Below are 72,089 nucleotides of genomic sequence, written 5' to 3'. Positions count from 1 at the left end.
TCCTCGTCTCTAGTTTCTATTCTCTTCACCAACTCTTCTACTACATCTAATCTGCCTTTAAATCCCTCCTTTGTATGTTTCGTTTCAGACATGGAATTTCTTAATGATTGAACCTCCATCCTAAATTCATCCCTGAGTAATTAAAATGGCAAAGATCAAGGATAAGGACAGACTATTGAAAACAGCCACAGAGAGAAATAAGATCACATACAAAAGACATGCCATCAGGCTAACTTCTTCTCAGCAGAAACATTACAGGCCAGAAGGGAGTGGCATGATGTATTTAATGCAATAAAGCACAATGGCCTAAAACCAAGAATACCTTATCCAGCAAGATTACCATTTAAATTTGAAGGAGGGATTAAACAACTTCCAGATAAGCAAAAGCTGAGAGAATTTACCTTCCACAAACCATCTCTACATTGTATTTTGGAGGGACTGCTGTAGATGGAAGTGTTCCTAAGGTCTAATAGCTGTCACTAGAGGTAAGAAAAGCACAGTAAAGAAAGTAGAACAGCTAATTACTAAGAAAATGCAAAATTAAATTTACTGTCCCCAAAGCCAACCGAAGAATAGACAAAGAGTACAGAATATAACACCTAATACATGAGGAATGGAGGAAGAAGAAAAAGGAGAAAAAGAAAAGAACCTTTGGATTGTGTTTACGATAGCATATTAAGTTTAAGTTACGTTAGACTCTTAGATAGTAAGGAAGTTAACCTTGAACCTTTGGTAACCAAGAATCTAAAGTCCGCAATGGCAATAAGTGCATAACTATCGATAATCACCCTAAATGTAAATGGACTGAATGTACCAACCGGAAGACATAGAGTCATTGAATGGATAAAAAAACAAGACCCATCTATATGCTACCTGCGAGAGACTCACTTGAAACCCAAAGACATACACAGACTAAAAGTGAAGGGATGGAAAAATATATTTCATGCAACTAACAAGGAGAAAAAAAATCAGGAGTTGCGGTACTTGTATCAGGCAAAATAGACTTCAAAACAAAGAAAGTCACAACCGATAAAGAAGGACATTACATAATGATAAAGGGGTCAATCCAATAAGAGGAAATAAACATTATAAATACCTATGCTCCCAACACAGGAGCACCTACAAATGTGAACCCATTACAAACAGAATTAAAAGGGGAAATAGAATACAATGCATTCATTCTAGGAGACTTCAACACTCCAGTAACTCTGAGGGACAGATCAACAAGACAGAAAATAAGTAAGGACATACAGGCATTGAACAACACATTAGAACAGATGGACCTAACATACATCTACAGAACTCAACACCCAAAAGCAGCAGAATACACATTCTTCTCAAGTGCACCTGGAACGTTTTCAAGAATAGATCATAGACTAGACCACAGCAACAGCCTTGGCAAATTCAAAAAGATTGAAATTGTACCAACCAGTTTCTCAGACCAGAAAGGTATGAAACTAGAAATAAATGCTGCAAAGAAAATGAAATATCCCACAAATACATGGAGGTTTCACAGTATGCTCCTAAATAACCAATGGATCAATGACCAAATAAAAACATAGATCCTGCAATATATGGAGACAAATGACAATAATTCAAGAGCACAAACTCTGTGGGATGCGGCCAAGGGCATGCTGAGAGGAAAGTATATTGCAACACAGGCCCACCTCAGGAAAGAAGGACAATCCCATATGAGCAGTCTAAACTCACAATTAATGAAACCAGAAAAAGAAGAACAAATGAGGCCCAAAGTCAGTACAAGGAGTGACACAATAAAGATTGGAGCAGAAATAAATAAAATTGAGAAGACTAAAACAATAGAAAGAATCAATGAAAGCAAGAGCTAGTTCTTCGAGAAGATAAACAAAATAGATAAACCCCTAACCAAACTTAACAAGGAAGGAAAGAGAGTCTGTCCACATAAACAGAATCAGAAATGAGAAAGGAAAAGAATCCCTATGGACACCAGAGAAATGCAGAGAATTATTAGAGAATACCATGAAAAATTATTTGGTAACAAACTGGATAACCTAGAAGAAATGGACAACTTTCTAGAAAAACACAACCTTCCAACGCTGACCAAAGAGGAAACAGAAAATCTGAACAGACCAATTGCCAGCAACGAAATTGAACTGGTAATCAGAAAAACTACCCAAGAACAAAACTCCTGGACCAGATGGCTTCACCATTGAATTTAATCAAACATTTAGGGAAGACCTAATACTCATCCCCCTTAAAGTTTCCCACAGAACAGAAGAGGTGGGAATACTTCCAAAATCATTGTATGAGGCCAGCCCCCATCACTCTAATACCAAAACCAGGCAAAGACACCACAGAAAAAGGAAAATTACAGACCAATATCCCTGATGGACATAGACGCAAAATCACTCAACAAAATATTAGCAAACCAAATTCAAAAATACATCAAAAAGATCATCCATCATGATCAAGTAGGATTTCTTCCGGGGAGGCTAGGATGGTACATTGGAAAATCCATCAACATCCTCAACCACATCAACAAAAAGTAGGACAAAAACCAACACCATTCACGATAAAAAACTCTCAACAAAATGGGTATGGAAGGCAAGTACCTCGACATAATAAAGGCCATATATGACAAACCCACAGCCAACATTATACATAACAGCGAGAAGCTGAAAGCTTTCCCCTTAAGACCAGGAACAAGACAAGGATGCCCAGTGTCCCCACTTCTATTTAACATAGTACTGGAGGTCGTAGCCACGGCCATCAGGCAACACAAAGAAATAAAAGGCATCCAGATCGGCAAGGAAGTAGTTTAACTGTCCCTGTTTGCAAATGCCACGACATTGTAAATAAAAAAACCCTCAGGAATCCACTCCAAAACTACTAGATCTAATATCTGAATTCAGCAAAGTTGCAGGACGCAAAAGTAATACGCAGATTTCTGTGGCATTCCTATACGCTAACAATGAACTAGCAGAGAGAGAAATCAGGAAAACCAATTCCATTCACAATTGCATCAAAAAGAATAAAACACCTAGGAATAAACCTAACCAAGGAACCGAAAGACCTATCCTCTGAAAACTACAAGACGCTCATGAGAGAAATTAAAGAAGATATCAATAAATGGAGACACATCCATGCTCATGGATAGGAAGAATTAATATTGCCAAAATGGCCATCCTGCCTAAAGCAGTCTATAGATTCAATGCAATTCCTATCAAAATCCCAACAGCATCCTTCAACCAACTAGAGAAAATAGGCCTAAAATTCATATGGAACCACAAAAGACCCCGACTAGCCAAAGCAATCGTGAGAAGGAAGAATAAAGCAGGGGGGATTACGCTCCCCCACTTCAAGCTCTAGTACAAAGCCACAGTAATCAAGACAATTCGGTACTGGCACAAGAACAGTCCCATAGACCAGTATGGGAGAATATATTTGTAAGTGACATATCTGACAAGGGGTTAACATCCAAAACATATAAAGAACTTACATGCCTCAACACCCAAAAAGGCAAATAACCCAGAGAACAAATGGCAGAGGCTATGAAGAGACAGTTCTCCAAAGAGAAATTCCGATGGCCAACAAGCACATGAAAAGATGCTCCACATCACTAATCATCAGGGAAATGCAAATTAAAACCACAATGAGATATCACCTCACACCAGTAAGGATGGCCAGCATCGAAAAGACTGAGAACAACAAATGCTGGCGAGGATGCAGAGAAAGGGGAACCCCTCCCCCCCTACACTGCTGGTGGGAATGTAACGTAGTTCAAGACGTTGTGGCAAGCAATACGGAGGTTCCTCAAAACACTAAAAATAGAAATACCATTTGACTCTGGAATCCCACTCCTTGTAATTTACCCAAAGAATACAACTTCTCAGATTCAGAAAGACATATGCACCCTTTTGTTTATTACATCACTTTTTACAATGGCCAAGATACGGAAGCAACCTAAGTGTCCATCTGTAGATGAACGGATAAGGAAGATGTGGTACACATACACAATGCAATACTATCCAGCCATAAGAAAGAAACAAATCCTATCATTTGCAACAACATGGATGGGGCTGGAGGACATTATGCTCAGTGAAATAAGCCAGGCAGAGAAAGACAAGTGCCAAATGATTTCCCTCTTTTGTGGAGTATAACAATGAAGCAAAACTGAAGGAACAAAATGGCAGCAGACTCAGAGACTCCAAGAATGAACTAGAGGTTACCAAAGGGGAGGGGTGTGGGAGGGCAGGTGGGGAGGGAGGGAGAAGGGGATGGAAGTGTATTACGTTTAGTACACATGGTGTGAGGGATCACGGGGAGAACAGTGTAGCACAGACAAGGACATAGTGTATCCTTGGCATCTTGCTGCACTGATGGACAGTGACTGCACTGGGGCATGGGTGGGGACTTGATAATAGGGGAAAATGTAGTACCCACATTGTTTTTTCACGTGAAACCATCATAAGAGTGTATATCAATCATACCTTAATAAAAAAATGTTTTTAAAAAGCTGCCTGTTAGGCTCTCTTTAAAACCCTATTTAAAATGGTAACTCCTCTTCATTTCCAATCTACCCCTCTCACAACACTTCGTTTTCCTCAAATGAAAAATATTAAAATGACTTATTCACTGATTGACTTTTTTTTCTGTTGCTGCCCACACACAGTCTTCAGTTGAAATGTGCTATGCAAGCAGGAATTTGTTTCTATTTCGTTTACCCTGCTATACCCCCAGTGCAGGTGAAGCCCTCAATAAACATTTGTTGAGTAACCCTGTACCAGTCTTAACACTTAAATGTCATGTTTAAAGAGCTATCATAAAATTACAACTGAAATGTCTCTAAAATGACAAATCTGAAAATATGGGTGAGGAAAGAACTCTTTCTCTTTCTTCAAAAATAGAGACAAGGAGTTTTAATGATACGTCTTGCTAGTGCAGCTATGACGACAAGCTTCTTACCATTTACTTTAATGCCCAGGAACCTTCGGCAATGACTGGTTAGTGGAGGCATGAGAAAAGATAAGGACCTAGTTCTGTGCATGCACCATTCCTCAGGGAATAGCAGACATTGGGATTTGAGTACAAAGGAATGAAATTCAAAAACAATCTCATCTGCTGAAGAAATAGTTATATCAGGGGAGAGGGTCCCAAATGTCAAAAGGCCATGATGCAAGGAAATAATATAAACAGTTATGTGCATCTAGGATTTTTATTTTGACTACAAATATGAGCTTTGAAGGCAGCAAGAAACATCTCTCAAAATTCACTCTTTGCAACTCACGGCAGGTGGCATTACCGGATCACCCAATTTTTCACAAGTCCCTCGCATGCTTTTTGCTCCGGGGTAATATTTTCTCCCCACCCCCACCCCCCACCCGCCCTCTGACCTTTCTTCTCCACATGTATCCACATAACTGAAACTCTGCATGCTCTATTGCAAATGTTTAGTTTACCACATAAGTGGATTTACTGGCAAATGCTTTCTTCTTGTTCTGAAAATGTAAGTATCAGAATAAAATTCAGAGACAAGGTTTCAAAATATTAGTCTTTCTCTTATATCCTCAAATCTTGGAAATATTAATGAGTATTATGCACAAGAGGCCTGGAGAGAGTGTATGAAAATGTTTAACTGATAAATTACGGGGGACAGATTTATTATCAGTATCCTGGTGAATTTTGTTGCTTGTTCAATAGACCAAAAAAATGACAAAATTTCTGATTCCACTCTAATATCATATCTCTCCCACCCACATAGTGCAATCTGTTTCACTAATTTAATATGACTTGGTTTCATGGCAAATGACCTGTCCTTAAAGGACAAACCGTTCAGCGTCTGTGTGCTTCCTGTTTCTTGCATTTGCGGGATCTTTGCATTGTGACTTTTAAAGTGTGTGGACCCAAGCGATACTGTTCGGAAAACCCAGATGTGTGGGTATTAATACTGATCTGATTTACCATGGGGTCCCAAGGTCAGTGAAAATGACTAAGATAGCTTGGAGTAGGGCACCAACATATCAGGACACAGGCCAGAGCATGACAGACAAAAATGAAGTGAGTTTTAAAAACTCAGTCAAATTCAGTTATGAAGATAACCACTAAGACCTGTGTGGCAACTAAACGAGCTTTTTCATCAACAAAAGAAACAGCAGAATAGTTTGTGGGCATCCTATAAGTATGTTATTTTTGAAATGTACTCATATCAGCAGCCTCTCACATTAATAGTAATATCATGCTTTTTTTTTTTTTTCTCTTTGCCTCTGTGTATTCTGTGTGCTACTTGTGCTGAAGTACAATTTAAATGCTCGTAAGTGAAACGCACTCTGTTTTTCATTCCTAATGAATTTCCAAGATTCACTAACTCTACAATTTGCTGTCTCCAGAAAAGATGACATTTATTATTGCCCACATACTGTACAACAATCTCAGCTGAGAAAGTTACACAACTATTCAGAATAAAAATACTAAGTAATCCTTTTTTGAAAAGTATTCACTATACAATCATAACAAATCAAGAGAGGAATTTTTTGTCTTACAGGCCGAACAAAACACACACACACACACACACACACACACACACGCAAACGCAAACACGAACCAAAAAAAGTCCCCTCATATAATTTGAGAAATCTGGGACCTGCCCTAATTGCCACCTGAGATGATGTGATTGTTATGGGAAACAGACTGAACTACCAGACTCCATTCAGAAAAGGTGCAGTCCACATAGCCTCATGGGCAATGAGATTATAAACAGCAGTCTTTCCACTTAATGCCAAATGTGGTGACGGCCATGAGTAGGTTTCTAAGGAGACAAGACATAGAAAAAGTTAAGCTTTGATTCAGTAACAACAAACTGGAGAAAGTTCAGGAGCAGGAGGGAGGGAAGCAAGACATTCCATGTCAACAGAAAATGCCTTGAATGGCCACAAATGTACCAGAGGCAAGTATAAAAACAAAAACACTTCAAACACAGAAAGGAGCAATCGAAGCGATTTAGAACACCACACACACAAATCTGAACATGCAAGTGAACTTTACCACCACACTTTTGGAAAAATTGGCCAAGTCTCATCCCATCAACAGTCCAGCCACTCAGAGCAGTGGCTCTCCCTAAGGTCAGGTGCCCCAAACGGCATATCTAGTTCTCACATTCACAAGAGAGGGCATTAAAATTTTCAACCAGGGAAATTTGAATGCCAAAGTGCAGGGCTCTTCCCCATGCTCTGGAGCTGAAGCCACCAGCTGGAGAGAGAGGGAAAGCATTTCCTACACACCAAACTTGTGTGGTCATGTCATACACATCTGTGCCGGAACGAGAGAGGCCCTTCGAGCCATCGCTTTGCAATACCATAAACAAGCACAGAGAGAGGAATATTTGCCCTGCCCCGTCACTGTTCCTCAGTGAGACACCACCTTTTCCAATGTGAGACTTGAGTAGTGCTTCATTTGGCGTTACTATCACTATTACTGATTATGATAAATTAGTTTTACAGAATGCTTTAGAAGAGATTTCATATACACTGATTTGCTTGTACAATACTCTGTACATGGTACGTAGATGAGGTTAACAAATAGAGGTTAAGTGACATATTCAAAGTTACAACTTCTGCACTCCTTATGTGTAAATCCTGTTCCTGACGTAACTGAGAGATTATAATTGAGAGATTACAACAAACCCTGTTTTTTATTTTATTTTTTGCATCTAATTAGAATGAAATCATACTCTTGGGGTATAGGTTGTGAGGATCAGCTTTGTTGTTTTAACAGAAACCTCATTCTGTATTTCTTTATGCAAAAACAAGGTAAGGACATTTGGTGGAAGAGCCAGCAAACCCCACTAGAGTGCAATAGCCGATGTCATCGCCGCGCCCTCCGAACTCATGAACGTGTCCGGCAGAGAAACCACCCACGCCGTCAGCCACTTTATCCTCATGGGCTTTCCCTCCAGGCCCGAAGCGCAGCTCCTCTACTTCGGGCACTTCTCTGCGGCCTACACCCTGACCCTGATGGGGGAACGCGGCCGTTGCCTGCGCTGTGCGGTGGGACCGACGCCTTCACAGCCCGATCGATGTACATCCTCTTGGGGAATTTCTCTCTCCTGGAACTATGTTATGTCACCACCACCACCGTCCCCAACATGTTGGCCAGCTACCCGTCCACAAGCAAGTCCATCTCCTTTGTGAGCTGTCTTGTGCAGTTCTCCTTCTTCTCTTCCGGGTGCGAAGAGGGCTTCTTCCTTTGCATCATGGCCTTTGACAGGCACCTTGCCGTGTGCCGCCCTCCGCGTTACCCGCGCATCATGACCAGACAGCTGTGCACGGGCCTCGTCGTCCTTGGATGGTCGTGTGGGTTCACCCTCCTACCTACCGCCAGTTGTCCTCATTTCTCAGCTGCCCTACCGTGGCCCAAACACCATCAGCCATTTCGTGTGTGATCCTGTCCCACTGATGGTGCTGTCGTGTTCTGATGACACCACCACACAGTTCATTTACTCGACCTTCAATTCTGTTTTCATGATCGGCCCCCTTCTCTTTATCCTTTGCTCCTACGCTCTGGTGACTCTGGCTGTGCTACGGATGCCCTCAGCAGCGGGCAAACGCAAGGCTTTCTCCACTTGTGCTTCTCATCTGGCTGTGGTGATCCTGTTTCTTTGGCTCTGTTACGGTGATGTGCGTTAGTCCCGGATCGGGACACCCAGTGGACATGGAAAAAATCGTTACTTTGTTTTATTCTGTGAAAACACCTCTGTGCATTCCGCTAATATATAGGCTCAGGAACAAGGAGATGAAGGCTGCTCTGAGGAAGATCCTGAGGACTGCCCAAGGTATTCATAAAATACAAAGAGCCAAATTCTTCTCTCAAACGCAACTGATCTCAAGACATGAGTGATATATTTGTCGACAAATTCATTAACTTTTATTAAGAAACTACTATAATGAGGGCCCATTATCATCCTAAGCAAGATGCAGTAATGTTATTTAAGAATGTTTTAACTAACAAGTGAATGCAACTGTGTTGAAGTTAGTATCAAGTAAATGAAATGATATGTATGTAAGTCAATCAGTCTCTATATGTAATTCAATTTCTAAAGAGAAGGTAGAAGCATGCTGTGCATTGCTGAGTTGAATTAACTAATATACATGTAGTAGAGATCATAGATTGCTTTGGGGATTAACACTCCAAACCAGTAGTTCTCCACTAACACGCACTGATTGATAAAGAAGTCTCGAATTTGAAGGAAGTCGCCGTGCCAGAGTGTAGCATGTGACTTGACTTTAAGGAAACAGAATAATAGCCGTGGCTGGACGGTAGTGATTGTTTAGGGTGTACAAGACAAGAATTAGGAATTTAAAGGTATTACTAACTTAGAATATAGCAAATAAAAGAGCTAAACATAAGAACCGGGGCACTACTCAGGGCATAACCCACTTTCGGGTAAATCCCATTTGAGTAACAGCTTCCGGTACTACTTGTAGTTTAGTGTTAGTACTGTGTGACTGTTTTTAAACTGCCATAAGCATCCTTAATACTAATACGACTTCTACTGCGTTTCTGTTGCCATTTTTTTTTTTCAAACATGGCTCTTCAACACATACTTTAAAAGAATCATAGTATGAAATGCAATTTTTACCAAATTGTAATTTGTAGTCTTCAAGAAGTCAATTCCTCTACAAAGTGAGGTGCCGCATCAATTGGGTTTTGTTTCATGAACAATCTGGGTTGAGAATACTTTCTGAAGATTAAAAGGCAGGATTTTTGAGTTCGGGGAAAGAAGTGGTTATCTTTCTTCTACTTCACAAAAGAAACAAAGAGCTGGACAATTGCCTGAAAGGTACGTCATATTGGAAGAAAATATGAACAATTTAGGACTTCGTGCACATGAACTACAACAGTAGATTTACAGTGCCGATGGCTTTAACACCGATTTTCATTCACGAAGGTTAAGGAATGTTTGTGACAATTCCATTCGTCTTTCATAATCACAGAAGAAAAAGGAAAAAGAAGAGATTCTTAATAAAACAGTGTGTTGATTGTGATAAAGGTGGAAGTGCCCGTTATTTGTTATTGCCTTTATTCTTGACCAACGTTTTCTCACCGATCTTAAATTCCACCTCATATTGTTTCTTTTTTGTATCATCAATATACGATTACATGAGCAGCATTGTGGTTACTAGATTCCTCCCATTATCAAGTCCCCACCACATACGCCATTACAGTCACTCTCCATCAGCATAGTAAGATGCTACAGAGCAGAGTCACTACTTGTATTCTCTGTGCCATGCGGTCTTCCCCTCCCCACCCCCACATTACCTGTGCTAATCACAACGCCCTTTATTCCCTTCTCCCATACTTCCCACCCACCACCACACCCAGTCCTTTTCTCTTTGACAACTGTTAGTCCATTCTTGGGTTCTGTGAGTTTGCTATTTTGTTCTTTCAGTTTTCCCTTTGTTCTTATGCTCCACAGATGAGTGAAAAATCATTTGGCACTTCTCTTTCTCTGCTTGGCTTATTTTATTTCACTGAGCATAAATAATAGCCTCCCGCTCCATTCATGTTGTTGCAAATGTGTAGGATTCGTTCTCTTCTTACGGCTGAAGAATATTCCATTGTGTATATAGACCACTTCTTCTTTATCCATACACCTACTGATGGACACTTAGGTGGCTTCCATTTCTTGGCTACTGTAAATAGTGCTGCGATAAACATAGGGGTGCATATGTCTTTTTGAAACTGGGCTCCTGCGTTCTTAGGGTAAATTCCTAGGAGTGGAATTCCTGGGTCAAATGGTATTTTTTTTTTTTTTATTTCTGGTCTTTTGAGGAATCTCCACACCGCTTTCCGCAATGGTTGAACTACTTTACATTCCCACCAGCAGTGTAGGAGGGTTCCCCTTTCTCTGCATCCTAACCAACACTTGTTGTTCCCATTCTTTTCCATGTTGGCCGTACTAACTGGTGTGAGGTGGTATCTCACTGTGGTTTTAATTTGCATTCCCTGATGATCAGTGATGTGGAGCATCTTTTCATGTGCCTGTTGGCCATCTGAATTCCTTCTTTGGAGAAGTGCCTGTTCGGATCCTCCACCCATTTTTTAATAGGGTTATTTGCTTTTCGGGTGTTGAGGCATGTGAGTTGTTGATGTATTTTGGATGTTAACCCCTTGTTGGATATGTCATTTACAAATATATTCTCCCATGCTGATGGACACCTTTTTGTTCCGCTGATGGCGTCCCCTGCTGTAAAGGAGATTTTAGCATGATGTAGTCGCCTTTGTTCCTTTTTTAGTTTGCTTCCCTTGCCCGAGGACACGCGTCCAGGAAAAAGTTGCTCATGTTTATATTCAAGAGATTTTTGCCTATGTTTTCTTCTAAGAGCTTTATGGTTTCATGACTTACATTCAGGTCCTTGATCCATTTTGAGTTTACTTTCCTGTATGAGGTTAGACAGTAATCCAGTTTCATTCTCTTACATGTAGCTGTACAGTTTTGCCCCACACCAGCTGTTGGAGAGGCTGTCAATTCCCCATTGTATATGCATGGCTCCTTTATCATATAATAATTAACCATATATGTTTGGGTGAACATCTGGACTCTCTATTGTGTTCCACTGGTCTGTGCCAGTACCAAAGTGTCTTGATTACGGTGGCTTTGTAGTAGAGCTTGAAGTTGGGAAGTGAGATCCCCCTGCTTTATTCTTCCTTCTCAGGATTGCTTTGGCTATTCGGGGGTCTTTGGTGGTTCCACGTGAATTTTAGACATATTTGTTCCAGTTTGTTGAAGAATGCTGTTGGTACTTTGGTAGGGATACTGCATTGAATCTGTAGATTTCTTTAGGCAGGATGGCCATTTTGACAATATTAATTCTTCCTAGCCAAGAGCATGGAATGAATTTCCATTTGTTAGTGTCCTCTTTAATTTCCCTTAAGAGTGTCTTGTAGATTTCCAGGTATAGGTCTTTCACTTCCTTCGTTAGGTTTCCAGGTATAGGTCTTTCACTTCCTTCGTTAGGTTTCCAGGTATAGGTCTTTCACTTCCTTCGTTAGGTTTACTCCTAGGTATTTTATTCTTTTTGATGCAATTGTAAATGGAATTGTTTTCCTGATTTCTCTTTCTGCTCATTCATCATTAGTGTACACGAATGCAACAGATTTCTGTGTATTAATGTTGTATCCCACAGCTTTGCTGAGTTCACATACTAGATCTAGTAGTTTTGGAGTGGATTCTTTAGGGTTTTTTTATATACAGTATCATGTCATCTGCAAACAGGGACAGTTTAACTTCTTCCTTACCAATATGAATGCCTTTTGTTCCTTTGTGTCGTCTGATTGCCGTGGCTAGGACCTCAAGAACTAGGTCGTATAAAAGTGGGGAGAGTGGGCATCCTTTTCTTGTTCCTGGTCTTAAGGGGAAAGCTTTCAGCTTCTCGCTTTTATGCATAATGTTGGCTGTGGGTTTGTCATATATGGCCTTTATTATGTTGAGGGACTTGCCCTCTATACCCATTTTGCTGAGAGTTTTCCTCATGAACGGATGTCGAATTTTGTCGAATGCTCTTTCAGCATCTATGGAGATGACCGTGTGGTTTTTGCCCTTCTTTTCATTGATGTGGTAGTCGATGTTGATGAATTTTCAAATGTAGCACCATCCTTGCATGCCTGGGAGGAATCCCACTTGATCGTGGTGGATGATACTTCTGATCGATCTTTGAATTCGGTTTGCTAATATTTTCTTGAATATTTTTGCATCTATGTTCATCATGAATATTGGTCGATAATTTTCTTTTATTTATTTTTTCCGTGTGTTTGCATGGTTTGGATATTAGAGTGATGTTGGCCACATAGAATGAGTTTGGGAGTATTTCCACCTCTTCTACTTTTAGAAAGACTTTAAGGAGGATGGGTATTAGGTCTTCACTAAATGTTTGATAAAATTCAGCAGTGAAACCTTCTGGTCCAGGGATTTGGTTCTTGGGTAGTTTTCTGATTACCGATTCAACTTCATTACTGGTAATTGGTCTGTTTAGATTTTCTGTTTCTTACTAGGTCAGTCTAGGAAGTCGTATTTTTCTAGAAAGTTGCCCATTTCCTCTAGGTTTTCCAGTTTGCTAGAATATAATTAATTTTTCATAGTATTCTCTCATAATACTTGTATTTCTGTGGTGTCCGTAGTGACTTTCCTTCTCTCATTTCTGATTCTGTGTATGTGTGTCGACTCTCTTTTTCTCTTGATAAGTCTGGCTTGGGGTTTATCTATTTTGCTTATTTTCTCATAGAACCAGCTCCTGCTTTCATTCATTCTTCCTATTGTTTGATTCTTCTCGATTTTATTTATTTCCGCTCTAACCCTTATCATGCCCATCCTTCTACTGACTTTGGGCCTCATTTGTTCCTCTTTTCCTAGTTTCATTAATTGTGAGTTTAGATTGTTCATTTGGGCTTGTTCTTCTTTTCTGAGATAGGCCTGTATTGCAATATGCTTCCCTCTTAGCACTCTCTTCGCTGCGTCCCACAGATTTTGCAGGGTTGAATTATCGTTGTCACTTGTCTCCATACATTGCTTGACCTCTGTTTTTATTTGGTCATCGATCCATTGGTTATTAAGGTGCGTGCTGTTAAGCCTCCATGTGTTTCTAAGGCTCTTTTCATGTTCTTTGCATAATTTATTTCTAGGTTCATACTCTCGTCTTCTGAGAAGGTGGTTGGTACAATTTCAATCTTTTTGAATTTACTGAGTCTCTTTTTATGGCCTAGTGTATGATCTATACATGAAAATGTTCCATGTGAACTTGAGAAGAATGTGTATTCTGCTGCTTTTGGGTGTGGAGTCCTGTAGATGACTGCTAGATCCATCTGTTCGAATGTGTTATTCAGTGCCTCTGTCTCCTTACTTATTTTCTGTCTGGCTGACCTGTCCTTTGGAGTGAGTGGTGTGTTGACGTCTCCTAAAATGAATGCATTGCATTGTATTTCCCCCTTTGATTCTGTTAAGTATTTGTTACACATACGTTGGTGATCCTGTGTTGGGTGCATAGATATTTATAACGGTTATATCCTCTTGTTGGACTGACTGCTTTATCGTTATATAATGTCCTTCTTCATCTCCGGTTATTTTCCTTGTTTTGAAGTCTATTTTGTCTGATACAAGTTCTGCAACTCCTGCTTTTCTCTCCCCACGAATTGCATGAAATCTCTTTTTTCCATCCCTTCAGTATCAGTCTGTGTATGTCTTTGGGTGTGAAGTGAGTCTCTTGTACGCAGCATATAGATGGGCCTTGTTATTTGATCCATTCAGTGACTCTATGTCTTTTGATAGTGCATTCAGTGCATTTACATTTAGGGTGATTATCGATAGGAATGTATTTATTGCCATTGCAGGCTTTAGGTTTGTAGCTACCAAAGGTTCAAGGGTTATTTCTTTACTATCTAACAGTCTAATTTAACTTGCTTAGTGCTCTATTACAAACAGAAACTAAAGGTTCTTTTCTTTTTCCTCGTTTTTCTTCCTCCTCCATTCTTCAAATATTAGCTAGCATATTCTGTACTCATTCCCTACCCCTTGATTCAATTTGGGGGTAGCTGATTTCATTTCCCATCTGCTTAGTTGTTGTTCTACTTTGCTGTGCTTTTATTTCCACTGGTGACAGCTATTTAGCCCTAGGAATACTTCTATCTACGGCAGGCCATCCAAAATGAACTGTAAAGGTGGTTTTCGGGACATAAATTCTCTCAGTTTCTGCTTCTCTGAAAATTGTTTTAATCCCACCTTCAAATTTAAATGATAACCTTTCCGGGTAGGCTATTCTTGGTTCAAGGCCCTTCTGCTTCATTGCGTTACATACATCAAGTCACTCCCTGCTGGCCTGTAAGGTTTCTATTGAGAAGTCTGATGATAGCCTGATGGGTTTTCCTTTGTATGTGATCTTTTTCCTCTCTAGCTGCTTTCAAAACTCTATCCTCGCCCTCGATCTTTGCCATTTTAAGTACTATATGTCTTGGTGTTGTCTTCCTTCGGTCCCTTGTGTTGGGAGATCTGTGAATCTCCATGGCCTGAGAGACTATTATCTCCTTCCCCAGACTGGGGAAGTTTTCAGCAATTACCTCCTCATGACACTTTCTATCCCTTTTTCTCTGTCTTCTTCTTCTGGTAGTCTTCAAATATGAATACGGTTCCGTTTGGATTCATCACACAGTTCACTCACTATTCTTTCATTCCTAGAGATCCTTTTTTCTCTCTGTGCCTGTTTCTTTGTATTCCTCGTCTCTAGTTTCTATTCTCTTCACCAACTCTTCTACTACATCTAATCTGCCTTTAAATCCCTCCTTTGTATGTTTCGTTTCAGACATGGAATTTCTTAATGATTGAACCTCCATCCTAAATTCATCCCTGAGTAATTAAAATGGCAAAGATCAAGGATAAGGACAGACTATTGAAAACAGCCACAGAGAGAAATAAGATCACATACAAAAGACATGCCATCAGGCTAACTTCTTCTCAGCAGAAACATTACAGGCCAGAAGGGAGTGGCATGATGTATTTAATGCAATAAAGCACAATGGCCTAAAACCAAGAATACCTTATCCAGCAAGATTACCATTTAAATTTGAAGGAGGGATTAAACAACTTCCAGATAAGCAAAAGCTGAGAGAATTTACCTTCCACAAACCATCTCTACATTGTATTTTGGAGGGACTGCTGTAGATGGAAGTGTTCCTAAGGTCTAATAGCTGTCACTAGAGGTAAGAAAAGCACAGTAAAGAAAGTAGAACAGCTAATTACTAAGAAAATGCAAAATTAAATTTACTGTCCCCAAAGCCAACCGAAGAATAGACAAAGAGTACAGAATATAACACCTAATACATGAGGAATGGAGGAAGAAGAAAAAGGAGAAAAAGAAAAGAACCTTTGGATTGTGTTTACGATAGCATATTAAGTTTAAGTTACGTTAGACTCTTAGATAGTAAGGAAGTTAACCTTGAACCTTTGGTAACCAAGAATCTAAAGTCCGCAATGGCAATAAGTGCATAACTATCGATAATCACCCTAAATGTAAATGGACTGAATGTACCAACCGGAAGACATAGAGTCATTGAATGGATAAAAAAACAAGACCCATCTATATGCTACCTGCGAGAGACTCACTTGAAACCCAAAGACATACACAGACTAAAAGTGAAGGGATGGAAAAATATATTTCATGCAACTAACAAGGAGAAAAAAAATCAGGAGTTGCGGTACTTGTATCAGGCAAAATAGACTTCAAAACAAAGAAAGTCACAACCGATAAAGAAGGACATTACATAATGATAAAGGGGTCAATCCAATAAGAGGAAATAAACATTATAAATACCTATGCTCCCAACACAGGAGCACCTACAAATGTGAACCCATTACAAACAGAATTAAAAGGGGAAATAGAATACAATGCATTCATTCTAGGAGACTTCAACACTCCAGTAACTCTGAGGGACAGATCAACAAGACAGAAAATAAGTAAGGACATACAGGCATTGAACAACACATTAGAACAGATGGACCTAACATACATCTACAGAACTCAACACCCAAAAGCAGCAGAATACACATTCTTCTCAAGTGCACCTGGAACGTTTTCAAGAATAGATCATAGACTAGACCACAGCAACAGCCTTGGCAAATTCAAAAAGATTGAAATTGTACCAACCAGTTTCTCAGACCAGAAAGGTATGAAACTAGAAATAAATGCTGCAAAGAAAATGAAATATCCCACAAATACATGGAGGTTTCACAGTATGCTCCTAAATAACCAATGGATCAATGACCAAATAAAAACATAGATCCTGCAATATATGGAGACAAATGACAATAATTCAAGAGCACAAACTCTGTGGGATGCGGCCAAGGGCATGCTGAGAGGAAAGTATATTGCAACACAGGCCCACCTCAGGAAAGAAGGACAATCCCATATGAGCAGTCTAAACTCACAATTAATGAAACCAGAAAAAGAAGAACAAATGAGGCCCAAAGTCAGTACAAGGAGTGACACAATAAAGATTGGAGCAGAAATAAATAAAATTGAGAAGACTAAAACAATAGAAAGAATCAATGAAAGCAAGAGCTAGTTCTTCGAGAAGATAAACAAAATAGATAAACCCCTAACCAAACTTAACAAGGAAGGAAAGAGAGTCTGTCCACATAAACAGAATCAGAAATGAGAAAGGAAAAGAATCCCTATGGACACCAGAGAAATGCAGAGAATTATTAGAGAATACCATGAAAAATTATGTGGTAACAAACTGGATAACCTAGAAGAAATGGACAACTTTCTAGAAAAACACAACCTTCCAACGCTGACCAAAGAGGAAACAGAAAATCTGAACAGACCAATTGCCAGCAACGAAATTGAACTGGTAATCAGAAAAACTACCCAAGAACAAAACTCCTGGACCAGATGGCTTCACCATTGAATTTAATCAAACATTTAGGGAAGACCTAATACTCATCCCCCTTAAAGTTTCCCACAGAACAGAAGAGGTGGGAATACTTCCAAAATCATTGTATGAGGCCAGCCCCCATCACTCTAATACCAAAACCAGGCAAAGACACCACAGAAAAAGGAAAATTACAGACCAATATCCCTGATGGACATAGACGCAAAATCACTCAACAAAATATTAGCAAACCAAATTCAAAAATACATCAAAAAGATCATCCATCATGATCAAGTAGGATTTCTTCCGGGGAGGCTAGGATGGTACATTGGAAAATCCATCAACATCCTCAACCACATCAACAAAAAGTAGGACAAAAACCAACACCATTCACGATAAAAAACTCTCAACAAAATGGGTATGGAAGGCAAGTACCTCGACATAATAAAGGCCATATATGACAAACCCACAGCCAACATTATACATAACAGCGAGAAGCTGAAAGCTTTCCCCTTAAGACCAGGAACAAGACAAGGATGCCCAGTGTCCCCACTTCTATTTAACATAGTACTGGAGGTCGTAGCCACGGCCATCAGGCAACACAAAGAAATAAAAGGCATCCAGATCGGCAAGGAAGTAGTTTAACTGTCCCTGTTTGCAAATGCCACGACATTGTAAATAAAAAAACCCTCAGGAATCCACTCCAAAACTACTAGATCTAATATCTGAATTCAGCAAAGTTGCAGGACGCAAAAGTAATACGCAGATTTCTGTGGCATTCCTATACGCTAACAATGAACTAGCAGAGAGAGAAATCAGGAAAACCAATTCCATTCACAATTGCATCAAAAAGAATAAAACACCTAGGAATAAACCTAACCAAGGAACCGAAAGACCTATCCTCTGAAAACTACAAGACGCTCATGAGAGAAATTAAAGAAGATATCAATAAATGGAGACACATCCATGCTCATGGATAGGAAGAATTAATATTGCCAAAATGGCCATCCTGCCTAAAGCAGTCTATAGATTCAATGCAATTCCTATCAAAATCCCAACAGCATCCTTCAACCAACTAGAGAAAATAGGCCTAAAATTCATATGGAACCACAAAAGACCCCGACTAGCCAAAGCAATCGTGAGAAGGAAGAATAAAGCAGGGGGGATTACGCTCCCCCACTTCAAGCTCTAGTACAAAGCCACAGTAATCAAGACAATTCGGTACTGGCACAAGAACAGTCCCATAGACCAGTATGGGAGAATATATTTGTAAGTGACATATCTGACAAGGGGTTAACATCCAAAACATATAAAGAACTTACATGCCTCAACACCCAAAAAGGCAAATAACCCAGAGAACAAATGGCAGAGGCTATGAAGAGACAGTTCTCCAAAGAGAAATTCCGATGGCCAACAAGCACATGAAAAGATGCTCCACATCACTAATCATCAGGGAAATGCAAATTAAAACCACAATGAGATATCACCTCACACCAGTAAGGATGGCCAGCATCGAAAAGACTGAGAACAACAAATGCTGGCGAGGATGCAGAGAAAGGGGAACCCCTCCCCCCCTACACTGCTGGTGGGAATGTAACGTAGTTCAAGACGTTGTGGCAAGCAATACGGAGGTTCCTCAAAACACTAAAAATAGAAATACCATTTGACTCTGGAATCCCACTCCTTGTAATTTACCCAAAGAATACAACTTCTCAGATTCAGAAAGACATATGCACCCTTTTGTTTATTACATCACTTTTTACAATGGCCAAGATACGGAAGCAACCTAAGTGTCCATCTGTAGATGAACGGATAAGGAAGATGTGGTACACATACACAATGCAATACTATCCAGCCATAAGAAAGAAACAAATCCTATCATTTGCAACAACATGGATGGGGCTGGAGGACATTATGCTCAGTGAAATAAGCCAGGCAGAGAAAGACAAGTGCCAAATGATTTCCCTCTTTTGTGGAGTATAACAATGAAGCAAAACTGAAGGAACAAAATGGCAGCAGACTCAGAGACTCCAAGAATGAACTAGAGGTTACCAAAGGGGAGGGGTGTGGGAGGGCAGGTGGGGAGGGAGGGAGAAGGGGATGGAAGTGTATTACGTTTAGTACACATGGTGTGAGGGATCACGGGGAGAACAGTGTAGCACAGACAAGGACATAGTGTATCCTTGGCATCTTGCTGCACTGATGGACAGTGACTGCACTGGGGCATGGGTGGGGACTTGATAATAGGGGAAAATGTAGTACCCACATTGTTTTTTCACGTGAAACCATCATAAGAGTGTATATCAATCATACCTTAATAAAAAAATGTTTTTAAAAAGCTGCCTGTTAGGCTCTCTTTAAAACCCTATTTAAAATGGTAACTCCTCTTCATTTCCAATCTACCCCTCTCACAACACTTCGTTTTCCTCAAATGAAAAATATTAAAATGACTTATTCACTGATTGACTTTTTTTTCTGTTGCTGCCCACACACAGTCTTCAGTTGAAATGTGCTATGCAAGCAGGAATTTGTTTCTATTTCGTTTACCCTGCTATACCCCCAGTGCAGGTGAAGCCCTCAATAAACATTTGTTGAGTAACCCTGTACCAGTCTTAACACTTAAATGTCATGTTTAAAGAGCTATCATAAAATTACAACTGAAATGTCTCTAAAATGACAAATCTGAAAATATGGGTGAGGAAAGAACTCTTTCTCTTTCTTCAAAAATAGAGACAAGGAGTTTTAATGATACGTCTTGCTAGTGCAGCTATGACGACAAGCTTCTTACCATTTACTTTAATGCCCAGGAACCTTCGGCAATGACTGGTTAGTGGAGGCATGAGAAAAGATAAGGACCTAGTTCTGTGCATGCACCATTCCTCAGGGAATAGCAGACATTGGGATTTGAGTACAAAGGAATGAAATTCAAAAACAATCTCATCTGCTGAAGAAATAGTTATATCAGGGGAGAGGGTCCCAAATGTCAAAAGGCCATGATGCAAGGAAATAATATAAACAGTTATGTGCATCTAGGATTTTTATTTTGACTACAAATATGAGCTTTGAAGGCAGCAAGAAACATCTCTCAAAATTCACTCTTTGCAACTCACGGCAGGTGGCATTACCGGATCACCCAATTTTTCACAAGTCCCTCGCATGCTTTTTGCTCCGGGGTAATATTTTCTCCCCACCCCCACCCCCCACCCGCCCTCTGACCTTTCTTCTCCACATGTATCCACATAACTGAAACTCTGCATGCTCTATTGCAAATGCTTAGTTTACCACATAAGTGGATTTACTGGCAAATGCTTTCTTCTTGTTCTGAAAATGTAAGTATCAGAATAAAATTCAGAGACAAGGTTTCAAAATATTAGTCTTTCTCTTATATCCTCAAATCTTGGAAATATTAATGAGTATTATGCACAAGAGGCCTGGAGAGAGTGTATGAAAATGTTTAACTGATAAATTACGGGGGACAGATTTATTATCAGTATCCTGGTGAATTTTGTTGCTTGTTCAATAGACCAAAAAAATGACAAAATTTCTGATTCCACTCTAATATCATATCTCTCCCACCCACATAGTGCAATCTGTTTCACTAATTTAATATGACTTGGTTTCATGGCAAATGACCTGTCCTTAAAGGACAAACCGTTCAGCGTCTGTGTGCTTCCTGTTTCTTGCATTTGCGGGATCTTTGCATTGTGACTTTTAAAGTGTGTGGACCCAAGCGATACTGTTCGGAAAACCCAGATGTGTGGGTATTAATACTGATCTGATTTACCATGGGGTCCCAAGGTCAGTGAAAATGACTAAGATAGCTTGGAGTAGGGCACCAACATATCAGGACACAGGCCAGAGCATGACAGACAAAAATGAAGTGAGTTTTAAAAACTCAGTCAAATTCAGTTATGAAGATAACCACTAAGACCTGTGTGGCAACTAAACGAGCTTTTTCATCAACAAAAGAAACAGCAGAATAGTTTGTGGGCATCCTATAAGTATGTTATTTTTGAAATGTACTCATATCAGCAGCCTCTCACATTAATAGTAATATCATGCTTTTTTTTTTTTTTCTCTTTGCCTCTGTGTATTCTGTGTGCTACTTGTGCTGAAGTACAATTTAAATGCTCGTAAGTGAAACGCACTCTGTTTTTCATTCCTAATGAATTTCCAAGATTCACTAACTCTACAATTTGCTGTCTCCAGAAAAGATGACATTTATTATTGCCCACATACTGTACAACAATCTCAGCTGAGAAAGTTACACAACTATTCAGAATAAAAATACTAAGTAATCCTTTTTTGAAAAGTATTCACTATACAATCATAACAAATCAAGAGAGGAATTTTTTGTCTTACAGGCCGAACAAAACACACACACACACACACACACACACACAGACACACACACACACACACACGCAAACGCAAACACGAACCAAAAAAAGTCCCCTCATATAATTTGAGAAATCTGGGACCTGCCCTAATTGCCACCTGAGATGATGTGATTGTTATGGGAAACAGACTGAACTACCAGACTCCATTCAGAAAAGGTGCAGTCCACATAGCCTCATGGGCAATGAGATTATAAACAGCAGTCTTTCCACTTAATGCCAAATGTGGTGACGGCCATGAGTAGGTTTCTAAGGAGACAAGACATAGAAAAAGTTAAGCTTTGATTCAGTAACAACAAACTGGAGAAAGTTCAGGAGCAGGAGGGAGGGAAGCAAGACATTCCATGTCAACAGAAAATGCCTTGAATGGCCACAAATGTACCAGAGGCAAGTATAAAAACAAAAACACTTCAAACACAGAAAGGAGCAATCGAAGCGATTTAGAACACCACACACACAAATCTGAACATGCAAGTGAACTTTACCACCACACTTTTGGAAAAATTGGCCAAGTCTCATCCCATCAACAGTCCAGCCACTCAGAGCAGTGGCTCTCCCTAAGGTCGGGTGCCCCAAACGGCATATCTAGTTCTCACATTCACAAGAGAGGGCATTAAAATTTTCAACCAGGGAAATTTGAATGCCAAAGTGCAGGGCTCTTCCCCATGCTCTGGAGCTGAAGCCACCAGCTGGAGAGAGAGGGAAAGCATTTCCTACACACCAAACTTGTGTGGTCATGTCATACACATCTGTGCCGGAACGAGAGAGGCCCTTCGAGCCATCGCTTTGCAATACCATAAACAAGCACAGAGAGAGGAATATTTGCCCTGCCCCGTCACTGTTCCTCAGTGAGACACCACCTTTTCCAATGTGAGACTTGAGTAGTGCTTCATTTGGCGTTACTATCACTATTACTGATTATGATAAATTAGTTTTACAGAATGCTTTAGAAGAGATTTCATATACACTGATTTGCTTGTACAATACTCTGTACATGGTACGTAGATGAGGTTAACAAATAGAGGTTAAGTGACATATTCAAAGTTACAACTTCTGCACTCCTTATGTGTAAATCCTGTTCCTGACGTAACTGAGAGATTATAATTGAGAGATTACAACAAACCCTGTTTTTTATTTTATTTTTTGCATCTAATTAGAATGAAATCATACTCTTGGGGTATAGGTTGTGAGGATCAGCTTTGTTGTTTTAACAGAAACCTCATTCTGTATTTCTTTATGCAAAAACAAGGTAAGGACATTTGGTGGAAGAGCCAGCAAACCCCACTAGAGTGCAATAGCCGATGTCATCGCCGCGCCCTCCGAACTCATGAACGTGTCCGGCAGAGAAACCACCCACGCCGTCAGCCACTTTATCCTCATGGGCTTTCCCTCCAGGCCCGAAGCGCAGCTCCTCTACTTCGGGCACTTCTCTGCGGCCTACACCCTGACCCTGATGGGGGAACGCGGCCGTTGCCTGCGCTGTGCGGTGGGACCGACGCCTTCACAGCCCGATCGATGTACATCCTCTTGGGGAATTTCTCTCTCCTGGAACTATGTTATGTCACCACCACCACCGTCCCCAACATGTTGGCCAGCTACCCGTCCACAAGCAAGTCCATCTCCTTTGTGAGCTGTCTTGTGCAGTTCTCCTTCTTCTCTTCCGGGTGCGAAGAGGGCTTCTTCCTTTGCATCATGGCCTTTGACAGGCACCTTGCCGTGTGCCGCCCTCCGCGTTACCCGCGCATCATGACCAGACAGCTGTGCACGGGCCTCGTCGTCCTTGGATGGTCGTGTGGGTTCACCCTCCTACCTACCGCCAGTTGTCCTCATTTCTCAGCTGCCCTACCGTGGCCCAAACACCATCAGCCATTTCGTGTGTGATCCTGTCCCACTGATGGTGCTGTCGTGTTCTGATGACACCACCACACAGTTCATTTACTCGACCTTCAATTCTGTTTTCATGATCGGCCCCCTTCTCTTTATCCTTTGCTCCTACGCTCTGGTGACTCTGGCTGTGCTACGGATGCCCTCAGCAGCGGGCAAACGCAAGGCTTTCTCCACTTGTGCTTCTCATCTGGCTGTGGTGATCCTGTTTCTTTGGCTCTGTTACGGTGATGTGCGTTAGTCCCGGATCGGGACACCCAGTGGACATGGAAAAAATCGTTACTTTGTTTTATTCTGTGAAAACACCTCTGTGCATTCCGCTAATATATAGGCTCAGGAACAAGGAGATGAAGGCTGCTCTGAGGAAGATCCTGAGGACTGCCCAAGGTATTCATAAAATACAAAGAGCCAAATTCTTCTCTCAAACGCAACTGATCTCAAGACATGAGTGATATATTTGTCGACAAATTCATTAACTTTTATTAAGAAACTACTATAATGAGGGCCCATTATCATCCTAAGCAAGATGCAGTAATGTTATTTAAGAATGTTTTAACTAACAAGTGAATGCAACTGTGTTGAAGTTAGTATCAAGTAAATGAAATGATATGTATGTAAGTCAATCAGTCTCTATATGTAATTCAATTTCTAAAGAGAAGGTAGAAGCATGCTGTGCATTGCTGAGTTGAATTAACTAATATACATGTAGTAGAGATCATAGATTGCTTTGGGGATTAACACTCCAAACCAGTAGTTCTCCACTAACACGCACTGATTGATAAAGAAGTCTCGAATTTGAAGGAAGTCGCCGTGCCAGAGTGTAGCATGTGACTTGACTTTAAGGAAACAGAATAATAGCCGTGGCTGGACGGTAGTGATTGTTTAGGGTGTACAAGACAAGAATTAGGAATTTAAAGGTATTACTAACTTAGAATATAGCAAATAAAAGAGCTAAACATAAGAACCGGGGCACTACTCAGGGCATAACCCACTTTCGGGTAAATCCCATTTGAGTAACAGCTTCCGGTACTACTTGTAGTTTAGTGTTAGTACTGTGTGACTGTTTTTAAACTGCCATAAGCATCCTTAATACTAATACGACTTCTACTGCGTTTCTGTTGCCATTTTTTTTTTTTCAAACATGGCTCTTCAACACATACTTTAAAAGAATCATAGTATGAAATGCAATTTTTACCAAATTGTAATTTGTAGTCTTCAAGAAGTCAATTCCTCTACAAAGTGAGGTGCCGCATCAATTGGGTTTTGTTTCATGAACAATCTGGGTTGAGAATACTTTCTGAAGATTAAAAGGCAGGATTTTTGAGTTCGGGGAAAGAAGTGGTTATCTTTCTTCTACTTCACAAAAGAAACAAAGAGCTGGACAATTGCCTGAAAGGTACGTCATATTGGAAGAAAATATGAACAATTTAGGACTTCGTGCACATGAACTACAACAGTAGATTTACAGTGCCGATGGCTTTAACACCGATTTTCATTCACGAAGGTTAAGGAATGTTTGTGACAATTCCATTCGTCTTTCATAATCACAGAAGAAAAAGGAAAAAGAAGAGATTCTTAATAAAACAGTGTGTTGATTGTGATAAAGGTGGAAGTGCCCGTTATTTGTTATTGCCTTTATTCTTGACCAACGTTTTCTCACCGATCTTAAATTCCACCTCATATTGTTTCTTTTTTGTATCATCAATATACGATTACATGAGCAGCATTGTGGTTACTAGATTCCTCCCATTATCAAGTCCCCACCACATACGCCATTACAGTCACTCTCCATCAGCATAGTAAGATGCTACAGAGCAGAGTCACTACTTGTATTCTCTGTGCCATGCGGTCTTCCCCTCCCCACCCCCACATTACCTGTGCTAATCACAACGCCCTTTATTCCCTTCTCCCATACTTCCCACCCACCACCACACCCAGTCCTTTTCTCTTTGACAACTGTTAGTCCATTCTTGGGTTCTGTGAGTTTGCTATTTTGTTCTTTCAGTTTTCCCTTTGTTCTTATGCTCCACAGATGAGTGAAAAATCATTTGGCACTTCTCTTTCTCTGCTTGGCTTATTTTATTTCACTGAGCATAAATAATAGCCTCCCGCTCCATTCATGTTGTTGCAAATGTGTAGGATTCGTTCTCTTCTTACGGCTGAAGAATATTCCATTGTGTATATAGACCACTTCTTCTTTATCCATACACCTACTGATGGACACTTAGGTGGCTTCCATTTCTTGGCTACTGTAAATAGTGCTGCGATAAACATAGGGGTGCATATGTCTTTTTGAAACTGGGCTCCTGCGTTCTTAGGGTAAATTCCTAGGAGTGGAATTCCTGGGTCAAATGGTATTTTTTTTTTTTTTATTTCTGGTCTTTTGAGGAATCTCCACACCGCTTTCCGCAATGGTTGAACTACTTTACATTCCCACCAGCAGTGTAGGAGGGTTCCCCTTTCTCTGCATCCTAACCAACACTTGTTGTTCCCATTCTTTTCCATGTTGGCCGTACTAACTGGTGTGAGGTGGTATCTCACTGTGGTTTTAATTTGCATTCCCTGATGATCAGTGATGTGGAGCATCTTTTCATGTGCCTGTTGGCCATCTGAATTCCTTCTTTGGAGAAGTGCCTGTTCGGATCCTCCACCCATTTTTTAATAGGGTTATTTGCTTTTCGGGTGTTGAGGCATGTGAGTTGTTGATGTATTTTGGATGTTAACCCCTTGTTGGATATGTCATTTACAAATATATTCTCCCATGCTGATGGACACCTTTTTGTTCCGCTGATGGCGTCCCCTGCTGTAAAGGAGATTTTAGCATGATGTAGTCGCCTTTGTTCCTTTTTTAGTTTGCTTCCCTTGCCCGAGGACACGCGTCCAGGAAAAAGTTGCTCATGTTTATATTCAAGAGATTTTTGCCTATGTTTTCTTCTAAGAGCTTTATGGTTTCATGACTTACATTCAGGTCCTTGATCCATTTTGAGTTTACTTTCCTGTATGAGGTTAGACAGTAATCCAGTTTCATTCTCTTACATGTAGCTGTACAGTTTTGCCCCACACCAGCTGTTGGAGAGGCTGTCAATTCCCCATTGTATATGCATGGCTCCTTTATCATATAATAATTAACCATATATGTTTGGGTGAACATCTGGACTCTCTATTGTGTTCCACTGGTCTGTGCCAGTACCAAAGTGTCTTGATTACGGTGGCTTTGTAGTAGAGCTTGAAGTTGGGAAGTGAGATCCCCCTGCTTTATTCTTCCTTCTCAGGATTGCTTTGGCTATTCGGGGGTCTTTGGTGGTTCCACGTGAATTTTAGACATATTTGTTCCAGTTTGTTGAAGAATGCTGTTGGTACTTTGGTAGGGATACTGCATTGAATCTGTAGATTTCTTTAGGCAGGATGGCCATTTTGACAATATTAATTCTTCCTAGCCAAGAGCATGGAATGAATTTCCATTTGTTAGTGTCCTCTTTAATTTCCCTTAAGAGTGTCTTGTAGATTTCCAGGTATAGGTCTTTCACTTCCTTCGTTAGGTTTCCAGGTATAGGTCTTTCACTTCCTTCGTTAGGTTTCCAGGTATAGGTCTTTCACTTCCTTCGTTAGGTTTACTCCTAGGTATTTTATTCTTTTTGATGCAATTGTAAATGGAATTGTTTTCCTGATTTCTCTTTCTGCTCATTCATCATTAGTGTACACGAATGCAACAGATTTCTGTGTATTAATGTTGTATCCCACAGCTTTGCTGAGTTCACATACTAGATCTAGTAGTTTTGGAGTGGATTCTTTAGGGTTTTTTTATATACAGTATCATGTCATCTGCAAACAGGGACAGTTTAACTTCTTCCTTACCAATATGAATGCCTTTTGTTCCTTTGTGTCGTCTGATTGCCGTGGCTAGGACCTCAAGAACTAGGTCGTATAAAAGTGGGGAGAGTGGGCATCCTTTTCTTGTTCCTGGTCTTAAGGGGAAAGCTTTCAGCTTCTCGCTTTTATGCATAATGTTGGCTGTGGGTTTGTCATATATGGCCTTTATTATGTTGAGGGACTTGCCCTCTATACCCATTTTGCTGAGAGTTTTCCTCATGAACGGATGTCGAATTTTGTCGAATGCTCTTTCAGCATCTATGGAGATGACCGTGTGGTTTTTGCCCTTCTTTTCATTGATGTGGTAGTCGATGTTGATGAATTTTCAAATGTAGCACCATCCTTGCATGCCTGGGAGGAATCCCACTTGATCGTGGTGGATGATACTTCTGATCGATCTTTGAATTCGGTTTGCTAATATTTTCTTGAATATTTTTGCATCTATGTTCATCATGAATATTGGTCGATAATTTTCTTTTATTTATTTTTTCCGTGTGTTTGCATGGTTTGGATATTAGAGTGATGTTGGCCACATAGAATGAGTTTGGGAGTATTTCCACCTCTTCTACTTTTAGAAAGACTTTAAGGAGGATGGGTATTAGGTCTTCACTAAATGTTTGATAAAATTCAGCAGTGAAACCTTCTGGTCCAGGGATTTGGTTCTTGGGTAGTTTTCTGATTACCGATTCAACTTCATTACTGGTAATTGGTCTGTTTAGATTTTCTGTTTCTTACTAGGTCAGTCTAGGAAGTCGTATTTTTCTAGAAAGTTGCCCATTTCCTCTAGGTTTTCCAGTTTGCTAGAATATAATTAATTTTTCATAGTATTCTCTCATAATACTTGTATTTCTGTGGTGTCCGTAGTGACTTTCCTTCTCTCATTTCTGATTCTGTGTATGTGTGTCGACTCTCTTTTTCTCTTGATAAGTCTGGCTTGGGGTTTATCTATTTTGCTTATTTTCTCATAGAACCAGCTCCTGCTTTCATTCATTCTTCCTATTGTTTGATTCTTCTCGATTTTATTTATTTCCGCTCTAACCCTTATCATGCCCATCCTTCTACTGACTTTGGGCCTCATTTGTTCCTCTTTTCCTAGTTTCATTAATTGTGAGTTTAGATTGTTCATTTGGGCTTGTTCTTCTTTTCTGAGATAGGCCTGTATTGCAATATGCTTCCCTCTTAGCACTCTCTTCGCTGCGTCCCACAGATTTTGCAGGGTTGAATTATCGTTGTCACTTGTCTCCATACATTGCTTGACCTCTGTTTTTATTTGGTCATCGATCCATTGGTTATTAAGGTGCGTGCTGTTAAGCCTCCATGTGTTTCTAAGGCTCTTTTCATGTTCTTTGCATAATTTATTTCTAGGTTCATACTCTCGTCTTCTGAGAAGGTGGTTGGTACAATTTCAATCTTTTTGAATTTACTGAGTCTCTTTTTATGGCCTAGTGTATGATCTATACATGAAAATGTTCCATGTGAACTTGAGAAGAATGTGTATTCTGCTGCTTTTGGGTGTGGAGTCCTGTAGATGACTGCTAGATCCATCTGTTCGAATGTGTTATTCAGTGCCTCTGTCTCCTTACTTATTTTCTGTCTGGCTGACCTGTCCTTTGGAGTGAGTGGTGTGTTGACGTCTCCTAAAATGAATGCATTGCATTGTATTTCCCCCTTTGATTCTGTTAAGTATTTGTTACACATACGTTGGTGATCCTGTGTTGGGTGCATAGATATTTATAACGGTTATATCCTCTTGTTGGACTGACTGCTTTATCGTTATATAATGTCCTTCTTCATCTCCGGTTATTTTCCTTGTTTTGAAGTCTATTTTGTCTGATACAAGTTCTGCAACTCCTGCTTTTCTCTCCCCACGAATTGCATGAAATCTCTTTTTTCCATCCCTTCAGTATCAGTCTGTGTATGTCTTTGGGTGTGAAGTGAGTCTCTTGTACGCAGCATATAGATGGGCCTTGTTATTTGATCCATTCAGTGACTCTATGTCTTTTGATAGTGCATTCAGTGCATTTACATTTAGGGTGATTATCGATAGGAATGTATTTATTGCCATTGCAGGCTTTAGGTTTGTAGCTACCAAAGGTTCAAGGGTTATTTCTTTACTATCTAACAGTCTAATTTAACTTGCTTAGTGCTCTATTACAAACAGAAACTAAAGGTTCTTTTCTTTTTCCTCGTTTTTCTTCCTCCTCCATTCTTCAAATATTAGCTAGCATATTCTGTACTCATTCCCTACCCCTTGATTCAATTTGGGGGTAGCTGATTTCATTTCCCATCTGCTTAGTTGTTGTTCTACTTTGCTGTGCTTTTATTTCCACTGGTGACAGCTATTTAGCCCTAGGAATACTTCTATCTACGGCAGGCCATCCAAAATGAACTGTAAAGGTGGTTTTCGGGACATAAATTCTCTCAGTTTCTGCTTCTCTGAAAATTGTTTTAATCCCACCTTCAAATTTAAATGATAACCTTTCCGGGTAGGCTATTCTTGGTTCAAGGCCCTTCTGCTTCATTGCGTTACATACATCAAGTCACTCCCTGCTGGCCTGTAAGGTTTCTATTGAGAAGTCTGATGATAGCCTGATGGGTTTTCCTTTGTATGTGATCTTTTTCCTCTCTAGCTGCTTTCAAAACTCTATCCTCGCCCTCGATCTTTGCCATTTTAAGTACTATATGTCTTGGTGTTGTCTTCCTTCGGTCCCTTGTGTTGGGAGATCTGTGAATCTCCATGGCCTGAGAGACTATTATCTCCTTCCCCAGACTGGGGAAGTTTTCAGCAATTACCTCCTCATGACACTTTCTATCCCTTTTTCTCTGTCTTCTTCTTCTGGTAGTCTTCAAATATGAATACGGTTCCGTTTGGATTCATCACACAGTTCACTCACTATTCTTTCATTCCTAGAGATCCTTTTTTCTCTCTGTGCCTGTTTCTTTGTATTCCTCGTCTCTAGTTTCTATTCTCTTCACCAACTCTTCTACTACATCTAATCTGCCTTTAAATCCCTCCTTTGTATGTTTCGTTTCAGACATGGAATTTCTTAATGATTGAACCTCCATCCTAAATTCATCCCTGAGTAATTAAAATGGCAAAGATCAAGGATAAGGACAGACTATTGAAAACAGCCACAGAGAGAAATAAGATCACATACAAAAGACATGCCATCAGGCTAACTTCTTCTCAGCAGAAACATTACAGGCCAGAAGGGAGTGGCATGATGTATTTAATGCAATAAAGCACAATGGCCTAAAACCAAGAATACCTTATCCAGCAAGATTACCATTTAAATTTGAAGGAGGGATTAAACAACTTCCAGATAAGCAAAAGCTGAGAGAATTTACCTTCCACAAACCATCTCTACATTGTATTTTGGAGGGACTGCTGTAGATGGAAGTGTTCCTAAGGTCTAATAGCTGTCACTAGAGGTAAGAAAAGCACAGTAAAGAAAGTAGAACAGCTAATTACTAAGAAAATGCAAAATTAAATTTACTGTCCCCAAAGCCAACCGAAGAATAGACAAAGAGTACAGAATATAACACCTAATACATGAGGAATGGAGGAAGAAGAAAAAGGAGAAAAAGAAAAGAACCTTTGGATTGTGTTTACGATAGCATATTAAGTTTAAGTTACGTTAGACTCTTAGATAGTAAGGAAGTTAACCTTGAACCTTTGGTAACCAAGAATCTAAAGTCCGCAATGGCAATAAGTGCATAACTATCGATAATCACCCTAAATGTAAATGGACTGAATGTACCAACCGGAAGACATAGAGTCATTGAATGGATAAAAAAACAAGACCCATCTATATGCTACCTGCGAGAGACTCACTTGAAACCCAAAGACATACACAGACTAAAAGTGAAGGGATGGAAAAATATATTTCATGCAACTAACAAGGAGAAAAAAAATCAGGAGTTGCGGTACTTGTATCAGGCAAAATAGACTTCAAAACAAAGAAAGTCACAACCGATAAAGAAGGACATTACATAATGATAAAGGGGTCAATCCAATAAGAGGAAATAAACATTATAAATACCTATGCTCCCAACACAGGAGCACCTACAAATGTGAACCCATTACAAACAGAATTAAAAGGGGAAATAGAATACAATGCATTCATTCTAGGAGACTTCAACACTCCAGTAACTCTGAGGGACAGATCAACAAGACAGAAAATAAGTAAGGACATACAGGCATTGAACAACACATTAGAACAGATGGACCTAACATACATCTACAGAACTCAACACCCAAAAGCAGCAGAATACACATTCTTCTCAAGTGCACCTGGAACGTTTTCAAGAATAGATCATAGACTAGACCACAGCAACAGCCTTGGCAAATTCAAAAAGATTGAAATTGTACCAACCAGTTTCTCAGACCAGAAAGGTATGAAACTAGAAATAAATGCTGCAAAGAAAATGAAATATCCCACAAATACATGGAGGTTTCACAGTATGCTCCTAAATAACCAATGGATCAATGACCAAATAAAAACATAGATCCTGCAATATATGGAGACAAATGACAATAATTCAAGAGCACAAACTCTGTGGGATGCGGCCAAGGGCATGCTGAGAGGAAAGTATATTGCAACACAGGCCCACCTCAGGAAAGAAGGACAATCCCATATGAGCAGTCTAAACTCACAATTAATGAAACCAGAAAAAGAAGAACAAATGAGGCCCAAAGTCAGTACAAGGAGTGACACAATAAAGATTGGAGCAGAAATAAATAAAATTGAGAAGACTAAAACAATAGAAAGAATCAATGAAAGCAAGAGCTAGTTCTTCGAGAAGATAAACAAAATAGATAAACCCCTAGCCAAACTTAACAAGGAAGGAAAGAGAGTCTGTCCACATAAACAGAATCAGAAATGAGAAAGGAAAAGAATCCCTATGGACACCAGAGAAATGCAGAGAATTATTAGAGAATACCATGAAAAATTATGTGGTAACAAACTGGATAACCTAGAAGAAATGGACAACTTTCTAGAAAAACACAACCTTCCAACGCTGACCAAAGAGGAAACAGAAAATCTGAACAGACCAATTGCCAGCAACGAAATTGAACTGGTAATCAGAAAAACTACCCAAGAACAAAACTCCTGGACCAGATGGCTTCACCATTGAATTTAATCAAACATTTAGGGAAGACCTAATACTCATCCCCCTTAAAGTTTCCCACAGAACAGAAGAGGTGGGAATACTTCCAAAATCATTGTATGAGGCCAGCCCCCATCACTCTAATACCAAAACCAGGCAAAGACACCACAGAAAAAGGAAAATTACAGACCAATATCCCTGATGGACATAGACGCAAAATCACTCAACAAAATATTAGCAAACCAAATTCAAAAATACATCAAAAAGATCATCCATCATGATCAAGTAGGATTTCTTCCGGGGAGGCTAGGATGGTACATTGGAAAATCCATCAACATCCTCAACCACATCAACAAAAAGTAGGACAAAAACCAACACCATTCACGATAAAAAACTCTCAACAAAATGGGTATGGAAGGCAAGTACCTCGACATAATAAAGGCCATATATGACAAACCCACAGCCAACATTATACATAACAGCGAGAAGCTGAAAGCTTTCCCCTTAAGACCAGGAACAAGACAAGGATGCCCAGTGTCCCCACTTCTATTTAACATAGTACTGGAGGTCGTAGCCACGGCCATCAGGCAACACAAAGAAATAAAAGGCATCCAGATCGGCAAGGAAGTAGTTTAACTGTCCCTGTTTGCAAATGCCACGACATTGTAAATAAAAAAACCCTCAGGAATCCACTCCAAAACTACTAGATCTAATATCTGAATTCAGCAAAGTTGCAGGACGCAAAAGTAATACGCAGATTTCTGTGGCATTCCTATACGCTAACAATGAACTAGCAGAGAGAGAAATCAGGAAAACCAATTCCATTCACAATTGCATCAAAAAGAATAAAACACCTAGGAATAAACCTAACCAAGGAACCGAAAGACCTATCCTCTGAAAACTACAAGACGCTCATGAGAGAAATTAAAGAAGATATCAATAAATGGAGACACATCCATGCTCATGGATAGGAAGAATTAATATTGCCAAAATGGCCATCCTGCCTAAAGCAGTCTATAGATTCAATGCAATTCCTATCAAAATCCCAACAGCATCCTTCAACCAACTAGAGAAAATAGGCCTAAAATTCATATGGAACCACAAAAGACCCCGACTAGCCAAAGCAATCGTGAGAAGGAAGAATAAAGCAGGGGGGATTACGCTCCCCCACTTCAAGCTCTAGTACAAAGCCACAGTAATCAAGACAATTCGGTACTGGCACAAGAACAGTCCCATAGACCAGTATGGGAGAATATATTTGTAAGTGACATATCTGACAAGGGGTTAACATCCAAAACATATAAAGAACTTACATGCCTCAACACCCAAAAAGGCAAATAACCCAGAGAACAAATGGCAGAGGCTATGAAGAGACAGTTCTCCAAAGAGAAATTCCGATGGCCAACAAGCACATGAAAAGATGCTCCACATCACTAATCATCAGGGAAATGCAAATTAAAACCACAATGAGATATCACCTCACACCAGTAAGGATGGCCAGCATCGAAAAGACTGAGAACAACAAATGCTGGCGAGGATGCAGAGAAAGGGGAACCCCTCCCCCCCTACACTGCTGGTGGGAATGTAACGTAGTTCAAGACGTTGTGGCAAGCAATACGGAGGTTCCTCAAAACACTAAAAATAGAAATACCATTTGACTCTGGAATCCCACTCCTTGTAATTTACCCAAAGAATACAACTTCTCAGATTCAGAAAGACATATGCACCCTTTTGTTTATTACATCACTTTTTACAATGGCCAAGATACGGAAGCAACCTAAGTGTCCATCTGTAGATGAACGGATAAGGAAGATGTGGTACACATACACAATGCAATACTATCCAGCCATAAGAAAGAAACAAATCCTATCATTTGCAACAACATGGATGGGGCTGGAGGACATTATGCTCAGTGAAATAAGCCAGGCAGAGAAAGACAAGTGCCAAATGATTTCCCTCTTTTGTGGAGTATAACAATGAAGCAAAACTGAAGGAACAAAATGGCAGCAGACTCAGAGACTCCAAGAATGAACTAGAGGTTACCAAAGGGGAGGGGTGTGGGAGGGCAGGTGGGGAGGGAGGGAGAAGGGGATGGAAGTGTATTACGTTTAGTACACATGGTGTGAGGGATCACGGGGAGAACAGTGTAGCACAGACAAGGACATAGTGTATCCTTGGCATCTTGCTGCACTGATGGACAGTGACTGCACTGGGGCATGGGTGGGGACTTGATAATAGGGGAAAATGTAGTACCCACATTGTTTTTTCACGTGAAACCATCATAAGAGTGTATATCAATCATACCTTAATAAAAAAATGTTTTTAAAAAGCTGCCTGTTAGGCTCTCTTTAAAACCCTATTTAAAATGGTAACTCCTCTTCATTTCCAATCTACCCCTCTCACAACACTTCGTTTTCCTCAAATGAAAAATATTAAAATGACTTATTCACTGATTGACTTTTTTTTCTGTTGCTGCCCACACACAGTCTTCAGTTGAAATGTGCTATGCAAGCAGGAATTTGTTTCTATTTCGTTTACCCTGCTATACCCCCAGTGCGGGTGAAGCCCTCAATAAACATTTGTTGAGTAACCCTGTACCAGTCTTAACACTTAAATGTCATGTTTAAAGAGCTATCATAAAATTACAACTGAAATGTCTCTAAAATGACAAATCTGAAAATATGGGTGAGGAAAGAACTCTTTCTCTTTCTTCAAAAATAGAGACAAGGAGTTTTAATGATACGTCTTGCTAGTGCAGCTATGACGACAAGCTTCTTACCATTTACTTTAATGCCCAGGAACCTTCGGCAATGACTGGTTAGTGGAGGCATGAGAAAAGATAAGGACCTAGTTCTGTGCATGCACCATTCCTCAGGGAATAGCAGACATTGGGATTTGAGTACAAAGGAATGAAATTCAAAAACAATCTCATCTGCTGAAGAAATAGTTATATCAGGGGAGAGGGTCCCAAATGTCAAAAGGCCATGATGCAAGGAAATAATATAAACAGTTATGTGCATCTAGGATTTTTATTTTGACTACAAATATGAGCTTTGAAGGCAGCAAGAAACATCTCTCAAAATTCACTCTTTGCAACTCACGGCAGGTGGCATTACCGGATCACCCAATTTTTCACAAGTCCCTCGCATGCTTTTTGCTCCGGGGTAATATTTTCTCCCCACCCCCACCCCCCACCCGCCCTCTGACCTTTCTTCTCCACATGTATCCACATAACTGAAACTCTGCATGCTCTATTGCAAATGCTTAGTTTACCACATAAGTGGATTTACTGGCAAATGCTTTCTTCTTGTTCTGAAAATGTATCAGAATAAAATTCAGAGACAAGGTTTCAAAATATTAGTCTTTCTCTTATATCCTCAAATCTTGGAAATATTAATGAGTATTATGCACAAGAGGCCTGGAGAGAGTGTATGAAAATGTTTAACTGATAAATTACGGGGGACAGATTTATTATCAGTATCCTGGTGAATTTTGTTGCTTGTTCAATAGACCAAAAAAATGACAAAATTTCTGATTCCACTCTAATATCATATCTCTCCCACCCACATAGTGCAATCTGTTTCACTAATTTAATATGACTTGGTTTCATGGCAAATGACCTGTCCTTAAAGGACAAACCGTTCAGCGTCTGTGTGCTTCCTGTTTCTTGCATTTGCGGGATCTTTGCATTGTGACTTTTAAAGTGTGTGGACCCAAGCGATACTGTTCGGAAAACCCAGATGTGTGGGTATTAATACTGATCTGATTTACCATGGGGTCCCAAGGTCAGTGAAAATGACTAAGATAGCTTGGAGTAGGGCACCAACATATCAGGACACAGGCCAGAGCATGACAGACAAAAATGAAGTGAGTTTTAAAAACTCAGTCAAATTCAGTTATGAAGATAACCACTAAGACCTGTGTGGCAACTAAACGAGCTTTTTCATCAACAAAAGAAACAGCAGAATAGTTTGTGGGCATCCTATAAGTATGTTATTTTTGAAATGTACTCATATCAGCAGCCTCTCACATTAATAGTAATATCATGCTTTTTTTTTTTTTCTCTTTGCCTCTGTGTATTCTGTGTGCTACTTGTGCTGAAGTACAATTTAAATGCTCGTAAGTGAAACGCACTCTGTTTTTCATTCCTAATGAATTTCCAAGATTCACTAACTCTACAATTTGCTGTCTCCAGAAAAGATGACATTTATTATTGCCCACATACTGTACAACAATCTCAGCTGAGAAAGTTACACAACTATTCAGAATAAAAATACTAAGTAATCCTTTTTTGAAAAGTATTCACTATACAATCATAACAAATCAAGAGAGGAATTTTTTGTCTTACAGGCCGAACAAAACACACACACACACACACACACACACACACAGACACACACACACACACACACGCAAACGCAAACACGAACCAAAAAAAGTCCCCTCATATAATTTGAGAAATCTGGGACCTGCCCTAATTGCCACCTGAGATGATGTGATTGTTATGGGAAACAGACTGAACTACCAGACTCCATTCAGAAAAGGTGCAGTCCACATAGCCTCATGGGCAATGAGATTATAAACAGCAGTCTTTCCACTTAATGCCAAATGTGGTGACGGCCATGAGTAGGTTTCTAAGGAGACAAGACATAGAAAAAGTTAAGCTTTGATTCAGTAACAACAAACTGGAGAAAGTTCAGGAGCAGGAGGGAGGGAAGCAAGACATTCCATGTCAACAGAAAATGCCTTGAATGGCCACAAATGTACCAGAGGCAAGTATAAAAACAAAAACACTTCAAACACAGAAAGGAGCAATCGAAGCGATTTAGAACACCACACACACAAATCTGAACATGCAAGTGAACTTTACCACCACACTTTTGGAAAAATTGGCCAAGTCTCATCCCATCAACAGTCCAGCCACTCAGAGCAGTGGCTCTCCCTAAGGTCAGGTGCCCCAAACGGCATATCTAGTTCTCACATTCACAAGAGAGGGCATTAAAATTTTCAACCAGGGAAATTTGAATGCCAAAGTGCAGGGCTCTTCCCCATGCTCTGGAGCTGAAGCCACCAGCTGGAGAGAGAGAGAAAGCATTTCCTACACACCAAACTTGTGTGGTCATGTCATACACATCTGTGCCGGAACGAGAGAGGCCCTTCGAGCCATCGCTTTGCAATACCATAAACAAGCACAGAGAGAGGAATATTTGCCCTGCCCCGTCACTGTTCCTCAGTGAGACACCACCTTTTCCAATGTGAGACTTGAGTAGTGCTTCATTTGGCGTTACTATCACTATTACTGATTATGATAAATTAGTTTTACAGAATGCTTTAGAAGAGATTTCATATACACTGATTTGCTTGTACAATACTCTGTACATGGTACGTAGATGAGGTTAACAAATAGAGGTTAAGTGACATATTCAAAGTTACAACTTCTGCACTCCTTATGTGTAAATCCTGTTCCTGACGTAACTGAGAGATTATAATTGAGAGATTACAACAAACCCTGTTTTTTATTTTATTTTTTGCATCTAATTAGAATGAAATCATACTCTTGGGGTATAGGTTGTGAGGATCAGCTTTGTTGTTTTAACAGAAACCTCATTCTGTATTTCTTTATGCAAAAACAAGGTAAGGACATTTGGTGGAAGAGCCAGCAAACCCCACTAGAGTGCAATAGCCGATGTCATCGCCGCGCCCTCCGAACTCATGAACGTGTCCGGCAGAGAAACCACCCACGCCGTCAGCCACTTTATCCTCATGGGCTTTCCCTCCAGGCCCGAAGCGCAGCTCCTCTACTTCGGGCACTTCTCTGCGGCCTACACCCTGACCCTGATGGGGGAACGCGGCCGTTGCCTGCGCTGTGCGGTGGGACCGACGCCTTCACAGCCCGATCGATGTACATCCTCTTGGGGAATTTCTCTCTCCTGGAACTATGTTATGTCACCACCACCACCGTCCCCAACATGTTGGCCAGCTACCCGTCCACAAGCAAGTCCATCTCCTTTGTGAGCTGTCTTGTGCAGTTCTCCTTCTTCTCTTCCGGGTGCGAAGAGGGCTTCTTCCTTTGCATCATGGCCTTTGACAGGCACCTTGCCGTGTGCCGCCCTCCGCGTTACCCGCGCATCATGACCAGACAGCTGTGCACGGGCCTCGTCGTCCTTGGATGGTCGTGTGGGTTCACCCTCCTACCTACCGCCAGTTGTCCTCATTTCTCAGCTGCCCTACCGTGGCCCAAACACCATCAGCCATTTCGTGTGTGATCCTGTCCCACTGATGGTGCTGTCGTGTTCTGATGACACCACCACACAGTTCATTTACTCGACCTTCAATTCTGTTTTCATGATCGGCCCCCTTCTCTTTATCCTTTGCTCCTACGCTCTGGTGACTCTGGCTGTGCTACGGATGCCCTCAGCAGCGGGCAAACGCAAGGCTTTCTCCACTTGTGCTTCTCATCTGGCTGTGGTGATCCTGTTTCTTTGGCTCTGTTACGGTGATGTGCGTTAGTCCCGGATCGGGACACCCAGTGGACATGGAAAAAATCGTTACTTTGTTTTATTCTGTGAAAACACCTCTGTGCATTCCGCTAATATATAGGCTCAGGAACAAGGAGATGAAGGCTGCTCTGAGGAAGATCCTGAGGACTGCCCAAGGTATTCATAAAATACAAAGAGCCAAATTCTTCTCTCAAACGCAACTGATCTCAAGACATGAGTGATATATTTGTCGACAAATTCATTAACTTTTATTAAGAAACTACTATAATGAGGGCCCATTATCATCCTAAGCAAGATGCAGTAATGTTATTTAAGAATGTTTTAACTAACAAGTGAATGCAACTGTGTTGAAGTTAGTATCAAGTAAATGAAATGATATGTATGTAAGTCAATCAGTCTCTATATGTAATTCAATTTCTAAAGAGAAGGTAGAAGCATGCTGTGCATTGCTGAGTTGAATTAACTAATATACATGTAGTAGAGATCATAGATTGCTTTGGGGATTAACACTCCAAACCAGTAGTTCTCCACTAACACGCACTGATTGATAAAGAAGTCTCGAATTTGAAGGAAGTCGCCGTGCCAGAGTGTAGCATGTGACTTGACTTTAAGGAAACAGAATAATAGCCGTGGCTGGACGGTAGTGATTGTTTAGGGTGTACAAGACAAGAATTAGGAATTTAAAGGTATTACTAACTTAGAATATAGCAAATAAAAGAGCTAAACATAAGAACCGGGGCACTACTCAGGGCATAACCCACTTTCGGGTAAATCCCATTTGAGTAACAGCTTCCGGTACTACTTGTAGTTTAGTGTTAGTACTGTGTGACTGTTTTTAAACTGCCATAAGCATCCTTAATACTAATACGACTTCTACTGCGTTTCTGTTGCCATTTTTTTTTTTTTTCAAACATGGCTCTTCAACACATACTTTAAAAGAATCATAGTATGAAATGCAATTTTTACCAAATTGTAATTTGTAGTCTTCAAGAAGTCAATTCCTCTACAAAGTGAGGTGCCGCATCAATTGGGTTTTGTTTCATGAACAATCTGGGTTGAGAATACTTTCTGAAGATTAAAAGGCAGGATTTTTGAGTTCGGGGAAAGAAGTGGTTATCTTTCTTCTACTTCACAAAAGAAACAAAGAGCTGGACAATTGCCTGAAAGGTACGTCATATTGGAAGAAAATATGAACAATTTAGGACTTCGTGCACATGAACTACAACAGTAGATTTACAGTGCCGATGGCTTTAACACCGATTTTCATTCACGAAGGTTAAGGAATGTTTGTGACAATTCCATTCGTCTTTCATAATCACAGAAGAAAAAGGAAAAAGAAGAGATTCTTAATAAAACAGTGTGTTGATTGTGATAAAGGTGGAAGTGCCCGTTATTTGTTATTGCCTTTATTCTTGACCAACGTTTTCTCACCGATCTTAAATTCCACCTCATATTGTTTCTTTTTTGTATCATCAATATACGATTACATGAGCAGCATTGTGGTTACTAGATTCCTCCCATTATCAAGTCCCCACCACATACGCCATTACAGTCACTCTCCATCAGCATAGTAAGATGCTACAGAGCAGAGTCACTACTTGTATTCTCTGTGCCATGCGGTCTTCCCCTCCCCACCCCCACATTACCTGTGCTAATCACAACGCCCTTTATTCCCTTCTCCCATACTTCCCACCCACCACCACACCCAGTCCTTTTCTCTTTGACAACTGTTAGTCCATTCTTGGGTTCTGTGAGTTTGCTATTTTGTTCTTTCAGTTTTCCCTTTGTTCTTATGCTCCACAGATGAGTGAAAAATCATTTGGCACTTCTCTTTCTCTGCTTGGCTTATTTTATTTCACTGAGCATAAATAATAGCCTCCCGCTCCATTCATGTTGTTGCAAATGTGTAGGATTCGTTCTCTTCTTACGGCTGAAGAATATTCCATTGTGTATATAGACCACTTCTTCTTTATCCATACACCTACTGATGGACACTTAGGTGGCTTCCATTTCTTGGCTACTGTAAATAGTGCTGCGATAAACATAGGGGTGCATATGTCTTTTTGAAACTGGGCTCCTGCGTTCTTAGGGTAAATTCCTAGGAGTGGAATTCCTGGGTCAAATGGTATTTTTTTTTTTTTTATTTCTGGTCTTTTGAGGAATCTCCACACCGCTTTCCGCAATGGTTGAACTACTTTACATTCCCACCAGCAGTGTAGGAGGGTTCCCCTTTCTCTGCATCCTAACCAACACTTGTTGTTCCCATTCTTTTCCATGTTGGCCGTACTAACTGGTGTGAGGTGGTATCTCACTGTGGTTTTAATTTGCATTCCCTGATGATCAGTGATGTGGAGCATCTTTTCATGTGCCTGTTGGCCATCTGAATTCCTTCTTTGGAGAAGTGCCTGTTCGGATCCTCCACCCATTTTTTAATAGGGTTATTTGCTTTTCGGGTGTTGAGGCATGTGAGTTGTTGATGTATTTTGGATGTTAACCCCTTGTTGGATATGTCATTTACAAATATATTCTCCCATGCTGATGGACACCTTTTTGTTCCGCTGATGGCGTCCCCTGCTGTAAAGGAGATTTTAGCATGATGTAGTCGCCTTTGTTCCTTTTTTAGTTTGCTTCCCTTGCCCGAGGACACGCGTCCAGGAAAAAGTTGCTCATGTTTATATTCAAGAGATTTTTGCCTATGTTTTCTTCTAAGAGCTTTATGGTTTCATGACTTACATTCAGGTCCTTGATCCATTTTGAGTTTACTTTCCTGTATGAGGTTAGACAGTAATCCAGTTTCATTCTCTTACATGTAGCTGTACAGTTTTGCCCCACACCAGCTGTTGGAGAGGCTGTCAATTCCCCATTGTATATGCATGGCTCCTTTATCATATAATAATTAACCATATATGTTTGGGTGAACATCTGGACTCTCTATTGTGTTCCACTGGTCTGTGCCAGTACCAAAGTGTCTTGATTACGGTGGCTTTGTAGTAGAGCTTGAAGTTGGGAAGTGAGATCCCCCTGCTTTATTCTTCCTTCTCAGGATTGCTTTGGCTATTCGGGGGTCTTTGGTGGTTCCACGTGAATTTTAGACATATTTGTTCCAGTTTGTTGAAGAATGCTGTTGGTACTTTGGTAGGGATACTGCATTGAATCTGTAGATTTCTTTAGGCAGGATGGCCATTTTGACAATATTAATTCTTCCTAGCCAAGAGCATGGAATGAATTTCCATTTGTGTCCTCTTTAATTTCCCTTAAGAGTGTCTTGTAGATTTCCAGGTATAGGTCTTTCACTTCCTTCGTTAGGTTTCCAGGTATAGGTCTTTCACTTCCTTCGTTAGGTTTCCAGGTATAGGTCTTTCACTTCCTTCGTTAGGTTTCCAGGTATAGGTCTTTCACTTCCTTCGTTAGGTTTACTCCTAGGTATTTTATTCTTTTTGATGCAATTGTAAATGGAATTGTTTTCCTGATTTCTCTTTCTGCTCATTCATCATTAGTGTACACGAATGCAACAGATTTCTGTGTATTAATGTTGTATCCCACAGCTTTGCTGAGTTCACATACTAGATCTAGTAGTTTTGGAGTGGATTCTTTAGGGTTTTTTTATATACAGTATCATGTCATCTGCAAACAGGGACAGTTTAACTTCTTCCTTACCAATATGAATGCCTTTTGTTCCTTTGTGTCGTCTGATTGCCGTGGCTAGGACCTCAAGAACTAGGTCGTATAAAAGTGGGGAGAGTGGGCATCCTTTTCTTGTTCCTGGTCTTAAGGGGAAAGCTTTCAGCTTCTCGCTTTTATGCATAATGTTGGCTGTGGGTTTGTCATATATGGCCTTTATTATGTTGAGGGACTTGCCCTCTATACCCATTTTGCTGAGAGTTTTCCTCATGAACGGATGTCGAATTTTGTCGAATGCTCTTTCAGCATCTATGGAGATGACCGTGTGGTTTTTGCCCTTCTTTTCATTGATGTGGTAGTCGATGTTGATGAATTTTCAAATGTAGCACCATCCTTGCATGCCTGGGAGGAATCCCACTTGATCGTGGTGGATGATACTTCTGATCGATCTTTGAATTCGGTTTGCTAATATTTTCTTGAATATTTTTGCATCTATGTTCATCATGAATATTGGTCGATAATTTTCTTTTATTTATTTTTTCCGTGTGTTTGCATGGTTTGGATATTAGAGTGATGTTGGCCACATAGAATGAGTTTGGGAGTATTTCCACCTCTTCTACTTTTAGAAAGACTTTAAGGAGGATGGGTATTAGGTCTTCACTAAATGTTTGATAAAATTCAGCAGTGAAACCTTCTGGTCCAGGGATTTGGTTCTTGGGTAGTTTTCTGATTACCGATTCAACTTCATTACTGGTAATTGGTCTGTTTAGATTTTCTGTTTCTTACTAGGTCAGTCTAGGAAGTCGTATTTTTCTAGAAAGTTGCCCATTTCCTCTAGGTTTTCCAGTTTGCTAGAATATAATTAATTTTTCATAGTATTCTCTCATAATACTTGTATTTCTGTGGTGTCCGTAGTGACTTTCCTTCTCTCATTTCTGATTCTGTGTATGTGTGTCGACTCTCTTTTTCTCTTGATAAGTCTGGCTTGGGGTTTATCTATTTTGCTTATTTTCTCATAGAACCAGCTCCTGCTTTCATTCATTCTTCCTATTGTTTGATTCTTCTCGATTTTATTTATTTCCGCTCTAACCCTTATCATGCCCATCCTTCTACTGACTTTGGGCCTCATTTGTTCCTCTTTTCCTAGTTTCATTAATTGTGAGTTTAGATTGTTCATTTGGGCTTGTTCTTCTTTTCTGAGATAGGCCTGTATTGCAATATGCTTCCCTCTTAGCACTCTCTTCGCTGCGTCCCACAGATTTTGCAGGGTTGAATTATCGTTGTCACTTGTCTCCATACATTGCTTGACCTCTGTTTTTATTTGGTCATCGATCCATTGGTTATTAAGGTGCGTGCTGTTAAGCCTCCATGTGTTTCTAAGGCTCTTTTCATGTTCTTTGCATAATTTATTTCTAGGTTCATACTCTCGTCTTCTGAGAAGGTGGTTGGTACAATTTCAATCTTTTTGAATTTACTGAGTCTCTTTTTATGGCCTAGTGTATGATCTATACATGAAAATGTTCCATGTGAACTTGAGAAGAATGTGTATTCTGCTGCTTTTGGGTGTGGAGTCCTGTAGATGACTGCTAGATCCATCTGTTCGAATGTGTTATTCAGTGCCTCTGTCTCCTTACTTATTTTCTGTCTGGCTGACCTGTCCTTTGGAGTGAGTGGTGTGTTGACGTCTCCTAAAATGAATGCATTGCATTGTATTTCCCCCTTTGATTCTGTTAAGTATTTGTTACACATACGTTGGTGATCCTGTGTTGGGTGCATAGATATTTATAACGGTTATATCCTCTTGTTGGACTGACTGCTTTATCGTTATATAATGTCCTTCTTCATCTCCGGTTATTTTCCTTGTTTTGAAGTCTATTTTGTCTGATACAAGTTCTGCAACTCCTGCTTTTCTCTCCCCACGAATTGCATGAAATCTCTTTTTTCCATCCCTTCAGTATCAGTCTGTGTATGTCTTTGGGTGTGAAGTGAGTCTCTTGTACGCAGCATATAGATGGGCCTTGTTATTTGATCCATTCAGTGACTCTATGTCTTTTGATAGTGCATTCAGTGCATTTACATTTAGGGTGATTATCGATAGGAATGTATTTATTGCCATTGCAGGCTTTAGGTTTGTAGCTACCAAAGGTTCAAGGGTTATTTCTTTACTATCTAACAGTCTAATTTAACTTGCTTAGTGCTCTATTACAAACAGAAACTAAAGGTTCTTTTCTTTTTCCTCGTTTTTCTTCCTCCTCCATTCTTCAAATATTAGCTAGCATATTCTGTACTCATTCCCTACCCCTTGATTCAATTTGGGGGTAGCTGATTTCATTTCCCATCTGCTTAGTTGTTGTTCTACTTTGCTGTGCTTTTATTTCCACTGGTGACAGCTATTTAGCCCTAGGAATACTTCTATCTGCGGCAGGCCATCCAAAATGAACTGTAAAGGTGGTTTTCGGGACATAAATTCTCTCAGTTTCTGCTTCTCTGAAAATTGTTTTAATCCCACCTTCAAATTTAAATGATAACCTTTCCGGGTAGGCTATTCTTGGTTCAAGGCCCTTCTGCTTCATTGCGTTACATACATCAAGTCACTCCCTGCTGGCCTGTAAGGTTTCTATTGAGAAGTCTGATGATAGCCTGATGGGTTTTCCTTTGTATGTGATCTTTTTCCTCTCTAGCTGCTTTCAAAACTCTATCCTCGCCCTCGATCTTTGCCATTTTAAGTACTATATGTCTTGGTGTTGTCTTCCTTCGGTCCCTTGTGTTGGGAGATCTGTGAATCTCCATGGCCTGAGAGACTATTATCTCCTTCCCCAGACTGGGGAAGTTTTCAGCAATTACCTCCTCATGACACTTTCTATCCCTTTTTCTCTGTCTTCTTCTTCTGGTAGTCTTCAAATATGAATACGGTTCCGTTTGGATTCATCACACAGTTCACTCTGGTAGTCTTCAAATATGAATACGGTTCCGTTTGGATTCATCACACAGTTCACTCACTATTCTTTCATTCCTAGAGATCCTTTTTTCTCTCTGTGCCTGTTTCTTTGTATTCCTCGTCTCTAGTTTCTATTCTCTTCACCAACTCTTCTACTACATCTAATCTGCCTTTAAATCCCTCCTTTGTATGTTTCGTTTCAGACATGGAATTTCTTAATGATTGAACCTCCATCCTAAATTCATCCCTGAGTAATTAAAATGGCAAAGATCAAGGATAAGGACAGACTATTGAAAACAGCCACAGAGAGAAATAAGATCACATACAAAAGACATGCCATCAGGCTAACTTCTTCTCAGCAGAAACATTACAGGCCAGAAGGGAGTGGCATGATGTATTTAATGCAATAAAGCACAATGGCCTAAAACCAAGAATACCTTATCCAGCAAGATTACCATTTAAATTTGAAGGAGGGATTAAACAACTTCCAGATAAGCAAAAGCTGAGAGAATTTACCTTCCACAAACCATCTCTACATTGTATTTTGGAGGGACTGCTGTAGATGGAAGTGTTCCTAAGGTCTAATAGCTGTCACTAGAGGTAAGAAAAGCACAGTAAAGAAAGTAGAACAGCTAATTACTAAGAAAATGCAAAATTAAATTTACTGTCCCCAAAGCCAACCGAAGAATAGACAAAGAGTACAGAATATAACACCTAATACATGAGGAATGGAGGAAGAAGAAAAAGGAGAAAAAGAAAAGAACCTTTGGATTGTGTTTACGATAGCATATTAAGTTTAAGTTACGTTAGACTCTTAGATAGTAAGGAAGTTAACCTTGAACCTTTGGTAACCAAGAATCTAAAGTCCGCAATGGCAATAAGTGCATAACTATCGATAATCACCCTAAATGTAAATGGACTGAATGTACCAACCGGAAGACATAGAGTCATTGAATGGATAAAAAAACAAGACCCATCTATATGCTACCTGCGAGAGACTCACTTGAAACCCAAAGACATACACAGACTAAAAGTGAAGGGATGGAAAAATATATTTCATGCAACTAACAAGGAGAAAAAAAATCAGGAGTTGCGGTACTTGTATCAGGCAAAATAGACTTCAAAACAAAGAAAGTCACAACCGATAAAGAAGGACATTACATAATGATAAAGGGGTCAATCCAATAAGAGGAAATAAACATTATAAATACCTATGCTCCCAACACAGGAGCACCTACAAATGTGAACCCATTACAAACAGAATTAAAAGGGGAAATAGAATACAATGCATTCATTCTAGGAGACTTCAACACTCCAGTAACTCTGAGGGACAGATCAACAAGACAGAAAATAAGTAAGGACATACAGGCATTGAACAACACATTAGAACAGATGGACCTAACATACATCTACAGAACTCAACACCCAAAAGCAGCAGAATACACATTCTTCTCAAGTGCACCTGGAACGTTTTCAAGAATAGATCATAGACTAGACCACAGCAACAGCCTTGGCAAATTCAAAAAGATTGAAATTGTACCAACCAGTTTCTCAGACCAGAAAGGTATGAAACTAGAAATAAATGCTGCAAAGAAAATGAAATATCCCACAAATACATGGAGGTTTCACAGTATGCTCCTAAATAACCAATGGATCAATGACCAAATAAAAACATAGATCCTGCAATATATGGAGACAAATGACAATAATTCAAGAGCACAAACTCTGTGGGATGCGGCCAAGGGCATGCTGAGAGGAAAGTATATTGCAACACAGGCCCACCTCAGGAAAGAAGGACAATCCCATATGAGCAGTCTAAACTCACAATTAATGAAACCAGAAAAAGAAGAACAAATGAGGCCCAAAGTCAGTACAAGGAGTGACACAATAAAGATTGGAGCAGAAATAAATAAAATTGAGAAGACTAAAACAATAGAAAGAATCAATGAAAGCAAGAGCTAGTTCTTCGAGAAGATAAACAAAATAGATAAACCCCTAGCCAAACTTAACAAGGAAGGAAAGAGAGTCTGCCCACATAAACAGAATCAGAAATGAGAAAGGAAAAGAATCCCTATGGACACCAGAGAAATGCAGAGAATTATTAGAGAATACCATGAAAAATTATGTGGTAACAAACTGGATAACCTAGAAGAAATGGACAACTTTCTAGAAAAACACAACCTTCCAACGCTGACCAAAGAGGAAACAGAAAATCTGAACAGACCAATTGCCAGCAACGAAATTGAACTGGTAATCAGAAAAACTACCCAAGAACAAAACTCCTGGACCAGATGGCTTCACCATTGAATTTAATCAAACATTTAGGGAAGACCTAATACTCATCCCCCTTAAAGTTTCCCACAGAACAGAAGAGGTGGGAATACTTCCAAAATCATTGTATGAGGCCAGCCCCCATCACTCTAATACCAAAACCAGGCAAAGACACCACAGAAAAAGGAAAATTACAGACCAATATCCCTGATGGACATAGACGCAAAATCACTCAACAAAATATTAGCAAACCAAATTCAAAAATACATCAAAAAGATCATCCATCATGATCAAGTAGGATTTCTTCCGGGGAGGCTAGGATGGTACATTGGAAAATCCATCAACATCCTCAACCACATCAACAAAAAGTAGGACAAAAACCAACACCATTCACGATAAAAAACTCTCAACAAAATGGGTATGGAAGGCAAGTACCTCGACATAATAAAGGCCATATATGACAAACCCACAGCCAACATTATACATAACAGCGAGAAGCTGAAAGCTTTCCCCTTAAGACCAGGAACAAGACAAGGATGCCCAGTGTCCCCACTTCTATTTAACATAGTACTGGAGGTCGTAGCCACGGCCATCAGGCAACACAAAGAAATAAAAGGCATCCAGATCGGCAAGGAAGTAGTTTAACTGTCCCTGTTTGCAAATGCCACGACATTGTAAATAAAAAAACCCTCAGGAATCCACTCCAAAACTACTAGATCTAATATCTGAATTCAGCAAAGTTGCAGGACGCAAAAGTAATACGCAGATTTCTGTGGCATTCCTATACGCTAACAATGAACTAGCAGAGAGAGAAATCAGGAAAACCAATTCCATTCACAATTGCATCAAAAAGAATAAAACACCTAGGAATAAACCTAACCAAGGAACCGAAAGACCTATCCTCTGAAAACTACAAGACGCTCATGAGAGAAATTAAAGAAGATATCAATAAATGGAGACACATCCATGCTCATGGATAGGAAGAATTAATATTGCCAAAATGGCCATCCTGCCTAAAGCAGTCTATAGATTCAATGCAATTCCTATCAAAATCCCAACAGCATCCTTCAACCAACTAGAGAAAATAGGCCTAAAATTCATATGGAACCACAAAAGACCCCGACTAGCCAAAGCAATCGTGAGAAGGAAGAATAAAGCAGGGGGGATTACGCTCCCCCACTTCAAGCTCTAGTACAAAGCCACAGTAATCAAGACAATTCGGTACTGGCACAAGAACAGTCCCATAGACCAGTATGGGAGAATATATTTGTAAGTGACATATCTGACAAGGGGTTAACATCCAAAACATATAAAGAACTTACATGCCTCAACACCCAAAAAGGCAAATAACCCAGAGAACAAATGGCAGAGGCTATGAAGAGACAGTTCTCCAAAGAGAAATTCCGATGGCCAACAAGCACATGAAAAGATGCTCCACATCACTAATCATCAGGGAAATGCAAATTAAAACCACAATGAGATATCACCTCACACCAGTAAGGATGGCCAGCATCGAAAAGACTGAGAACAACAAATGCTGGCGAGGATGCAGAGAAAGGGGAACCCCTCCCCCCCTACACTGCTGGTGGGAATGTAACGTAGTTCAAGACGTTGTGGCAAGCAATACGGAGGTTCCTCAAAACACTAAAAATAGAAATACCATTTGACTCTGGAATCCCACTCCTTGTAATTTACCCAAAGAATACAACTTCTCAGATTCAGAAAGACATATGCACCCTTTTGTTTATTACATCACTTTTTACAATGGCCAAGATACGGAAGCAACCTAAGTGTCCATCTGTAGATGAACGGATAAGGAAGATGTGGTACACATACACAATGCAATACTATCCAGCCATAAGAAAGAAACAAATCCTATCATTTGCAACAACATGGATGGGGCTGGAGGACATTATGCTCAGTGAAATAAGCCAGGCAGAGAAAGACAAGTGCCAAATGATTTCCCTCTTTTGTGGAGTATAACAATGAAGCAAAACTGAAGGAACAAAATGGCAGCAGACTCAGAGACTCCAAGAATGAACTAGAGGTTACCAAAGGGGAGGGGTGTGGGAGGGCAGGTGGGGAGGGAGGGAGAAGGGGATGGAAGTGTATTACGTTTAGTACACATGGTGTGAGGGATCACGGGGAGAACAGTGTAGCACAGACAAGGACATAGTGTATCCTTGGCATCTTGCTGCACTGATGGACAGTGACTGCACTGGGGCATGGGTGGGGACTTGATAATAGGGGAAAATGTAGTACCCACATTGTTTTTTCACGTGAAACCATCATAAGAGTGTATATCAATCATACCTTAATAAAAAAATGTTTTTAAAAAGCTGCCTGTTAGGCTCTCTTTAAAACCCTATTTAAAATGGTAACTCCTCTTCATTTCCAATCTACCCCTCTCACAACACTTCGTTTTCCTCAAATGAAAAATATTAAAATGACTTATTCACTGATTGACTTTTTTTTCTGTTGCTGCCCACACACAGTCTTCAGTTGAAATGTGCTATGCAAGCAGGAATTTGTTTCTATTTCGTTTACCCTGCTATACCCCCAGTGCGGGTGAAGCCCTCAATAAACATTTGTTGAGTAACCCTGTACCAGTCTTAACACTTAAATGTCATGTTTAAAGAGCTATCATAAAATTACAACTGAAATGTCTCTAAAATGACAAATCTGAAAATATGGGTGAGGAAAGAACTCTTTCTCTTTCTTCAAAAATAGAGACAGGGAGTTTTAATGATACGTCTTGCTAGTGCAGCTATGACGACAAGCTTCTTACCATTTACTTTAATGCCCAGGAACCTTCGGCAATGACTGGTTAGTGGAGGCATGAGAAAAGATAAGGACCTAGTTCTGTGCATGCACCATTCCTCAGGGAATAGCAGACATTGGGATTTGAGTACAAAGGAATGAAATTCAAAAACAATCTCATCTGCTGAAGAAATAGTTATATCAGGGGAGAGGGTCCCAAATGTCAAAAGGCCATGATGCAAGGAAATAATATAAACAGTTATGTGCATCTAGGATTTTTATTTTGACTACAAATATGAGCTTTGAAGGCAGCAAGAAACATCTCTCAAAATTCACTCTTTGCAACTCACGGCAGGTGGCATTACCGGATCACCCAATTTTTCACAAGTCCCTCGCATGCTTTTTGCTCCGGGGTAATATTTTCTCCCCACCCCCACCCCCCACCCGCCCTCTGACCTTTCTTCTCCACATGTATCCACATAACTGAAACTCTGCATGCTCTATTGCAAATGCTTAGTTTACCACATAAGTGGATTTACTGGCAAATGCTTTCTTCTTGTTCTGAAAATGTAAGTATCAGAATAAAATTCAGAGACAAGGTTTCAAAATATTAGTCTTTCTCTTATATCCTCAAATCTTGGAAATATTAATGAGTATTATGCACAAGAGGCCTGGAGAGAGTGTATGAAAATGTTTAACTGATAAATTACGGGGGACAGATTTATTATCAGTATCCTGGTGAATTTTGTTGCTTGTTCAATAGACCAAAAAAATGACAAAATTTCTGATTCCACTCTAATATCATATCTCTCCCACCCACATAGTGCAATCTGTTTCACTAATTTAATATGACTTGGTTTCATGGCAAATGACCTGTCCTTAAAGGACAAACCGTTCAGCGTCTGTGTGCTTCCTGTTTCTTGCATTTGCGGGATCTTTGCATTGTGACTTTTAAAGTGTGTGGACCCAAGCGATACTGTTCGGAAAACCCAGATGTGTGGGTATTAATACTGATCTGATTTACCATGGGGTCCCAAGGTCAGTGAAAATGACTAAGATAGCTTGGAGTAGGGCACCAACATATCAGGACACAGGCCAGAGCATGACAGACAAAAATGAAGTGAGTTTTAAAAACTCAGTCAAATTCAGTTATGAAGATAACCACTAAGACCTGTGTGGCAACTAAACGAGCTTTTTCATCAACAAAAGAAACAGCAGAATAGTTTGTGGGCATCCTATAAGTATGTTATTTTTGAAATGTACTCATATCAGCAGCCTCTCACATTAATAGTAATATCATGCTTTTTTTTTTTTTTCTCTTTGCCTCTGTGTATTCTGTGTGCTACTTGTGCTGAAGTACAATTTAAATGCTCGTAAGTGAAACGCACTCTGTTTTTCATTCCTAATGAATTTCCAAGATTCACTAACTCTACAATTTGCTGTCTCCAGAAAAGATGACATTTATTATTGCCCACATACTGTACAACAATCTCAGCTGAGAAAGTTACACAACTATTCAGAATAAAAATACTAAGTAATCCTTTTTTGAAAAGTATTCACTATACAATCATAACAAATCAAGAGAGGAATTTTTTGTCTTACAGGCCGAACAAAACACACACACACACACACACACACACACACAGACACACACACACACACACACGCAAACGCAAACACGAACCAAAAAAAGTCCCCTCATATAATTTGAGAAATCTGGGACCTGCCCTAATTGCCACCTGAGATGATGTGATTGTTATGGGAAACAGACTGAACTACCAGACTCCATTCAGAAAAGGTGCAGTCCACATAGCCTCATGGGCAATGAGATTATAAACAGCAGTCTTTCCACTTAATGCCAAATGTGGTGACGGCCATGAGTAGGTTTCTAAGGAGACAAGACATAGAAAAAGTTAAGCTTTGATTCAGTAACAACAAACTGGAGAAAGTTCAGGAGCAGGAGGGAGGGAAGCAAGACATTCCATGTCAACAGAAAATGCCTTGAATGGCCACAAATGTACCAGAGGCAAGTATAAAAACAAAAACACTTCAAACACAGAAAGGAGCAATCGAAGCGATTTAGAACACCACACACACAAATCTGAACATGCAAGTGAACTTTACCACCACACTTTTGGAAAAATTGGCCAAGTCTCATCCCATCAACAGTCCAGCCACTCAGAGCAGTGGCTCTCCCTAAGGTCAGGTGCCCCAAACGGCATATCTAGTTCTCACATTCACAAGAGAGGGCATTAAAATTTTCAACCAGGGAAATTTGAATGCCAAAGTGCAGGGCTCTTCCCCATGCTCTGGAGCTGAAGCCACCAGCTGGAGAGAGAGGGAAAGCATTTCCTACACACCAAACTTGTGTGGTCATGTCATACACATCTGTGCCGGAACGAGAGAGGCCCTTCGAGCCATCGCTTTGCAATACCATAAACAAGCACAGAGAGAGGAATATTTGCCCTGCCCCGTCACTGTTCCTCAGTGAGACACCACCTTTTCCAATGTGAGACTTGAGTAGTGCTTCATTTGGCGTTACTATCACTATTACTGATTATGATAAATTAGTTTTACAGAATGCTTTAGAAGAGATTTCATATACACTGATTTGCTTGTACAATACTCTGTACATGGTACGTAGATGAGGTTAACAAATAGAGGTTAAGTGACATATTCAAAGTTACAACTTCTGCACTCCTTATGTGTAAATCCTGTTCCTGACGTAACTGAGAGATTATAATTGAGAGATTACAACAAACCCTGTTTTTTATTTTATTTTTTGCATCTAATTAGAATGAAATCATACTCTTGGGGTATAGGTTGTGAGGATCAGCTTTGTTGTTTTAACAGAAACCTCATTCTGTATTTCTTTATGCAAAAACAAGGTAAGGACATTTGGTGGAAGAGCCAGCAAACCCCACTAGAGTGCAATAGCCGATGTCATCGCCGCGCCCTCCGAACTCATGAACGTGTCCGGCAGAGAAACCACCCACGCCGTCAGCCACTTTATCCTCATGGGCTTTCCCTCCAGGCCCGAAGCGCAGCTCCTCTACTTCGGGCACTTCTCTGCGGCCTACACCCTGACCCTGATGGGGGAACGCGGCCGTTGCCTGCGCTGTGCGGTGGGACCGACGCCTTCACAGCCCGATCGATGTACATCCTCTTGGGGAATTTCTCTCTCCTGGAACTATGTTATGTCACCACCACCACCGTCCCCAACATGTTGGCCAGCTACCCGTCCACAAGCAAGTCCATCTCCTTTGTGAGCTGTCTTGTGCAGTTCTCCTTCTTCTCTTCCGGGTGCGAAGAGGGCTTCTTCCTTTGCATCATGGCCTTTGACAGGCACCTTGCCGTGTGCCGCCCTCCGCGTTACCCGCGCATCATGACCAGACAGCTGTGCACGGGCCTCGTCGTCCTTGGATGGTCGTGTGGGTTCACCCTCCTACCTACCGCCAGTTGTCCTCATTTCTCAGCTGCCCTACCGTGGCCCAAACACCATCAGCCATTTCGTGTGTGATCCTGTCCCACTGATGGTGCTGTCGTGTTCTGATGACACCACCACACAGTTCATTTACTCGACCTTCAATTCTGTTTTCATGATCGGCCCCCTTCTCTTTATCCTTTGCTCCTACGCTCTGGTGACTCTGGCTGTGCTACGGATGCCCTCAGCAGCGGGCAAACGCAAGGCTTTCTCCACTTGTGCTTCTCATCTGGCTGTGGTGATCCTGTTTCTTTGGCTCTGTTACGGTGATGTGCGTTAGTCCCGGATCGGGACACCCAGTGGACATGGAAAAAATCGTTACTTTGTTTTATTCTGTGAAAACACCTCTGTGCATTCCGCTAATATATAGGCTCAGGAACAAGGAGATGAAGGCTGCTCTGAGGAAGATCCTGAGGACTGCCCAAGGTATTCATAAAATACAAAGAGCCAAATTCTTCTCTCAAACGCAACTGATCTCAAGACATGAGTGATATATTTGTCGACAAATTCATTAACTTTTATTAAGAAACTACTATAATGAGGGCCCATTATCATCCTAAGCAAGATGCAGTAATGTTATTTAAGAATGTTTTAACTAACAAGTGAATGCAACTGTGTTGAAGTTAGTATCAAGTAAATGAAATGATATGTATGTAAGTCAATCAGTCTCTATATGTAATTCAATTTCTAAAGAGAAGGTAGAAGCATGCTGTGCATTGCTGAGTTGAATTAACTAATATACATGTAGTAGAGATCATAGATTGCTTTGGGGATTAACACTCCAAACCAGTAGTTCTCCACTAACACGCACTGATTGATAAAGAAGTCTCGAATTTGAAGGAAGTCGCCGTGCCAGAGTGTAGCATGTGACTTGACTTTAAGGAAACAGAATAATAGCCGTGGCTGGACGGTAGTGATTGTTTAGGGTGTACAAGACAAGAATTAGGAATTTAAAGGTATTACTAACTTAGAATATAGCAAATAAAAGAGCTAAACATAAGAACCGGGGCACTACTCAGGGCATAACCCACTTTCGGGTAAATCCCATTTGAGTAACAGCTTCCGGTACTACTTGTAGTTTAGTGTTAGTACTGTGTGACTGTTTTTAAACTGCCATAAGCATCCTTAATACTAATACGACTTCTACTGCGTTTCTGTTGCCATTTTTTTTTTTTTCAAACATGGCTCTTCAACACATACTTTAAAAGAATCATAGTATGAAATGCAATTTTTACCAAATTGTAATTTGTAGTCTTCAAGAAGTCAATTCCTCTACAAAGTGAGGTGCCGCATCAATTGGGTTTTGTTTCATGAACAATCTGGGTTGAGAATACTTTCTGAAGATTAAAAGGCAGGATTTTTGAGTTCGGGGAAAGAAGTGGTTATCTTTCTTCTACTTCACAAAAGAAACAAAGAGCTGGACAATTGCCTGAAAGGTACGTCATATTGGAAGAAAATATGAACAATTTAGGACTTCGTGCACATGAACTACAACAGTAGATTTACAGTGCCGATGGCTTTAACACCGATTTTCATTCACGAAGGTTAAGGAATGTTTGTGACAATTCCATTCGTCTTTCATAATCACAGAAGAAAAAGGAAAAAGAAGAGATTCTTAATAAAACAGTGTGTTGATTGTGATAAAGGTGGAAGTGCCCGTTATTTGTTATTGCCTTTATTCTTGACCAACGTTTTCTCACCGATCTTAAATTCCACCTCATATTGTTTCTTTTTTGTATCATCAATATACGATTACATGAGCAGCATTGTGGTTACTAGATTCCTCCCATTATCAAGTCCCCACCACATACGCCATTACAGTCACTCTCCATCAGCATAGTAAGATGCTACAGAGCAGAGTCACTACTTGTATTCTCTGTGCCATGCGGTCTTCCCCTCCCCACCCCCACATTACCTGTGCTAATCACAACGCCCTTTATTCCCTTCTCCCATACTTCCCACCCACCACCACACCCAGTCCTTTTCTCTTTGACAACTGTTAGTCCATTCTTGGGTTCTGTGAGTTTGCTATTTTGTTCTTTCAGTTTTCCCTTTGTTCTTATGCTCCACAGATGAGTGAAAAATCATTTGGCACTTCTCTTTCTCTGCTTGGCTTATTTTATTTCACTGAGCATAAATAATAGCCTCCCGCTCCATTCATGTTGTTGCAAATGTGTAGGATTCGTTCTCTTCTTACGGCTGAAGAATATTCCATTGTGTATATAGACCACTTCTTCTTTATCCATACACCTACTGATGGACACTTAGGTGGCTTCCATTTCTTGGCTACTGTAAATAGTGCTGCGATAAACATAGGGGTGCATATGTCTTTTTGAAACTGGGCTCCTGCGTTCTTAGGGTAAATTCCTAGGAGTGGAATTCCTGGGTCAAATGGTATTTTTTTTTTTTTTATTTCTGGTCTTTTGAGGAATCTCCACACCGCTTTCCGCAATGGTTGAACTACTTTACATTCCCACCAGCAGTGTAGGAGGGTTCCCCTTTCTCTGCATCCTAACCAACACTTGTTGTTCCCATTCTTTTCCATGTTGGCCGTACTAACTGGTGTGAGGTGGTATCTCACTGTGGTTTTAATTTGCATTCCCTGATGATCAGTGATGTGGAGCATCTTTTCATGTGCCTGTTGGCCATCTGAATTCCTTCTTTGGAGAAGTGCCTGTTCGGATCCTCCACCCATTTTTTAATAGGGTTATTTGCTTTTCGGGTGTTGAGGCATGTGAGTTGTTGATGTATTTTGGATGTTAACCCCTTGTTGGATATGTCATTTACAAATATATTCTCCCATGCTGATGGACACCTTTTTGTTCCGCTGATGGCGTCCCCTGCTGTAAAGGAGATTTTAGCATGATGTAGTCGCCTTTGTTCCTTTTTTAGTTTGCTTCCCTTGCCCGAGGACACGCGTCCAGGAAAAAGTTGCTCATGTTTATATTCAAGAGATTTTTGCCTATGTTTTCTTCTAAGAGCTTTATGGTTTCATGACTTACATTCAGGTCCTTGATCCATTTTGAGTTTACTTTCCTGTATGAGGTTAGACAGTAATCCAGTTTCATTCTCTTACATGTAGCTGTACAGTTTTGCCCCACACCAGCTGTTGGAGAGGCTGTCAATTCCCCATTGTATATGCATGGCTCCTTTATCATATAATAATTAACCATATATGTTTGGGTGAACATCTGGACTCTCTATTGTGTTCCACTGGTCTGTGCCAGTACCAAAGTGTCTTGATTACGGTGGCTTTGTAGTAGAGCTTGAAGTTGGGAAGTGAGATCCCCCTGCTTTATTCTTCCTTCTCAGGATTGCTTTGGCTATTCGGGGGTCTTTGGTGGTTCCACGTGAATTTTAGACATATTTGTTCCAGTTTGTTGAAGAATGCTGTTGGTACTTTGGTAGGGATACTGCATTGAATCTGTAGATTTCTTTAGGCAGGATGGCCATTTTGACAATATTAATTCTTCCTAGCCAAGAGCATGGAATGAATTTCCATTTGTTAGTGTCCTCTTTAATTTCCCTTAAGAGTGTCTTGTAGATTTCCAGGTATAGGTCTTTCACTTCCTTCGTTAGGTTTCCAGGTATAGGTCTTTCACTTCCTTCGTTAGGTTTCCAGGTATAGGTCTTTCACTTCCTTCGTTAGGTTTACTCCTAGGTATTTTATTCTTTTTGATGCAATTGTAAATGGAATTGTTTTCCTGATTTCTCTTTCTGCTCATTCATCATTAGTGTACACGAATGCAACAGATTTCTGTGTATTAATGTTGTATCCCACAGCTTTGCTGAGTTCACATACTAGATCTAGTAGTTTTGGAGTGGATTCTTTAGGGTTTTTTTATATACAGTATCATGTCATCTGCAAACAGGGACAGTTTAACTTCTTCCTTACCAATATGAATGCCTTTTGTTCCTTTGTGTCGTCTGATTGCCGTGGCTAGGACCTCAAGAACTAGGTCGTATAAAAGTGGGGAGAGTGGGCATCCTTTTCTTGTTCCTGGTCTTAAGGGGAAAGCTTTCAGCTTCTCGCTTTTATGCATAATGTTGGCTGTGGGTTTGTCATATATGGCCTTTATTATGTTGAGGGACTTGCCCTCTATACCCATTTTGCTGAGAGTTTTCCTCATGAACGGATGTCGAATTTTGTCGAATGCTCTTTCAGCATCTATGGAGATGACCGTGTGGTTTTTGCCCTTCTTTTCATTGATGTGGTAGTCGATGTTGATGAATTTTCAAATGTAGCACCATCCTTGCATGCCTGGGAGGAATCCCACTTGATCGTGGTGGATGATACTTCTGATCGATCTTTGAATTCGGTTTGCTAATATTTTCTTGAATATTTTTGCATCTATGTTCATCATGAATATTGGTCGATAATTTTCTTTTATTTATTTTTTCCGTGTGTTTGCATGGTTTGGATATTAGAGTGATGTTGGCCACATAGAATGAGTTTGGGAGTATTTCCACCTCTTCTACTTTTAGAAAGACTTTAAGGAGGATGGGTATTAGGTCTTCACTAAATGTTTGATAAAATTCAGCAGTGAAACCTTCTGGTCCAGGGATTTGGTTCTTGGGTAGTTTTCTGATTACCGATTCAACTTCATTACTGGTAATTGGTCTGTTTAGATTTTCTGTTTCTTACTAGGTCAGTCTAGGAAGTCGTATTTTTCTAGAAAGTTGCCCATTTCCTCTAGGTTTTCCAGTTTGCTAGAATATAATTAATTTTTCATAGTATTCTCTCATAATACTTGTATTTCTGTGGTGTCCGTAGTGACTTTCCTTCTCTCATTTCTGATTCTGTGTATGTGTGTCGACTCTCTTTTTCTCTTGATAAGTCTGGCTTGGGGTTTATCTATTTTGCTTATTTTCTCATAGAACCAGCTCCTGCTTTCATTCATTCTTCCTATTGTTTGATTCTTCTCGATTTTATTTATTTCCGCTCTAACCCTTATCATGCCCATCCTTCTACTGACTTTGGGCCTCATTTGTTCCTCTTTTCCTAGTTTCATTAATTGTGAGTTTAGATTGTTCATTTGGGCTTGTTCTTCTTTTCTGAGATAGGCCTGTATTGCAATATGCTTCCCTCTTAGCACTCTCTTCGCTGCGTCCCACAGATTTTGCAGGGTTGAATTATCGTTGTCACTTGTCTCCATACATTGCTTGACCTCTGTTTTTATTTGGTCATCGATCCATTGGTTATTAAGGTGCGTGCTGTTAAGCCTCCATGTGTTTCTAAGGCTCTTTTCATGTTCTTTGCATAATTTATTTCTAGGTTCATACTCTCGTCTTCTGAGAAGGTGGTTGGTACAATTTCAATCTTTTTGAATTTACTGAGTCTCTTTTTATGGCCTAGTGTATGATCTATACATGAAAATGTTCCATGTGAACTTGAGAAGAATGTGTATTCTGCTGCTTTTGGGTGTGGAGTCCTGTAGATGACTGCTAGATCCATCTGTTCGAATGTGTTATTCAGTGCCTCTGTCTCCTTACTTATTTTCTGTCTGGCTGACCTGTCCTTTGGAGTGAGTGGTGTGTTGACGTCTCCTAAAATGAATGCATTGCATTGTATTTCCCCCTTTGATTCTGTTAAGTATTTGTTACACATACGTTGGTGATCCTGTGTTGGGTGCATAGATATTTATAACGGTTATATCCTCTTGTTGGACTGACTGCTTTATCGTTATATAATGTCCTTCTTCATCTCCGGTTATTTTCCTTGTTTTGAAGTCTATTTTGTCTGATACAAGTTCTGCAACTCCTGCTTTTCTCTCCCCACGAATTGCATGAAATCTCTTTTTTCCATCCCTTCAGTATCAGTCTGTGTATGTCTTTGGGTGTGAAGTGAGTCTCTTGTACGCAGCATATAGATGGGCCTTGTTATTTGATCCATTCAGTGACTCTATGTCTTTTGATAGTGCATTCAGTGCATTTACATTTAGGGTGATTATCGATAGGAATGTATTTATTGCCATTGCAGGCTTTAGGTTTGTAGCTACCAAAGGTTCAAGGGTTATTTCTTTACTATCTAACAGTCTAATTTAACTTGCTTAGTGCTCTATTACAAACAGAAACTAAAGGTTCTTTTCTTTTTCCTCGTTTTTCTTCCTCCTCCATTCTTCAAATATTAGCTAGCATATTCTGTACTCATTCCCTACCCCTTGATTCAATTTGGGGGTAGCTGATTTCATTTCCCATCTGCTTAGTTGTTGTTCTACTTTGCTGTGCTTTTATTTCCACTGGTGACAGCTATTTAGCCCTAGGAATACTTCTATCTGCGGCAGGCCATCCAAAATGAACTGTAAAGGTGGTTTTCGGGACATAAATTCTCTCAGTTTCTGCTTCTCTGAAAATTGTTTTAATCCCACCTTCAAATTTAAATGATAACCTTTCCGGGTAGGCTATTCTTGGTTCAAGGCCCTTCTGCTTCATTGCGTTACATACATCAAGTCACTCCCTGCTGGCCTGTAAGGTTTCTATTGAGAAGTCTGATGATAGCCTGATGGGTTTTCCTTTGTATGTGATCTTTTTCCTCTCTAGCTGCTTTCAAAACTCTATCCTCGCCCTCGATCTTTGCCATTTTAAGTACTATATGTCTTGGTGTTGTCTTCCTTCGGTCCCTTGTGTTGGGAGATCTGTGAATCTCCATGGCCTGAGAGACTATTATCTCCTTCCCCAGACTGGGGAAGTTTTCAGCAATTACCTCCTCATGACACTTTCTATCCCTTTTTCTCTGTCTTCTTCTTCTGGTAGTCTTCAAATATGAATACGGTTCCGTTTGGATTCATCACACAGTTCACTCTGGTAGTCTTCAAATATGAATACGGTTCCGTTTGGATTCATCACACAGTTCACTCACTATTCTTTCATTCCTAGAGATCCTTTTTTCTCTCTGTGCCTGTTTCTTTGTATTCCTCGTCTCTAGTTTCTATTCTCTTCACCAACTCTTCTACTACATCTAATCTGCCTTTAAATCCCTCCTTTGTATGTTTCGTTTCAGACATGGAATTTCTTAATGATTGAACCTCCATCCTAAATTCATCCCTGAGTAATTAAAATGGCAAAGATCAAGGATAAGGACAGACTATTGAAAACAGCCACAGAGAGAAATAAGATCACATACAAAAGACATGCCATCAGGCTAACTTCTTCTCAGCAGAAACATTACAGGCCAGAAGGGAGTGGCATGATGTATTTAATGCAATAAAGCACAATGGCCTAAAACCAAGAATACCTTATCCAGCAAGATTACCATTTAAATTTGAAGGAGGGATTAAACAACTTCCAGATAAGCAAAAGCTGAGAGAATTTACCTTCCACAAACCATCTCTACATTGTATTTTGGAGGGACTGCTGTAGATGGAAGTGTTCCTAAGGTCTAATAGCTGTCACTAGAGGTAAGAAAAGCACAGTAAAGAAAGTAGAACAGCTAATTACTAAGAAAATGCAAAATTAAATTTACTGTCCCCAAAGCCAACCGAAGAATAGACAAAGAGTACAGAATATAACACCTAATACATGAGGAATGGAGGAAGAAGAAAAAGGAGAAAAAGAAAAGAACCTTTGGATTGTGTTTACGATAGCATATTAAGTTTAAGTTACGTTAGACTCTTAGATAGTAAGGAAGTTAACCTTGAACCTTTGGTAACCAAGAATCTAAAGTCCGCAATGGCAATAAGTGCATAACTATCGATAATCACCCTAAATGTAAATGGACTGAATGTACCAACCGGAAGACATAGAGTCATTGAATGGATAAAAAAACAAGACCCATCTATATGCTACCTGCGAGAGACTCACTTGAAACCCAAAGACATACACAGACTAAAAGTGAAGGGATGGAAAAATATATTTCATGCAACTAACAAGGAGAAAAAAAATCAGGAGTTGCGGTACTTGTATCAGGCAAAATAGACTTCAAAACAAAGAAAGTCACAACCGATAAAGAAGGACATTACATAATGATAAAGGGGTCAATCCAATAAGAGGAAATAAACATTATAAATACCTATGCTCCCAACACAGGAGCACCTACAAATGTGAACCCATTACAAACAGAATTAAAAGGGGAAATAGAATACAATGCATTCATTCTAGGAGACTTCAACACTCCAGTAACTCTGAGGGACAGATCAACAAGACAGAAAATAAGTAAGGACATACAGGCATTGAACAACACATTAGAACAGATGGACCTAACATACATCTACAGAACTCAACACCCAAAAGCAGCAGAATACACATTCTTCTCAAGTGCACCTGGAACGTTTTCAAGAATAGATCATAGACTAGACCACAGCAACAGCCTTGGCAAATTCAAAAAGATTGAAATTGTACCAACCAGTTTCTCAGACCAGAAAGGTATGAAACTAGAAATAAATGCTGCAAAGAAAATGAAATATCCCACAAATACATGGAGGTTTCACAGTATGCTCCTAAATAACCAATGGATCAATGACCAAATAAAAACATAGATCCTGCAATATATGGAGACAAATGACAATAATTCAAGAGCACAAACTCTGTGGGATGCGGCCAAGGGCATGCTGAGAGGAAAGTATATTGCAACACAGGCCCACCTCAGGAAAGAAGGACAATCCCATATGAGCAGTCTAAACTCACAATTAATGAAACCAGAAAAAGAAGAACAAATGAGGCCCAAAGTCAGTACAAGGAGTGACACAATAAAGATTGGAGCAGAAATAAATAAAATTGAGAAGACTAAAACAATAGAAAGAATCAATGAAAGCAAGAGCTAGTTCTTCGAGAAGATAAACAAAATAGATAAACCCCTAGCCAAACTTAACAAGGAAGGAAAGAGAGTCTGTCCACATAAACAGAATCAGAAATGAGAAAGGAAAAGAATCCCTATGGACACCAGAGAAATGCAGAGAATTATTAGAGAATACCATGAAAAATTATGTGGTAACAAACTGGATAACCTAGAAGAAATGGACAACTTTCTAGAAAAACACAACCTTCCAACGCTGACCAAAGAGGAAACAGAAAATCTGAACAGACCAATTGCCAGCAACGAAATTGAACTGGTAATCAGAAAAACTACCCAAGAACAAAACTCCTGGACCAGATGGCTTCACCATTGAATTTAATCAAACATTTAGGGAAGACCTAATACTCATCCCCCTTAAAGTTTCCCACAGAACAGAAGAGGTGGGAATACTTCCAAAATCATTGTATGAGGCCAGCCCCCATCACTCTAATACCAAAACCAGGCAAAGACACCACAGAAAAAGGAAAATTACAGACCAATATCCCTGATGGACATAGACGCAAAATCACTCAACAAAATATTAGCAAACCAAATTCAAAAATACATCAAAAAGATCATCCATCATGATCAAGTAGGATTTCTTCCGGGGAGGCTAGGATGGTACATTGGAAAATCCATCAACATCCTCAACCACATCAACAAAAAGTAGGACAAAAACCAACACCATTCACGATAAAAAACTCTCAACAAAATGGGTATGGAAGGCAAGTACCTCGACATAATAAAGGCCATATATGACAAACCCACAGCCAACATTATACATAACAGCGAGAAGCTGAAAGCTTTCCCCTTAAGACCAGGAACAAGACAAGGATGCCCAGTGTCCCCACTTCTATTTAACATAGTACTGGAGGTCGTAGCCACGGCCATCAGGCAACACAAAGAAATAAAAGGCATCCAGATCGGCAAGGAAGTAGTTTAACTGTCCCTGTTTGCAAATGCCACGACATTGTAAATAAAAAAACCCTCAGGAATCCACTCCAAAACTACTAGATCTAATATCTGAATTCAGCAAAGTTGCAGGACGCAAAAGTAATACGCAGATTTCTGTGGCATTCCTATACGCTAACAATGAACTAGCAGAGAGAGAAATCAGGAAAACCAATTCCATTCACAATTGCATCAAAAAGAATAAAACACCTAGGAATAAACCTAACCAAGGAACCGAAAGACCTATCCTCTGAAAACTACAAGACGCTCATGAGAGAAATTAAAGAAGATATCAATAAATGGAGACACATCCATGCTCATGGATAGGAAGAATTAATATTGCCAAAATGGCCATCCTGCCTAAAGCAGTCTATAGATTCAATGCAATTCCTATCAAAATCCCAACAGCATCCTTCAACCAACTAGAGAAAATAGGCCTAAAATTCATATGGAACCACAAAAGACCCCGACTAGCCAAAGCAATCGTGAGAAGGAAGAATAAAGCAGGGGGGATTACGCTCCCCCACTTCAAGCTCTAGTACAAAGCCACAGTAATCAAGACAATTCGGTACTGGCACAAGAACAGTCCCATAGACCAGTATGGGAGAATATATTTGTAAGTGACATATCTGACAAGGGGTTAACATCCAAAACATATAAAGAACTTACATGCCTCAACACCCAAAAAGGCAAATAACCCAGAGAACAAATGGCAGAGGCTATGAAGAGACAGTTCTCCAAAGAGAAATTCCGATGGCCAACAAGCACATGAAAAGATGCTCCACATCACTAATCATCAGGGAAATGCAAATTAAAACCACAATGAGATATCACCTCACACCAGTAAGGATGGCCAGCATCGAAAAGACTGAGAACAACAAATGCTGGCGAGGATGCAGAGAAAGGGGAACCCCTCCCCCCCTACACTGCTGGTGGGAATGTAACGTAGTTCAAGACGTTGTGGCAAGCAATACGGAGGTTCCTCAAAACACTAAAAATAGAAATACCATTTGACTCTGGAATCCCACTCCTTGTAATTTACCCAAAGAATACAACTTCTCAGATTCAGAAAGACATATGCACCCTTTTGTTTATTACATCACTTTTTACAATGGCCAAGATACGGAAGCAACCTAAGTGTCCATCTGTAGATGAACGGATAAGGAAGATGTGGTACACATACACAATGCAATACTATCCAGCCATAAGAAAGAAACAAATCCTATCATTTGCAACAACATGGATGGGGCTGGAGGACATTATGCTCAGTGAAATAAGCCAGGCAGAGAAAGACAAGTGCCAAATGATTTCCCTCTTTTGTGGAGTATAACAATGAAGCAAAACTGAAGGAACAAAATGGCAGCAGACTCAGAGACTCCAAGAATGAACTAGAGGTTACCAAAGGGGAGGGGTGTGGGAGGGCAGGTGGGGAGGGAGGGAGAAGGGGATGGAAGTGTATTACGTTTAGTACACATGGTGTGAGGGATCACGGGGAGAACAGTGTAGCACAGACAAGGACATAGTGTATCCTTGGCATCTTGCTGCACTGATGGACAGTGACTGCACTGGGGCATGGGTGGGGACTTGATAATAGGGGAAAATGTAGTACCCACATTGTTTTTTCACGTGAAACCATCATAAGAGTGTATATCAATCATACCTTAATAAAAAAATGTTTTTAAAAAGCTGCCTGTTAGGCTCTCTTTAAAACCCTATTTAAAATGGTAACTCCTCTTCATTTCCAATCTACCCCTCTCACAACACTTCGTTTTCCTCAAATGAAAAATATTAAAATGACTTATTCACTGATTGACTTTTTTTTCTGTTGCTGCCCACACACAGTCTTCAGTTGAAATGTGCTATGCAAGCAGGAATTTGTTTCTATTTCGTTTACCCTGCTATACCCCCAGTGCGGGTGAAGCCCTCAATAAACATTTGTTGAGTAACCCTGTACCAGTCTTAACACTTAAATGTCATGTTTAAAGAGCTATCATAAAATTACAACTGAAATGTCTCTAAAATGACAAATCTGAAAATATGGGTGAGGAAAGAACTCTTTCTCTTTCTTCAAAAATAGAGACAGGGAGTTTTAATGATACATCTTGCTAGTGCAGCTATGACGACAAGCTTCTTACCATTTACTTTAATGCCCAGGAACCTTCGGCAATGACTGGTTAGTGGAGGCATGAGAAAAGATAAGGACCTAGTTCTGTGCATGCACCATTCCTCAGGGAATAGCAGACATTGGGATTTGAGTACAAAGGAATGAAATTCAAAAACAATCTCATCTGCTGAAGAAATAGTTATATCAGGGGAGAGGGTCCCAAATGTCAAAAGGCCATGATGCAAGGAAATAATATAAACAGTTATGTGCATCTAGGATTTTTATTTTGACTACAAATATGAGCTTTGAAGGCAGCAAGAAACATCTCTCAAAATTCACTCTTTGCAACTCACGGCAGGTGGCATTACCGGATCACCCAATTTTTCACAAGTCCCTCGCATGCTTTTTGCTCCGGGGTAATATTTTCTCCCCACCCCCACCCCCCACCCGCCCTCTGACCTTTCTTCTCCACATGTATCCACATAACTGAAACTCTGCATGCTCTATTGCAAATGCTTAGTTTACCACATAAGTGGATTTACTGGCAAATGCTTTCTTCTTGTTCTGAAAATGTAAGTATCAGAATAAAATTCAGAGACAAGGTTTCAAAATATTAGTCTTTCTCTTATATCCTCAAATCTTGGAAATATTAATGAGTATTATGCACAAGAGGCCTGGAGAGAGTGTATGAAAATGTTTGATAAATTACGGGGGACAGATTTATTATCAGTATCCTGGTGAATTTTGTTGCTTGTTCAATAGACCAAAAAAATGACAAAATTTCTGATTCCACTCTAATATCATATCTCTCCCACCCACATAGTGCAATCTGTTTCACTAATTTAATATGACTTGGTTTCATGGCAAATGACCTGTCCTTAAAGGACAAACCGTTCAGCGTCTGTGTGCTTCCTGTTTCTTGCATTTGCGGGATCTTTGCATTGTGACTTTTAAAGTGTGTGGACCCAAGCGATACTGTTCGGAAAACCCAGATGTGTGGGTATTAATACTGATCTGATTTACCATGGGGTCCCAAGGTCAGTGAAAATGACTAAGATAGCTTGGAGTAGGGCACCAACATATCAGGACACAGGCCAGAGCATGACAGACAAAAATGAAGTGAGTTTTAAAAACTCAGTCAAATTCAGTTATGAAGATAACCACTAAGACCTGTGTGGCAACTAAACGAGCTTTTTCATCAACAAAAGAAACAGCAGAATAGTTTGTGGGCATCCTATAAGTATGTTATTTTTGAAATGTACTCATATCAGCAGCCTCTCACATTAATAGTAATATCATGCTTTTTTTTTTTTTCTCTTTGCCTCTGTGTATTCTGTGTGCTACTTGTGCTGAAGTACAATTTAAATGCTCGTAAGTGAAACGCACTCTGTTTTTCATTCCTAATGAATTTCCAAGATTCACTAACTCTACAATTTGCTGTCTCCAGAAAAGATGACATTTATTATTGCCCACATACTGTACAACAATCTCAGCTGAGAAAGTTACACAACTATTCAGAATAAAAATACTAAGTAATCCTTTTTTGAAAAGTATTCACTATACAATCATAACAAATCAAGAGAGGAATTTTTTGTCTTACAGGCCGAACAAAACACACACACACACACACACACACACAGACACACACACACACACACACGCAAACGCAAACACGAACCAAAAAAAGTCCCCTCATATAATTTGAGAAATCTGGGACCTGCCCTAATTGCCACCTGAGATGATGTGATTGTTATGGGAAACAGACTGAACTACCAGACTCCATTCAGAAAAGGTGCAGTCCACATAGCCTCATGGGCAATGAGATTATAAACAGCAGTCTTTCCACTTAATGCCAAATGTGGTGACGGCCATGAGTAGGTTTCTAAGGAGACAAGACATAGAAAAAGTTAAGCTTTGATTCAGTAACAACAAACTGGAGAAAGTTCAGGAGCAGGAGGGAGGGAAGCAAGACATTCCATGTCAACAGAAAATGCCTTGAATGGCCACAAATGTACCAGAGGCAAGTATAAAAACAAAAACACTTCAAACACAGAAAGGAGCAATCGAAGCGATTTAGAACACCACACACACAAATCTGAACATGCAAGTGAACTTTACCACCACACTTTTGGAAAAATTGGCCAAGTCTCATCCCATCAACAGTCCAGCCACTCAGAGCAGTGGCTCTCCCTAAGGTCGGGTGCCCCAAATGGCATATCTAGTTCTCACATTCACAAGAGAGGGCATTAAAATTTTCAACCAGGGAAATTTGAATGCCAAAGTGCAGGGCTCTTCCCCATGCTCTGGAGCTGAAGCCACCAGCTGGAGAGAGAGAGAAAGCATTTCCTACACACCAAACTTGTGTGGTCATGTCATACACATCTGTGCCGGAACGAGAGAGGCCCTTCGAGCCATCGCTTTGCAATACCATAAACAAGCACAGAGAGAGGAATATTTGCCCTGCCCCGTCACTGTTCCTCAGTGAGACACCACCTTTTCCAATGTGAGACTTGAGTAGTGCTTCATTTGGCGTTACTATCACTATTACTGATTATGATAAATTAGTTTTACAGAATGCTTTAGAAGAGATTTCATATACACTGATTTGCTTGTACAATACTCTGTACATGGTACGTAGATGAGGTTAACAAATAGAGGTTAAGTGACATATTCAAAGTTACAACTTCTGCACTCCTTATGTGTAAATCCTGTTCCTGACGTAACTGAGAGATTATAATTGAGAGATTACAACAAACCCTGTTTTTTATTTTATTTTTTGCATCTAATTAGAATGAAATCATACTCTTGGGGTATAGGTTGTGAGGATCAGCTTTGTTGTTTTAACAGAAACCTCATTCTGTATTTCTTTATGCAAAAACAAGGTAAGGACATTTGGTGGAAGAGCCAGCAAACCCCACTAGAGTGCAATAGCCGATGTCATCGCCGCGCCCTCCGAACTCATGAACGTGTCCGGCAGAGAAACCACCCACGCCGTCAGCCACTTTATCCTCATGGGCTTTCCCTCCAGGCCCGAAGCGCAGCTCCTCTACTTCGGGCACTTCTCTGCGGCCTACACCCTGACCCTGATGGGGGAACGCGGCCGTTGCCTGCGCTGTGCGGTGGGACCGACGCCTTCACAGCCCGATCGATGTACATCCTCTTGGGGAATTTCTCTCTCCTGGAACTATGTTATGTCACCACCACCACCGTCCCCAACATGTTGGCCAGCTACCCGTCCACAAGCAAGTCCATCTCCTTTGTGAGCTGTCTTGTGCAGTTCTCCTTCTTCTCTTCCGGGTGCGAAGAGGGCTTCTTCCTTTGCATCATGGCCTTTGACAGGCACCTTGCCGTGTGCCGCCCTCCGCGTTACCCGCGCATCATGACCAGACAGCTGTGCACGGGCCTCGTCGTCCTTGGATGGTCGTGTGGGTTCACCCTCCTACCTACCGCCAGTTGTCCTCATTTCTCAGCTGCCCTACCGTGGCCCAAACACCATCAGCCATTTCGTGTGTGATCCTGTCCCACTGATGGTGCTGTCGTGTTCTGATGACACCACCACACAGTTCATTTACTCGACCTTCAATTCTGTTTTCATGATCGGCCCCCTTCTCTTTATCCTTTGCTCCTACGCTCTGGTGACTCTGGCTGTGCTACGGATGCCCTCAGCAGCGGGCAAACGCAAGGCTTTCTCCACTTGTGCTTCTCATCTGGCTGTGGTGATCCTGTTTCTTTGGCTCTGTTACGGTGATGTGCGTTAGTCCCGGATCGGGACACCCAGTGGACATGGAAAAAATCGTTACTTTGTTTTATTCTGTGAAAACACCTCTGTGCATTCCGCTAATATATAGGCTCAGGAACAAGGAGATGAAGGCTGCTCTGAGGAAGATCCTGAGGACTGCCCAAGGTATTCATAAAATACAAAGAGCCAAATTCTTCTCTCAAACGCAACTGATCTCAAGACATGAGTGATATATTTGTCGACAAATTCATTAACTTTTATTAAGAAACTACTATAATGAGGGCCCATTATCATCCTAAGCAAGATGCAGTAATGTTATTTAAGAATGTTTTAACTAACAAGTGAATGCAACTGTGTTGAAGTTAGTATCAAGTAAATGAAATGATATGTATGTAAGTCAATCAGTCTCTATATGTAATTCAATTTCTAAAGAGAAGGTAGAAGCATGCTGTGCATTGCTGAGTTGAATTAACTAATATACATGTAGTAGAGATCATAGATTGCTTTGGGGATTAACACTCCAAACCAGTAGTTCTCCACTAACACGCACTGATTGATAAAGAAGTCTCGAATTTGAAGGAAGTCGCCGTGCCAGAGTGTAGCATGTGACTTGACTTTAAGGAAACAGAATAATAGCCGTGGCTGGACGGTAGTGATTGTTTAGGGTGTACAAGACAAGAATTAGGAATTTAAAGGTATTACTAACTTAGAATATAGCAAATAAAAGAGCTAAACATAAGAACCGGGGCACTACTCAGGGCATAACCCACTTTCGGGTAAATCCCATTTGAGTAACAGCTTCCGGTACTACTTGTAGTTTAGTGTTAGTACTGTGTGACTGTTTTTAAACTGCCATAAGCATCCTTAATACTAATACGACTTCTACTGCGTTTCTGTTGCCATTTTTTTTTTTTTCAAACATGGCTCTTCAACACATACTTTAAAAGAATCATAGTATGAAATGCAATTTTTACCAAATTGTAATTTGTAGTCTTCAAGAAGTCAATTCCTCTACAAAGTGAGGTGCCGCATCAATTGGGTTTTGTTTCATGAACAATCTGGGTTGAGAATACTTTCTGAAGATTAAAAGGCAGGATTTTTGAGTTCGGGGAAAGAAGTGGTTATCTTTCTTCTACTTCACAAAAGAAACAAAGAGCTGGACAATTGCCTGAAAGGTACGTCATATTGGAAGAAAATATGAACAATTTAGGACTTCGTGCACATGAACTACAACAGTAGATTTACAGTGCCGATGGCTTTAACACCGATTTTCATTCACGAAGGTTAAGGAATGTTTGTGACAATTCCATTCGTCTTTCATAATCACAGAAGAAAAAGGAAAAAGAAGAGATTCTTAATAAAACAGTGTGTTGATTGTGATAAAGGTGGAAGTGCCCGTTATTTGTTATTGCCTTTATTCTTGACCAACGTTTTCTCACCGATCTTAAATTCCACCTCATATTGTTTCTTTTTTGTATCATCAATATACGATTACATGAGCAGCATTGTGGTTACTAGATTCCTCCCATTATCAAGTCCCCACCACATACGCCATTACAGTCACTCTCCATCAGCATAGTAAGATGCTACAGAGCAGAGTCACTACTTGTATTCTCTGTGCCATGCGGTCTTCCCCTCCCCACCCCCACATTACCTGTGCTAATCACAACGCCCTTTATTCCCTTCTCCCATACTTCCCACCCACCACCACACCCAGTCCTTTTCTCTTTGACAACTGTTAGTCCATTCTTGGGTTCTGTGAGTTTGCTATTTTGTTCTTTCAGTTTTCCCTTTGTTCTTATGCTCCACAGATGAGTGAAAAATCATTTGGCACTTCTCTTTCTCTGCTTGGCTTATTTTATTTCACTGAGCATAAATAATAGCCTCCCGCTCCATTCATGTTGTTGCAAATGTGTAGGATTCGTTCTCTTCTTACGGCTGAAGAATATTCCATTGTGTATATAGACCACTTCTTCTTTATCCATACACCTACTGATGGACACTTAGGTGGCTTCCATTTCTTGGCTACTGTAAATAGTGCTGCGATAAACATAGGGGTGCATATGTCTTTTTGAAACTGGGCTCCTGCGTTCTTAGGGTAAATTCCTAGGAGTGGAATTCCTGGGTCAAATGGTATTTTTTTTTTTTTTATTTCTGGTCTTTTGAGGAATCTCCACACCGCTTTCCGCAATGGTTGAACTACTTTACATTCCCACCAGCAGTGTAGGAGGGTTCCCCTTTCTCTGCATCCTAACCAACACTTGTTGTTCCCATTCTTTTCCATGTTGGCCGTACTA

Source organism: Manis pentadactyla, chromosome 11, assembly GCF_030020395.1.
Source record: "Manis pentadactyla isolate mManPen7 chromosome 11, mManPen7.hap1, whole genome shotgun sequence".
Classification (NCBI taxonomy): Eukaryota; Metazoa; Chordata; class Mammalia; order Pholidota; family Manidae; genus Manis; species Manis pentadactyla.
Note: the sequence above shows the minus strand (reverse complement) of the source record.